This window comes from Takifugu flavidus, chromosome 7, assembly GCF_003711565.1.
Source record: "Takifugu flavidus isolate HTHZ2018 chromosome 7, ASM371156v2, whole genome shotgun sequence".
NCBI lineage: Eukaryota > Metazoa > Chordata > Actinopteri > Tetraodontiformes > Tetraodontidae > Takifugu > Takifugu flavidus.
Window position 1 is genome coordinate 112,395 of NC_079526.1, and position 70,050 is coordinate 182,444.

General features: G+C 44.3%; 6 protein-coding genes and 1 long non-coding RNA gene across 13 annotated transcripts in view; 4 read left to right on the forward strand and 3 right to left on the reverse strand.

Moving 5' to 3' along the window:
- Positions 1-2,757, reverse strand: part of LOC130528250 (1-phosphatidylinositol 4,5-bisphosphate phosphodiesterase delta-3-A-like) — a 17,686-nt gene extending 14,929 nt beyond the window's left edge. Inside the window, exons 1-2 of one of the 3 annotated variants that reach the window (XM_057037399.1) lie at positions 2,631-2,757; positions 1,319-1,636 (exon numbers count right to left, since the gene is read on the reverse strand). In XM_057037399.1, the coding sequence (XP_056893379.1) occupies positions 1,319-1,403 (85 nt within the window). In that variant the 5' untranslated portion in view covers positions 1,404-1,636; positions 2,631-2,757. The remainder of the gene's footprint in view (positions 1-1,318; positions 1,637-2,630) is intronic. The other 2 variants (XM_057037400.1, XM_057037401.1) reach the window with 2 other exon arrangements.
- Positions 2,758-9,398: 6,641 nt separating this feature from the next.
- Positions 9,399-18,559, forward strand: LOC130528247 (desmoglein-2.1-like). The gene is made up of 13 exons (XM_057037391.1): positions 9,399-9,516; positions 10,085-10,240; positions 11,328-11,466; positions 12,475-12,644; positions 12,921-13,055; positions 13,185-13,370; positions 13,465-13,937; positions 14,270-14,412; positions 14,902-15,123; positions 15,408-15,647; positions 15,874-16,007; positions 16,421-16,714; positions 16,794-18,559. Exons 1-13 carry the CDS (start codon positions 9,439-9,441, stop codon positions 17,736-17,738), a joined length of 3,315 nt encoding a protein of 1,104 aa, XP_056893371.1. The 5' UTR covers positions 9,399-9,438; the 3' UTR covers positions 17,739-18,559.
- Positions 18,560-31,489: 12,930 nt separating this feature from the next.
- ttr (transthyretin (prealbumin, amyloidosis type I)) lies at positions 31,490-40,001 on the forward strand. Its single transcript, XM_057037428.1, has 4 exons — positions 31,490-31,630; positions 32,686-32,822; positions 32,908-33,043; positions 39,137-40,001. The coding sequence occupies exons 1-4, from the start codon at positions 31,568-31,570 to the stop codon at positions 39,242-39,244; spliced, it is 444 nt and encodes a 147-aa protein (XP_056893408.1). The 5' UTR covers positions 31,490-31,567; the 3' UTR covers positions 39,245-40,001.
- LOC130528268 (uncharacterized) lies at positions 33,050-38,631 on the forward strand. Its single transcript, XR_008951255.1, has 2 exons — positions 33,050-36,157; positions 36,795-38,631. It is a non-coding gene; the product is annotated as an uncharacterized LOC130528268 (long non-coding RNA).
- A 703-nt stretch (positions 40,002-40,704) lies between the features above and the next one.
- Positions 40,705-51,252, reverse strand: b4galt6 (UDP-Gal:betaGlcNAc beta 1,4- galactosyltransferase, polypeptide 6). Its single transcript, XM_057037421.1, has 9 exons — positions 50,235-51,252; positions 47,758-47,874; positions 47,049-47,162; positions 45,908-46,032; positions 45,716-45,832; positions 45,450-45,637; positions 45,158-45,280; positions 44,793-44,894; positions 40,705-44,537 (listed from the first exon to the last, which is right to left on the reverse strand). The coding sequence occupies exons 1-9, from the start codon at positions 50,347-50,349 to the stop codon at positions 44,390-44,392; spliced, it is 1,149 nt and encodes a 382-aa protein (XP_056893401.1). The 5' UTR covers positions 50,350-51,252; the 3' UTR covers positions 40,705-44,389.
- Positions 51,253-51,503: 251 nt separating this feature from the next.
- On the reverse strand, positions 51,504-57,123 carry rfc4 (replication factor C (activator 1) 4). Of its 2 annotated transcripts, XM_057037422.1 has the most exons (11): positions 56,940-57,122; positions 56,535-56,700; positions 56,204-56,282; positions 55,791-55,870; positions 55,267-55,386; positions 52,761-52,904; positions 52,567-52,687; positions 52,268-52,393; positions 52,110-52,190; positions 51,924-52,037; positions 51,504-51,819 (listed from the first exon to the last, which is right to left on the reverse strand). In XM_057037422.1, the coding sequence occupies exons 2-11, from the start codon at positions 56,648-56,650 to the stop codon at positions 51,727-51,729; spliced, it is 1,074 nt and encodes a 357-aa protein (XP_056893402.1). In that variant the 5' UTR covers positions 56,651-56,700; positions 56,940-57,122; the 3' UTR covers positions 51,504-51,726. The 2 variants fall into 2 exon arrangements, with proteins under 2 accessions (XP_056893402.1, XP_056893404.1); XM_057037424.1 differs by lacking the exon at positions 52,268-52,393 and having other exon boundaries at positions 56,940-57,123.
- Positions 57,124-63,122: 5,999 nt separating this feature from the next.
- Positions 63,123-70,050, forward strand: part of mcf2l2 (MCF.2 cell line derived transforming sequence-like 2) — a 60,314-nt gene continuing 53,386 nt past the window's right edge. Inside the window, exons 1-2 of one of the 4 annotated variants that reach the window (XM_057037372.1) lie at positions 63,124-63,304; positions 63,465-63,638. In XM_057037372.1, the coding sequence (XP_056893352.1) occupies positions 63,560-63,638 (79 nt within the window). In that variant the 5' untranslated portion in view covers positions 63,124-63,304; positions 63,465-63,559. Of the gene's footprint in view, positions 63,639-66,162; positions 66,450-70,050 lie in introns of those variants that run through there. The other 3 variants (XM_057037371.1, XM_057037375.1, XM_057037377.1) reach the window with 3 other exon arrangements.

Consider the following 70,050-nt stretch of genomic DNA (forward strand, 5'->3'; position numbering starts at 1 on the left):
TCTCTAAGGGAGAGCCCAGCCACCCTACGGAGGAAGCTCGTACCCGTGATCTTGTTCTTTCGGTCATTACCCAAAGCTCATGACCATAGGTGAGGGTAGGAAAGAAGATCGACTGGTAAATCTCTTCACCACAACGGACCGGTGCAGAGTCCGCATTACTGCTGACGCGACACCGATCTGCCTGTCGATCTCCTGCTCCATTCTTCCCTCACTCGTGAACAAGACCCTGAGGTACTTGAACTCCTCCACTTGGGGCAGGATTTCCTCCTTGACCCGGAAAAGGCACTCCACCTTTTTCCGGTTGAGAACCATTCCCGTGGGCTCACCACCTGCAGGAGGGGCCAAGGGGGTCAGGTGCATTTTGTGTTGGGTAGTGGTCGAAGGCAGGGACCTTGGCGGTCTGATCCCCGGCTGCAGAAACTGGCTCTAGGGACATAGTTAATCGAAATTTATTTATTCTTTCTACTTGTTTAAACTATGATTATACAGACTCGGCCAATGGGCCAGGCGGGCTCCTCTGTCCCTGAACCTGGCCCTAATCTAAGCCCAGTTCTACCCTCAACCTTAACCACACCATAACCTTCAAACAGTCCTTTAAAGTTGTGAGGACCAGCCAAAGTGTCCTCACTTTGCTAGTAGAATGACAACTGTGGCGCTCAGTACAGAGCATGAATAATAACACGCACACACACACACACACACGCACGCACGCACGCACACACACACACACACACACACACACACACACACACACACCAGCCCAAGACTCTTATCCCATCCGTGGAACTTCCTGTCAGCAGGCCCAGAAAGTCTGTATCTGCTTTTGTAAATAAATTTCTTATTCTGGTAATATTTTCAGCTGCTCATCTGCCCACTGAGGGCCAGAGCCAGAATAGTGTTTATCATATTCTTAGAACTAACATCATGCTGCAGTTCTGTCCCTACTGGTGTAGATTATTTTAATTTCTTTTTTCATAATCCACAAAAGAGAAGAGAATACCATCATCTATGAAATAAATCCAGTTAGCTTTTACAAACAGATGCTAGCTGAAGGCAGACAATAATGTCTCCGCACAGGCCTGCAAACTCAGTTAACCCTCATATTGATCCAGGAGCTCCAGTTAGAGCATCAGTGGATCACACTGGTCATGCCTGGTCTGCTGCTCGGACTCCACCATTTCCATTCTTTAAATTAAGGCTTTAGTGGGAAGCTCTCGGCGGGTTATTCCGATCAGAGCTTTGGATATTAAACTTGACTGAAATGAATTAAAATCCTCTGATAAAGTAAAGCTCGACCACATGAGATTAGCGGACTGACCGAGGCTCCTCAGAGGGTCGATGCTCCTGGACGTCCCGGCTCCGCTCCTCAGCGCCTCTCCTTGGGCCGCTATACTGCCGAGCATGTCACTGCAAATTGCTCGTTCTTCTCTGACTGGACTGGCTGTTGTCGGACACAGAAGGATGAGACTAACTGAGGAGGATTAGTTAAAACCTGGGAGGGGAGGAGGGGCGTCGCAGTGTCTGAAGGACGGAGGCTGTCCTACAGCCTGGATACTGAACGGAGGATGTCCTGCAGCCCGGAGACTGGACGGAGGATGTCCTCCAGCCTGCAGACCGACTCAGTAGTAGAGAGAGTCTACAAGAAAAACACGGGAACTGTCCATATTTAAAAACATCTGAGGATTATAAACACCGGAACAGGCCATATTTAATCAGATCTGAGCATCTCAAGCGCTTAACGGTGACTTCCGGTTGTGACTTTCAAAATAAAACAGGGCCCCTTTACGGCTGCTCTTGGACATACGCGTCTTTTGATCCTGTAAACTTGCATTTTCCATTTCAAACTAAAACTGACTATGGACAGAGTTGTCGTCTAGAGGACAAGGTACTTGTGTTAGCAATTATTATTATTATTATCATTATTATATTATTAATTTTATATTTCGTAGTGCCCCTTGCACTAGATTTTAAAAAAGAGTCCACAGTATGATGTTTCATTAAAACTAGCAGTGTTCGGTTTTACTATTGTTGTTTTATATTTGCTGATAAAAATAATGATTGCCGTTCCAAAATCTAATGGTAATATTATCACAAATCTACACGTCACCAACATTGATGTCCTAATATAGATGCCATAGATGCCTGGTGATCCTGGTGAGGAGGGTGGGGTCCACCCTGCATGTGGTGGGTGGACACTGGCCTTTCAAACAGTAGAGTTAGGTACATATACTCAAGTTCTAAATGTTATACTGATGTTCGAACCATAAACCATCACCAGAAAAGACAGCTGCACATACTAGGTTGCAGATTAGTTCAAATTCAAATAACCATGGCTCGACTGGGGGACAGACATGGAACCCGCTGCTGCTGCTGCAGCAGCTACACCCTGAAGCTGAATCAAACGTGCCTTTCACATTTTTCTGGTCAAATCCGCATCTCTTTGTTTTGGAATGCGCGAATACTCGCAGCCTTACGGTAACAGTGCTGAAACGTCAAGTGGACTGTATTGAAATAGACTTTAAATAAACCTACGAGCCTATACACTACAAACCTATGTTTGAACTACTACTTTCTATGAATACCTGTGGACATCCCCTTCAGGGTCACAGGGAGGGTGTTGCATATCCCACCTGCATATGGGTGAAGGCAGGTCCCCCGTGGATGAATCTCCAGCTCATCCCAGGGCCCTATATGAGAATTTGTGGGTTAAGTATCTTGCTCAAGGCGACCTCAGCATTGCTCTGGAGGTGCTCTGGGACCTACTGCCAGAAAATGTTTTGTCCGCACTGGGCTTGACATTGGTGTCACAATCATGTGACTGACTGTGTTTGCTTCTCTTTTATCAGCGTCAAAGATGCAAACGGAACATTTGCATCAGTTTTGGCCGTTTCCCTCTTTACGCCCACCGAATGCAACACAGAGAGTGTTTATGAAAAAAATAATATTATATTATATAAGAAGCATCTAATTATGAAGGGAAAAAAACGCCAAAATATTTCACCTTGGCTTTTTAAGAAAGTTTCCAAACTACTTGAAAATGGACATTTAAATTTATTTATTATATATGATGAAATAAATACAGATCTTTGCTTGCTTGTGTCCTTGGTTATTTATATGGCATCTGTTACAATCAAAAATGTTTCTAGGCGCTTTACAGAATCCCAGCGCCCCAACAAGCAACAGTGGCAAGGAAAAACTCCCCTTTAACAGGAAGAAACCTTGAGCAGGACCAGGCTCATGTGGGGGGACCCTCCTGCTAATGGCCGGCTGGGTAGAGAGAGAGGAGAAGGGGGAGGACAGGTAGAGGAGAGAATAGGCAGAGATCATAGAGAGAGGTGCTCCACAGGGGACTGTGCTGTCCCCCATCCTCTTCACTCTGTACACCTCGGACTTCTGTTACAACTCAAGGGTGTCGTTAAATGTGTCACATTCAGAAGTCCGCTGATGACACAGCCATCGTTGGATGTATCAGAGACGACCAAGAGGAGGAGTACCGGTGCCTGGTGAGGGACTTTGTTGCCTGGTGCCACAACAACGGTCTGCAGCTCAACACCTCCAAAACCAAAGAACTGGTCATTGACTTTGGGAGGGACCGACCGAGACCTAGACCAGTTCAGATAGGAACGGAGGAGGTGGAGGGCGTGCAGACCTACAAATATCTTGGGCTGTGGCTGGACAACAGGCTGGACTGGATAAGCAACTCGAGGCAGCTGTACAAGAAGACCCAGAGCAGGATGTACTTCCTGAGGAGACTCAGATCCTTCAACATCTGCAGGAAACTCCTCTGGATGTTCTATCAGTCTGTGGTCGCCAGCGTCCTGTCCTACGCTGTGGTGTGCTGGGGGGGGGGGGGGGAGTGTGACAAAAGCAGACCTCTCCAGGCTGGAGAAGCTGATCAGGCGGGCCAGCTCGGTGGTTGGGATGAAGCTGAAACCTCTGGTGACAGTGGCAGAGAGGAGAACTATAGACAAGCTGCGGAGCATCATGGACAATGTCCGCCACCCTCTGCACACTGTCATCCACAGCCAGAGAAGCCTGATCAGCCAGAGGCTGCGCCTCCCCAAGTACAGGACAAACAGACTGGGGAACTCATTCATCCCCCGAGCCATCAGACTGTTCAACTCCTCACTGGGGGGGAGGAGGGCCAACAGAAGGACTGGAACAACACTGCAATAACATAATACTGGGACATCCATTCATTCAGTTCATTCATTCATTCAGTTCATTTATTTACATTTCTATAGTTTTATATTATATTCTATTTTTAATTTATTCTATTTTATTTCTTATTTTATTCTATTTTTATTTTTATTATTTTTAATATTATAAACAGTGCTGTACGTTTCTTTGGGGAGATGCTAATTTCCCTAATGGACACCCCCTAAAGGGATCAATAAAGTACCCTGATTCTGATTCTGATGATAAATTAATAGTACAAGCTGCTGGTATAAGAGTAGGGTGGGTTAGCAGGGTCGGAGGTCAGAGGTCGGCAGGCCAGCATACCGCTATAAAGGCGGCAAGACCTGTTGACGGATATGGGGGGGGGGCAGAGAAACTTTACAAGAAATGACATCATCAATGAGCATTGATGATCTACTCGGAGAGGAGAGGAGAGGAGAGGAGAGGAGAGGAGAGGAGAGGAGAGGAGAGGAGAGGAGAGGAGAGGAGAGGAGACCCAGGGCCTAACCCCAGACAAGCAACAGTGGCAAGGAAAAACTCCCCTTTAACAGGAAGAAACCTTGAGCAGGACCAGGCTCATGTAGGGGGACTCTCCTGCTGATGGCAGGGGTAGAGAGAGAGGAGAAGGGGGAGGACAGGTAGAGGATAGAATAGGTAGGAGAGGAGAGGAGAGGAGAGGAGAGGAGAGGAGAGGAGAGGAGAGGAGAGGAGAGGAAACCATGACCCAATGGGGTGACAGAGGCCTGTCAGGTGATCATGTTTCCGACAGCCTTGGCCTATAGCAGCATAGCTAAGACGTTAACCTAATGATTAGACGACCCCCTAAGTATGATAATTTGTCTGTCTATGATAATAACTGGAACTACAGAATTAGTAACAATAAGCTTTTTCAAAGATGACCTCAGAAGCTGAAGCTTCACTAACTTCTCTTTCTCCTCTGGTTTCATGGATAGATATAGCTTAGTGTCATCAGCATAACAATGAAAATTTATCCCATGCTGCCGAATAATGTTCCCTAAGGCAAGCATGTACCGGGTGAAAAGGATTGGTCCAAGTACAGAACCTTGAGGAACTCCATGGCTAACCCTACTGTATGAGGAGGGAACACAATGGACATGAGCAAACTGGTATCTATCAGATAAATATGATCTAAACCAGTCTAGTGCTGTCTCTTTAATCCCAATCACATGTTCCGGTCTCTGTAACAGGATGCTGTGATCAACTGTATCAAAAGCAGCACTGAGGTCCAGCAGAACCAGCATAGAACCAGTCCATGATCTGAAGCTATCAGAAGCTCCTTAGTAACTTTAATAAGTGCTGTTTCTGTGCTGTGGTGAGCTCTAAAGCCTGACTGAAACATCTCAAACAGGCTGTTTCTCTGCAGGTGCTCCAGTAACTGAGTCACCATAACCTTCTCAAGAATTTTAGAGATAAAAGGAAGGTTGGATATCGGCCTATAATTTGCTAAGACATCAGGATCCAGTGATGGTTTTTTAAGCAACGGCTTAATCACTGCCACCTTGTAGGACCGGGGTACATAACCTGTCACTAAAGAACAATTGATCTGGTCCAGGACAGAACTGCCTATCAATGGTAAAACATCCTTCAACAGGTGTGTTGGGATCTAAAAGACAAGTGTTGGACTTAGATTTCTAAATTAGCGAAGATGTCTCAGAAAAATATATAGGGCTGAAGGAGTTTAATGAATGGTTAGCTCGTTGGAGACCCTGTATGTTCCCACAGTCAGCACATCTGGTGATGGTCCAGTTGTTCGGATGGCCTGGTTAGCTTTTTCTTTGATAGCTAGTGAAGAAGCTTTATCAGTGAAGAAGCTCATGAAGTCTTCATCACTAAGGGAAGAAGGGATACGTGGATCTAAAACACTGTGACTCTTGGTTAATTTGGCCACAGCGCTAAAAAGAAATCTGGGGTTATTCTGGTTTTCTTCAATTAGAGAAGAAAAATAAGCTGTTCTAGCATTACTAAGGGCCTTTCTATAAACTGCCAGACAGTCTTTCCAGGCTAAATGGTAGCAATCTATTTTACAAGAATACCACTTCCATTCTACTCTTTGCACTTCCTGCTTGAGGGGCCTAATGTGTGAATTATACCACGGGGCACACATCCTCTGATTTACTCTTTTCTTTTTCAGGTGGGCAACAGAATCAAGCGTAATTCTCAGTGAGGCTGCTGCACCTTCAGCAAAAGAGTCGATCTCGGCAGGGCTAAGATTATTATGACTGATCCCTGTAGAAGCATACAGTGGTCCTGGGATTAGCACAGGAATTGCTTCCTTATACTTAGGTACAGCATTATCTGAAAGACATATAGTAAGACTGTGCTCTGAGCATAGAAGAATTGTTAATCATAAATGTAAAAGTAATCAAAAAATGATCTGACAGGAGTGGGTTCTGAGGGAACACTGACACATGTTCTACCTCAACACCGTAAGTAGGAACTAGATCAAGGGTGTGGTTGAAGCTATGAGTTGGTTGGTTTATGTGTTGAAGGATACTAACTGACTACTGGCCATCAAAATTCCTTAAACTTCAAGTGAACGTCAATGCTCTTCTGAATGGCATTTTCTTTTATTTCCGCTTCTCTGTTTTCGCAAGAGCTCACTGTGGCAGATCCTGCACGCACACGCACACACACACACACACACACACACACACACACACACACACACACACACACAACACACACACACACACACTCACACAAATACACACACTCAGGCGCCTCAGACTGTTGTTTGCTGTCTTCTCTCATTGTGATCAATGTTCACACCTGCCTTAAATTTCGCCTGCTTGCTGTGGATCCATAGTCAATGTACCTGCGTTCAAACCCCTCCTGACAACTGCAATATTCACTTCTATGTGACCTAAGGAGAGATGCACATGTTACACCAAAGATTGTAAAGAACTGGATGTACATGAGCAGGACATCAGTAGGACCTCTGTGTTAGTGTAACTGCTGCTGAATGACAGTTAATTATCTTCATTTGCATGCCTGCTTTTATCTTCAAAGAATATATTTATTGAATGATGAAATCATGGCTGTATAGCTCTTAGCATCATTTTCCATATATATAGTGTGTTTTTGTGAAGATGGCCTAGGTGATCTGGGAGGTCCAACATGACCTTTGAGGTGAACTGTAAAGTGCCAGAAATGCTGCAAGGCTCTGGTTTATGGATTTTCAGTCAACTTTTATTAAAAATGTATATGACTTTCTTCTTATGTTACATTTGTGTTCATTTTTAAGAGAGAGCAACTGTGGAGCCTCCAGACCACCAAGTGCTGCCCAGCATGTAGAGACACAACTGGGTCACTTCCTGCTGGTCACATTATTGGGTGGACTCAGATTTCAGATTTCAACGCACAGTGCGTGTTCAGGGTTCAAAAAGGGCGTCTTCTCAGTCTTGACCACACGAGGGCGACCTTCAACATGACTGATGCAATCAGCGGTCACATTCTGACTTAAAGACACTTTTGGAGACACCAAATACCAACAAATACAAGCAAATAAACTATAGAATTTAAACCAAAACTTGGATAAATGAAACTACATAAAAGTGTGATCTAAATATACAGACAAACATCCAAGGTAGTTTTCTGTGTCAACTGGACAGTTTTTCTTCTCTTTTGAAGACATTTTGCCTTCTATCCAGAAGGTTTCTTCATTTCTGAAGAAGGTAAACAGTTAATTGGAGAGACTTTGTAGAAAACATACACCTTCAGAAAAGAGCAGAATATTGTTATTTCATCATAGTATATTATAAAATCATACAATACTAACTGATGAATGATGATTTTTATTTGAGTGCTGTGATCAGTTGCAGCACAACCAGGAGAGGCTACAGCTCTTCTCTCGTGTCTGCAGTGATCGTGGCTTCAGCACTTCCGCTCATAAACCCGATGATCAAGGGCATTTTCACTACCGATGACACCCAAGAAAAACTTAAATTTGTCACTGCTCAGAAATAGTTTTATAGCAGTGTGATGTTGCCAGTTATGGGAAGGAAAAACCAATTCAAGAAAGTGTCCCGTTGGGCCACAATGCTTCGATCTGTAATATTTCCGTGAATAAAAATACTTAAAAGAGCTCCATGTTTGCTCTGATTTAACAGGTTAAATAGTCAAGTAAGAAAAATCAAAGGAAATGACAAATTCACCAAAGTTGACCAGAGTTGAACACTTTAGAAGTGCAGGTATAATTAAAAGTTGCATTGTGTTCTGCCTGTCTGTGAGTCGGGTCACATGTTCCTGGAGGCTCCTCAGGTGTATCTGAAAACATACAGTGAGCAGACACACGTTTGAGAAACATCAGTACATTTATTGGGGGTGGGCTGAGTTGACATAGGTGTGTCCTGCGTTATTTAAGGCTCCTCACGTTCCCCTGCTGGGACACCTGATCATCCTCACACCTGTGAACACTGCAGGATCTGGTGGCTCATGGCTCCCTCCTCTGCAGCAGTGAGTCTGCTTCTTCTGTCGGTGCTGGCTGTGGTGAGTATTCACCATCACTTTCACCTTTAAACACAGGCAGAGACTGCTGCTGTTGCTGCTCTGCTGCTGCTCTGTTGCTGCCTTTTCTGCTGTTGCTGCTGCTGCTGCTGCTCTGCTAATCTATTACAGACACCGTTTCATGTTGAAAAACATGACTTTACAAGGATTCATTGATGGCTCGTATATATTTCTTATCAAGATGATGTTGTGTCTTTGGCCCAGTACAACTGTTGATAATGGAGCATTTGTTAAAGTGTACCTACACTCCCAGGTGTCTCACGTCGTGTAACGTTGGCTCAAAATTATAAAACAAAGCAAACAACAAAAAAGCCACTCTCCAACAGTCCGCCTCCCCCACCCACACACCCCCGAGACTTGCACGCAACGCACACAAGAAAAAAGCTTCCATCCTAACCAAGAGCGACTCTAACAGCACTGGTAGCTCAGATATGTTGGCCAAAATGCCATCAGCCTCAATCTCAGCCAATAGCAAATTGATGAATGTAATAGCCGAGTTTCTGCCTATAAAGGGCGCTATTCTTACATGAATACAAAACATGCAACCTTGAAATACTGTACTTTGAAGTGTCAAGACGCATTAACCAGAATCAATCAACACGACTTCATACCCAAATACATCTGTTATCAGCAGAAAACAGAGGGTTGAAGATGTAGTTACTAAGTCTGGTATTTGGGTTTCAGGTGCACAGCAATGAGGCTAAAGACCAGAGGCCGAAGACTCTGAGGAGGATGAAGAGAGAGTGGATCCTTCCTCCTGCCAAGCTGATGGAGAACGTAGACTACACCCAGAAACCTTACATTGCTAAGGTCAGTTTCTTCTGCCTGAAATCATCATTCCAGTCAGTTACATGTTCTGGCACGTTAGAGGGAGCTTTACATTGTTGCAAACTGTCAGGTGCACATTTTAAAAAACAGTTCATTTGGATGCTTGAGACCAAGCTTCCAGCAAAAAAGACCTGTTGTCACCTGTTGGATGAAGACAGTTTCTCCTGCAGCATTAACAGTCCTAGGATACGGTAAAATCAGCCCACACAACATTCAATCACATTAGTCTCCACTGTTTGTCTGTGAGGAGCTAAAGAAGCAAGTGATCAAACATCAGCCAAAGGAAGGAAAGCATTTCTAGACAGTGGAACCAGGGCAACATCTGGTCCAGAGATGGTGGCATTGTACTTACTATTTTCTGTAAATCTAATAATCCCAACCGTTTTTTGAAAAGCCGGAAACAGGAATTTCACAAACAGTGTAGCCAGTTCAGAAACCAGTCACCATTTCAGCTTCCGGCAGGTTACAGTTCAGGAATCCTTCTAATCTGGTGTCCCTGTGGGAAATGATCCATATCTTCCCAGTGACCAACCTGTTGATGTGCTGTCAGATCCGTTCAGATAAGGACAGAAAGGAAAAGGTGGAGTATTATCTCACTGGACCTGGAGCCAACAAGCCCCCCGTAAACCTCTTTGTGGTGGACCACGTCACTGGATTTGTGCGCATCACTGATATCGTGGACCGTGAAAGATACCCATTTTTCAATGTGAGTGAATTCATGTGCATCTTTTCCAAATGACTAGAACTTTTTCAAATGAAACCCGGAGAACAAGTTCTGATCGATTTACACAAAGATTAATGAGAGGTCAGTCCTCACTGCCTCCGCTGACATGCGCAGTGTTTGAGCTTTTTTCTTGAGTTAAGCCTCCATCCATCCATCCATCCATCCATCCATCCATCCATCCATCCATCCATCCATCCATCCATCCATCCATCCATCCATCCATCCACCCATCACACAATTATTACAATATCTAACAATTATAATGATCTAAATCAATGTTTTCATAAATACACAAGTATGTAAATAACAGTTATGGTTTAATAGTATCTGGGTTGATGTAGGAACAAAGGGCTCCAACCAGGTACCATGTCTAAAACCATACCACCTGCAGTTCACTCTTCCCCTTCTGGTAAACAAACCCTAACTACTCATTCAACATGGCTGAAAGGCCTCTGTCAGCCCACTGGGTCATGGTCTCCTCTCCTCTCCTCTCCTCTCTCTCCTCTCCTCTCCTCTCCTCCTCTCCTCTCCTCCTCTCCTCTCCTCTCCTCATCAGCAGGAGGGTTCCCCTACATGAGCCTGGTCCTGCTCAAGGTTTCTTCCTGTTAAAGGGGAGTTTTTCCTTGCCACTGTTGATTGTCTTGGGTTAGGCCCTGGGATTCTGGAAAGCGCCTTGAAACAATTTTTGATTGTAAAAGACGCTATATAAATAAAGATTGAGATTGAGATTGAGTTTAAAGGGGCACTAAGAATTCTTTTTTAGGTGCTCGGCTTGCTGTTGTGCCTGTAGACCAAAACAAAGGTGCATCTGGAACCAAAGAGCTGGAGACCAACACATAAATATACGCAAATTACAGCTTGAAATCTTCACATTCTGATTTTTTTCATTCCTTCTGTCTAAAAATGATCAATTCTGCTTATTGCCCTTTTAAGAACAATTAACATTTGAGAACAAACATTTAACTAGAATTGTTTTTTATTGTTAATGAATACCTTGATTCCTCAGTGGTTCCTTGTAGAATATAATAACCCTGCAGCTCTTTCTCATGTGTTTGTGTATTCCATGTAGTTAACAGGAGTAGCTAAGCACACTGATGGGACTTTAGCAGAGGCTGAAATCCCACTGACTGTCACAATATTGGACATGAATGACAACGCTCCCCACTTTGAGCTACATTCTGGTAACGTCTCAGAAGCCAGCAAAGAAGGTACAGCAGCACTGTTAACACCAAGTCACCCGGTGGTGATCACAAAACAATCCTGCTAACCATTCATTGAACAAAACTGAATTTAACTTGTGATGATGATCAAACAAGTGCAAGAATCTGACAAAATCAGGTGGTATGATAAAACCATCTAGACAGACATTCAGGCTGTACCTAAGTCCTACCGGTTGAGGTCCAGGGATGCTGGAAAAAAGTGACACGGAGATCAAGGACCCATTGAAAACCATATATACTATCGTTTACATCCCAGTTGGGGGTGGTACCTCTGTCTGTAGAGGACTGGGCTGAGAAGTGAAGAATTCTCAGTTATTATCCTAGACGTAATGATCATATTTAGAGGGTCGTCTAATTATTAGGTTAATGTCTTAGTTATGCTGCTAGAGGCCGAGGTTGCCGTGGTCCACAAACATGATCACCTGATCACAAGGCTGCTGGAACCCTGCTGGGTCATGGCTGCCTCTCCTCTCCTCTCCTCTCCTCTCCTCTCCTCTCCTCTCCTCTCCTCTCCTCTCCTCCTCTCCTCTCCTCTCCTCTCCTCTCCTCTCCTCTCCTCTCCTCTCCTCTTTGTAACATTCTACACGTATCGCTGCCTTCATAGCTGTATGCTGACCTAAAGATCTCTGACCCTGCTGACCCACTGTATTTCCCTGATCTCTCACTAATCTCTCCTCTACCGGTCCTCCCCCTTCTCCCCCTTTTCCTCCCACTCTATTCAGCCAGCCATCAGCAGGATGGTCCCACTACATGATTCTGGACCTGCCCAAGGTTTCTTCCTCTTAAAAGGGGAGTTTTTCCTTGCCACTGTTGCTTGTTGGGGGTCAGGCCCTGGGATTCTGTAAAGCACCTAGAAACAATTTTGATTGTAACAGATGCTACTGTATATAAATTCAAATTTAAGCCCTGGAATAAAAAGACGGACAGACAGATCTTCATTAATCTCAACAAAAAATGTTTTTCTAAGATGTTTTGACTTCTCTTCCTCCACTTTAGGTACCTTCGTTATGCAGATCGAGGGCAGAGATAATGACCAGCCTGGAACTATTAACTCACAGCTCTCCTATAGAATTATGAGCCAGGAGCCGGAAGGCATTGGTGAAATGTTCCAAATTGATGAAAAGACGGGAAAACTCTATGTGAAGGAGTCAACACTGGACAGAGAGGTGAAGCACGTGTGTTTCTTCACATATGCTTCACTCTGACTGGTCTGTAGTCGTGCTGTGTGGTTGCCATGGATATTTGTCCATTTCAAAGTTGCGTCCATATTCACAGGACATTGTCTTTATAAGATAGTTTTAACAACACAAAGCCATGTCATCACCCATTTTTCTCGTAAACTATTTCATCACTAAATAGGACTATTGGACAGCAAGTTTGATACCTTGACTGATACCTCGTGAGATTCAACATAGGATCCTCTGCTGGTTTCTCCTCAACAGACTATTGACTTTTATAGACTAGTCATCCAAGGAGTGGATCTGGGAGGAGCCGCAGGAGGGCTGAAGGGGTCAGGAACCGTAGAGATCAGAGTTCTTGACATCAATGACAACATCCCCACTTTGGAGCAGTCTGAGGTTTGAGTTATACGAAACACACACCTACAGTATGAGCACACACCCGAACACACACCAGTCTCATCCATCCATATCATGACTTTACATTTGGAGTGAACTACTGTTCATAATGGGGCTTGTTTTCTACAGTACACTGGCTCAGTGGATGAAAATATTCATGATGTAGTTGTGTTGAGAATACAAGCTCTGGATCTGGACCTTGAACACACCGACAACTGGCGTGCTGTTTTTGTAATCCTTAAAGGGAACGAAGACAATCTCTTTAGTATTGAAACAGATGAAAACTCTAATGAGGGCATCCTGAAGCTGATAAAGGTATCACCAGTCATATCTTTTCAGATACAATGACAGCATAATGGTTTTGTGCACTGTTTGATTTCAGTGTCTTGTATTGCTGTATTTTCCACAGCCTGTAGATTTTGAGGAAGTCCAGAATCTTGAGCTCTCCCTGCTCATTAGGAATGTGGCTCCTTTTATAAAGGGTGATGCAGTGGTGATGGATGTGGGGGTTAAAGTTGGAGAGGGGGAACCTCTGGCACCTGAAGCTGGCCCTGATGGGGGTGCATCAGCAGAGGTAGGATTACATATAGAAGGTCATGCTGGTGTGCAAGGCCCAGGAGTGGATCTGAGTGCAGGACTTCACCCAGAGGCAAATATAGATCTTGACATAAATGCTGGTGGAGTTGAACCTGAATCAGAACCAAAGGGAAAACGTTATTCCATTATGATAGCAGTAAATAATGTGCCAGAAGATCCTGCCTTCGTACCCCAGTTCAAGGAAGTTCCTGTTACAGAAGATCCATATGATCAACCTGAGGACGGGATCATCGCAGTCTTAGCTGCTGTAGATCCTGACACTGGAAAACCTGCTGAAAATGTCCGGTTAGTCATCAGACCGACCGTAGTGATAGTTGTGTTGTCAACATTGGTGTGATGAAATGGCAGCTGTATTGTTCACTATTTAACGAAAATGTTCTTGTCAAAAGTAGATTACTTTCATTCATCTAAACTCCAATATTGTTGGAGTTCTAGTGATCCTAATTTAGTTGATTAGCAGGAAACATAATCTGGCAATGCTTGAAATGCTTCAAAAACTGGGAGCAACTAAACAACCTCTTTTCAAAGCAACAACCTTAACATAAACTTCTGGTTCAGTGTGCTTCATTTCATCTTCTACATTCCTGTTTTTACTCACTGTAATTATTGGACCTTAGGTATGCCAAAGCCTCTGACCCAGATAACTGGTTTACTATTGATGAAGACACCGCTGAAATTAAACTCAACAAGAAACCAGACAGAGAGTCACCATTCGTGGTGAACGGAACTTATATCGCCAAAATTGTGGCTGTATCTAAAGGTAAGACAGATGACAACACTTGCGTCTAAAAGCTTTTTGTCACTTTATTTTTTTCCCTCCTGCCAGCATTATATACAAGCAACCTTAGTTATGAAAAAGTCGTAAATGTCTGATTTATTACCTGTACCTGAGTTGGATGGCAGTCATAATTGCATAGTTGTACAGGTAATTTATGAACTCTCACCTGTCATCTTTGACTGAACAGCTCAAACCAGTTTGTATGGGTGGTAACTGTTAAGAGGTGGTCAACATTGTCACTACATAAGAGAGTCTCAAATTGTTCTTATGTTATCTCTCTAATGCAATCATATGCTGACTTTGCTTGAGCTTTGCGAGACCATTCATGCCTGATTGCATCACGTAGCTACTAACAGCATGGCGTTCCTAAAACATTTCAGAAGTTAAATGTAGCAAATCATTGATTCCTCACACATTAAACACATTGGGGAATGCTTAGAGCGTGACCCTATCGGCTGTTGTCATCCTCAGAGGATCAATCAGTAACAGCTACAGGAACCATTGGCATCAAGGTCACAGACTCCAATGACCACTGTCCGACCCTGACCAGCACCCACAGCAGTCTGTGTGCTGATAAGAAGACTGTGTACGTCACTGCTTTGGATGAAGATGCTAACCCCAATGCTGCTCCGTTCACGTTCACAATTGACCCAGAGGGCTCTCAAGGCAGCTGGGACATAGAAGTCATCAATGGTAAAACAACACATTAACTGTGCTGGAGCTTTCTCCTGAGTTTGTGTATCTATGCAAATATTCAAGGTTGATATCCAATGTTGACATTTAGACCTGGGCATGTGGTTTCTAAATGTATTTGTGGCATCTGTTTGAGATTATGCAAGTCACAAAGATAATGTACCTCAATACTTTGGCAAGAGAGATATGATGTTTTGATAGGGCAAGAACTGTACTTTACATAGGTGACATTAGTCCGTTACAATGGGACTGAGTTTGCTGACAGGTCTTTTGACCTTATTTAGGTACGACGGCTGCTCTCCATTCTCGTGAGAATCTGTGGCCTGGTATTTACAAGCTGCAGGTGATGGTTTCAGATGCTCAAGGTCTCTCCTGCCCAGTCGACGAGGTGTTCACCCTCCATGTTTGTACATGTGTGGACTCCGACATGTGTCACTTCAGGCCAGACAGAAGGGTGACTTCATCGTCTGAGCTGTCAGCTGCAGCTATCGGCCTGCTGCTCCTGGCTTTGGGTCTACTGTTGCGTGAGTTGTTCATTTGTGACTGTGTAATATTATTACACTGGTGAGCCTAAGCTGACTTTAGGTGTAAATGCTTGTTTCATCGACAGCTGGTGACTTGTCCAGTGTGACTGTCAACTACCCAAAATTAGCCCGATATAAAAGCTTTTTGTCTATATTTGACAAAAAAACTTCCAGAAGGAGGACATGTTCCTCAACTAGGATGTTGATTTGATCTCTTTTCCTACAGTCCTCCCTCTGCTGCTGCTGTTCTGCCAGTGTGGAGGAGCAAACACCATCTTTCCAGACCAATTCACTGATTTGCCATTTGAGGCCAAACAACACCTCATATCATACCACACCGAGGGCAACGGCAAAGATGAGGTGGGGTTTTATAACTGTCCAATTAGGTTAGAGTGGATTTCCAAATGTTTCATGACCAGAACCTGCTTGTGTCCAAAGATGAATATTACTGTACAAAAGAGCTATGCTTTGAATTAATACAGTGTGGAAAGACTTACATTTCTGATCCTGAGTTGTGAAAAATAAGTCTTATTTAAAAAAGCATTGCCAATGTTATACATTATTAATTTTACATATTACTATTTTTTTAAATTATTTTTTAATTAATTATTAATTTTGTTTTCCCAGATAGATAGATAGATAGATAGATAGATAGATAGATAGATAGATAGATAGATAGATAGATAGATAGATAGTGGTACTGCTGATGATCCCCATCCTGCTGCTACTACCATGCTCTCTTCAGATCTAACAATGTTCTCTTGTTTCTGAAGGAAGTACCACTTAAGAGTATTCCTGTCATGACAACTGAGATGGGATCAGCAGCAAATTTCAAGACGGTTCCTTCTAAGATAATTGAAACTTATGAGACCTCAACATTCCACAAAGAGTCTATGGAATCCAAATTTCAGGAAACCCAGGAGATCTTCAACAGTGTCCTTGGGTTTTCAGATCAGTCACTCCTGCAGGGCAACATTCTCAGCAGAACACAGGTGCTTGGCACAACCACAACTCTTTTTGAAGATATAGCTTTGTCTGATGCTTTCCTGAAGGATTACTACACGCAGGTACAGTAATAACCTTACATGCACAACGGTTTGAGGCTGCCTCAGAGATACTGACGCCAGTATTTGCCCTTTGTCCCAGAGAGCTCAGTGGGCTATGCCAGTAAAAGATGGACTGTTGGAATTTCACTTTGATGGCCAGGGCTCCTCGGCAGGCTCGGTCAGCAGCTGCAGCCTCCTGGACTCTCAGGATGACTTGCAGTTCCTTGACGACATTGGGATGAAGTTCAAAACTCTGGCAGAAATCTGTTCTCCACCAGAAAAACCATTACCATTCACAACTACTCTATCTGTAGAAACCCTGACACGCCGTGACCAAACTGTTCAGCCACAACTTGAGTCTGTTGTTGAGACGATGCAAATTGATGGGAGAAAAGAGACGTTAATTTCAATGTCTCTCATCTCCAAATCATCTGTCAATAATCTAAGCACCTCCCCAACCTCAATGAAACTTCCTCACACTAAAATCGCCACCATCAAACATTCCTGTAACGACAGTCAAATGGCTGCTTTGCTTCCTCAGTCACAGACAGTGTTACTACAGCAGCAGCCAGTTTACTACACTACTAGTACTGTCCTGCACCCTGTGCAGTATGTGGTCCAACCACCAATTCAGAATATGGTGCTACTTGCAGATGAAGCCCCCAGGGCTAATTTTCCAGGTGTTTTTGTGGTGCATGACTCCAAGAATCCCCCTGGACCAGTAAAAGGTTCAGCATGTGGGATTGTTATCAAAGGATCTGAGCACAGCAAAAACCTTGAGAGCCGCGCGAGTCCAACAAGCCCTACCCTGGTGCTTCCAGTGAGCCCAGGTATGGCTCAGAGCTCAGGCTCTGTCAAAGGCTGGAAGATTGTGGTGCCAAATCCAGATGGTAAACCTAATTTTGTTGGCTCATTAGTTGCCAATAAAAGTTCAGGTGTAGCACAGAAGGATCCAGTACCATCCTGGGGTACCTTGCACATATGTGCTATCCCAGTAAAGAAAGCTGCCCCTCCTCAGGAGAGTAAAGACCAGCAGCCTGAGTAGAGTTGCTTTTCTTTTGTCAGAGAAAACTATATCTAAAACCAGAAGGGAATATACAAGCATATGTCCAGTCGGCCACACAGGCTGGGCAATGAAAATCAGAGTACCAACAAATAGATTGACAGTGTTTCACACACACATGTAAATCTGATTCACTGAAGAGGTCACTATTAGAATATGTTAATGTGGGAGCTGATATAAAGAAGATATGGTCATCCAGGGTTTCGTTGCTGAGGTCGCTTATGCAACGAGAAAATACAAATAATTACACAAATCTCGCACCAGAACTCCCACTACATCACAGTAAAGACCAGAACAAAGACAGCAAGGAGATCTGCATCAAAGTGGAGTTGAGTATCAAAAGAACCTATAAAAGCAGCTGTGAAGACTCAACAAGTGAAACAAGTAACAGAGGAAGAATGTAAATAAATGTAAAACACAGTGCACAGCACCTCTTGCTACATAGTTAAAACAGGATATGTAACACTTAACATATTATTATCTGCAAGTAAGAAGAAGCTCATGATATAAAGTGGAACCCTCGACCACAGTGGCAGTTTGGAGGAGGTATTGTTGATGGAAAAACTAACAGTTAATGGAGATTTAATGATAATGGAGTGATTATAGAAGCTAGGCCAGACCTTTAAACACATGTGTGCTTTAGTTGTGATGTTGTGATCTTTGTTAGTTGAGCACCAGTTTTTTGTGGGTGTAGATTGTTTATCCGCGTATGAAAGGCACTGTAAAACTGGGATTTGGAGGGTTGATGTACAGTATAGTTCTATTAAAAGAGGAGCCTTGTGAAACCTCATTGCTCATGTTGACGTGAGATTGTGAGTGTCTCTCTTTCCTGCTTCAGGTGTTTACACAGACCAGATTGCAGAAAAATATGCCACCTCCTTTAAACTCTGTCTAGTTAATTATATAAAGGCAAATCAGAATCAGAATCAGAAGCAGGTTTATTGCCATTGTTCATGTAATACACAGTATTACACAAACTAGGAATGTGTCATGGTGTGACGCTGCGACAATCAACATAAAGAAGACCACACTAGAATAAGTTAAATAAAATAAAATAAGACAAAATAAGATAAGACATATATACATTATATACATAAATAGTAGGTGGTAAGAGGTATGTGGTAAGAAATAGTGCAGGTCCAAGCAGGAGTAATGTATTGCTCGTGAGTCCGACTGGCTGCTGTACATGGTGCTTAAGTGATAAGTCACTTGGTGTTCAGCAGCCTGATGGCAGAGGGGAAGAAGCTGTTCGTGTAGCGGGAGGTTTTGGTCCGAATGGACCGTAGTCTCCTGCCTGAGGGGAGGGGGGAAAACAGTCCGTGACCAGGGTGGGAAGGGTCGGCCGTGATCCGACCTGCACACCTCCGGGTCCTGGAGATATACAGGTCCTGGATGGATGGAAGCCTGCAGCCGATCACCTTCTCGGCAGCGCGCACGACGCGCTGCAGCCTCAGTCTGTCCCTGACGGTGGCACCAGCGAACCACACAGTGATGGAGGAGGTGAGGATGGACTCGATGATGGCCGTATAGAACTGCGCCAACATCCTGGGAGGCAGTTTGAGCTTCCTCAGCTTCCGTAAGAAGAACATCCTTTGCTGGGCCTTCTTGATGAGGGAGCTGATGTTCGGCTCCCACTTAAGGTCCCGGGTGATGGTGGTGCCCAGGAAGCGGAAGGAGTCCGCGATGGTGATGGGGGAGTCCATGAGGGCAAGGGGGGGCAAAGGGGCTGTGACTTTCCTGAAGTCCACAATCATCTCCACTGTCTTCTGAGCGTTCAGCTGCAGGTTGTTGTGTCCGCACCAGGACACCAGTCGAGCCACCTCCCTCCTGTAGGCAGTCTCGTCTCCATTGGAGATGAGCCCGATGAGGGTGGTGTCATCCGCAAACTTGATCAGCTTGACAGACTGGTGGCTTGAGGTGCAGCAGTTAGTGTACAGGGAGAAGAGCAGGGGGGAAAGTACACAGCCCTGGGGTGATCCGGTGCTGATGGTGACGGAGTCCGAGACAGTCTTCCCCAGCCGCACGTACTGCCTCCGATCCGTCAGGAAGTGAGTGATCCACCTGCAGAGGGAGTCAGGCACACTAAGCTGGGACAGCTTGTCCTGTAGCAGAGCGGGGCGGATGGTATTGAATGCAGAGCTGAAGTCCACAAACAGGATCCTCGCGTAGGTTCCCGGGGAGTCCAGATGCTGCAGGATGGAGTGAAGGGCCAGGTTGACCGCGTCGTCCACAGATCTGTTGGCTCTGTAGGCGAACTGTAGTGGATCCAGGAGGGGGGTGGTGATGGACTTGAGGTGTGGCAGGATCAGGCGCTCTAAGGACTTCATGACTACAGAGGTGAGCGCCACAGGTCTGTAGTCGTTAAGCCCAGTGAGCCGTGGCTTCTTGGGGACAGGGACGATGGTTGAGGTTTTGAGGCAGGCTGGCACCTGGCACGACTCCAGGGAGGAGTTGAAGATGTCTGTGAAGACAGGAGTCAGCTCCTCTGCGCAGTGCCTCAGGGTGGAAGGAGACACGCCGTCCGGGCCAGGGGCCTTGCGCGGGTTCAACCTGGCGAACTGCCTGCGCACATCCTGCTCACTGATGGTGAATGAAGGGGGGGAGGAGGGGGGAACTGGTGGTAAGTGATGGGGGGGGGGACTGATGGTGAGTGGAGGGGGAGAGGAGGAGGGGACTGCCTTTGATGGAGTGAGGTCCATGGGGGCAGTGGCGCTGGGGGGAGGGGAGGTGTTGGGCATGGCTGACGAGGTGTCAAAGCGGGCATAGTGGAGGGACAGGCTCTGACAAAGGGCTTTGTCGTCCTGACCCTTTGAAGCCTGAGGCCTGTAGTCGGTGATCTGCCTCAGGCCTCTCCACACAGAAGCAGAGTCGTTAGCAGTAAACTGCTGCTGAAGTTTCTCCGAATACACAGATTTAGCCCTCCTCAGTTCCTTGCTAAACCGGTATTTGGCCTCTCTGTAGCAGTCTCTGTCTCCACTTTTCAGCGCTGCTTCCTTTTCCTTCCTGATCTGTCTGAGTTTCGGTGTGAACCAGGGCTTGTCGTTGGAATAACTCACCCTAGTGCGCGTTGGTAGAATGCGCTCCTCACAAAAGTGGATATATGAGGTCACAGTGTCCGTGTACTCATCCAGATCATGTGTGGCCCCTTTAAACATGTCCCAGTCAGTTGTGTCCAAGCACGTGCGCAGCTCCTCCACAGCCTCACTGGTCCATCTCTTCGTGGTGCTCACGGCTGGCTTTGTTAGTTTAAATGAAGGTAAACACAATTTAGTTTAGAACTTCTACTCATCTTCCTTAAATTTAAGGTATCAAGAAAATAATTTCCATCCTCCTCCATTTCTGTCTAAATGCATTTATGGTCAACTTCAACCTCAAAGTGTTTATTGTCATATGTACAGAAGAAACAAGTTCATTGTACAACAAAATTCTTACATTGCTACCCATGAGGAATGCCAGAACAAGCATTTTAAAAAAAAGTAGTTTAACAATAGTACAAAAATAGTGCAAGAAGAAATAGTGTAGCAGTACATTGGTTATAGCAATTGCAATACAATAAAACAAAGTACAAACTGTGCAGGAATAAACAGATAGTATATACAAATATACAAATAATAATAATGTGCAAATGCAGTGCAGATATGTGCAAATGCGCAACAGAGGAATGTATGCAAATCTATTGTGTGTGGTAGTCCGTGGTTGTATGTCCTGTCAACTGTTCAGGAGTCTGATGGCACTTGGATAGAGGGAGTTCTTCAGCCTGGAAGTCCTGCATTTTACACTTTTGTACCTCCCATCTGAGGGCAGAATGGTGAACAGGGGGTGGGTGGGGTCCTTCAAGATGGAGGCAGCTCTACTACGGACTCTGCGGTGGTAGATGCCCTGCAGGGAGAGCAGCGGAGTCCTGGTGATCTTCTTGGCTAGTCTTCATCACTCTTTGCAGGTGTTTGAGGTCCATCGCAGTAATGCTGCTGTATCACACAGTGATGTAGCTGGTCAGGATGCTCTCAACAATGCCGCTGTAGAAGTTGCTGAGGATTTCCTGTGACATACCAAACTTCCTCAGCCTTCTCATGAAATACAGCTGTTGTTGAGCCCGGTGTTGTCCTTGTGGGAAGTGACACAGTTGTGGGTGAACAGGGTAGAGGATGGAGCTGAGGACACATCCCCGAGGGGTGCCAATGTTTGTGGTGATGCTGGCTGAAGTCCTATTTCTGATCCTGACAGACTGGGGTATGCCGGTCAGAAAGTCCAGGAGGCAGTCACAGAGGGTGGGATGCAGGTGGGGTGCAATGTCATGTTTTTTGTGGATAGTAGTGTGACAAGTGTGGACAGTTTGTGGGTGAATTTGTGACTGTGTCAAAGGCAGAGCTGTAGTCGAGTATTGTTGGATCGCAATACCTCTCGTGTGTCACTGCTAATCCACGTGTTCTTTGAATGAAGACTTCAAGAAGAAAAATGCCAATTTCAAAATGTATTTAGCAATAGAACCAATTCAAGATACAAATATTACAGAGCTCTGGGCCAGTTCATAACCCTACAATAACAGAGTCCATTGCCAGGGCATGAAATCTGACAACCTAACTATCCCTTGGCCCAGTCTTTTATAGAAACACAAATGCAAATTATCAATGCTCATACAGTCCAATCCAGTCCTTCTTCTTAGATGACCTCGTCCTCTTCTTCCAGTCCCATTTGATGTTGGTGCAGTCCTTGTTCTCCATTGTCTTCCCAGATGGCCAGATCAAAGTTCACATTCTTCATGCAAATAAGCTTATTAAGCTACACCACAATGCTGTCCCATTTTACGATAGGTGTTTAACACCTCCAGCCTGACTTCCTCCTGAGATCTAAACACAGTCCTGTCAAAGAAATGTCTCTGATCTTTAATACATTTGCTAATGAGTCTACCATGCCTAACTTCTAAAGTACTTTTAAGATAAGACAGGAACATATAGTAGAACACATGATAACAAGATAAACACAACTCTTCAGTATCCTGATGTAGGAGTCTTTATTTTCCAGGTGGAGAAGGGAATAATTGAGGGCAGCAGCGACGGCATCTGAGGTGGACCTGTTGGGCCGGTAGGCACACTGCAGGGGGTCCGTGGTGTCCGGTATACTGCTCTGAATGTGGGTCAGCACCACTCTCTCAAAACACTTCATAATGATTGGAGTGAGTGCTGCTGGCCTGTAGTTATTCATGCAGGTAGGTGGATTCTTCTTGGAGAGGAGGACGATGGGTGTGCTCTTGAAGCAGAGTGGAACAATGCTCAGGCTAAAGGAAAGGTTGAAGATGGAGTTGAGAGCATCAGCCAGCTTGTTGCCACAAGCTCTGAGAGCCTGCCCAGGGACATTGTCTTGTCCATTTGCCTTGTGGGGGTTGATCTTCCTCAGGGCCCTGTTTACTTGGTCTGATGATAAGGTTGGTGGGGGGGAGGGAAGAAGTGTCCCGTGTGCGTTGCCTCTCTGTGTTGTAGCTTGAGGTCTTAAAGTGGATGTAAAAGGTGTTGAGGTTGAGGCCTGGGCTCAATCGCGAGTGCCTGTTGGCCAAGCCAACGTCCATGGGATGGTGAAGAAGGAGCTGAGCCAGAAGGTGAAGCTAGATCGATTTACCGGTCGATCTACCTCCCAATCCTCACCTATGGCCATCAACGTTGGGTGGTGACTGAAAGAACGAGATCGCGGATACAAGCGGCCAAAATGAGTTTCCTAAGGTTAGCCGAGCTCAACCTTAGAGATAGGGTGAGAAGCTCGGACATCCAGGAGAAGCTCGGAGTAGAACAGCTGCTTCTCCACATCGAAAGGAGTCAGCTTGGGTGGCTCGGGCACCTGGCCATGATGCCTTCCGGGCGCCTCCCTTTAGAGGTGTTCTGGACATGTCCCACCGGGAGGAGGCCTCGTGGCCGGCCCAGGACTAGGTGGAGGGATTACATCTCTCGCCTGGCTTGGGAGCAGCTGGGGGTCCCCCCGGAGGAACTGATGAAAGTGGCCGGGGAGAGGGCTGTCTGGGCATCCCTCCTGAAGCTGCTGCCCCCGCGACCCGGATCCGGATAAGCGAGAGAAAACGAACGAACAAACTGACACGGCATGATGCTGAAAAGTTAATCCATGCATTTGTTACTTCCAGGCTGTACTATTGTAATTCTTTATTATCAGGGTATCCAAACAACTCTTTAAGAAGCCTCCAGGTGATCAAAAATGCCACAGCTAGAGTTCTGACAGGTACTGAGCTTCTTCACTGATAAAGTTCTAGCTATCAGAGAAAAAGCTAACCAGGCCATCTCAGGACCATCACCAGATGTGCTGACTGTGGGAACATACAGGGTCTCTAACAAGCCCTTAAATTCCTTCAGCCCTATATATTTTTCTGAGGTGTCATCGCTAATTCAGAAATCCAAGACCACAACGTGTCTTTTAGATCCCATCCCAGCACACCTGTTGATGGATGTTTTATCAATGATAGGCAGTTCTATCCTGGACCAGATCAATTGTTCTTTAGTGACTGGTTATGTACCCCGGTTCTACAAGGTGGCAGTGATTAAGCCCTTGCTTGAAAAAACATCACTGGATCCTGATGTGTTATGTCACAGCTGCGGGCAATCTCGCCCATGAGTCAGTTCGCCCCGCGCACCTGTTGCTAATCAGGACACTAATGAGCCCCCTTCTTAGTTCCCGGAGTTACGCCGGCTCCCTGCCAGATCATCGTTCGAGGTTCAGATGACTTTCCAGAGTTTTTCCTGTTTGCCTGCCTGCCCGGTTCCGACCTTGGCTGTCCCTGACAGGAACCGGGATACAGTTGATCACAGCATCCTGTTACAGAGATTGGAACATATGATTGGGATTAAAGGGACAGCCCTAGACTAGTTTTGATCATATTTATCATGTAGCCCACTACTATCACAACTATGTCAGAAGGGCTTTGAGTTGACAAATTAAATGTGGGTAATATAGCTTGTCTAATGTTCTATCCTGGACCAGATCAATGGTTCTTTAGTGTCAGGTTATGTACCCCGGTCCTACAAGGTGGCAGTGATTAAGCCGTTGCTTAAAAAACCATCACTGGATCCTGATGTCTTGGCAAATTATAGGCCAATATCCAACCTTCCTTTTATCTCTAAAGTTCTAGAGAAGGTGGTGGTGACTCAGTTACTGGAGCACCTGCAGAGGAACAGCCTGTTTCAGGCTTTAGAGCTCACCACAGCACAGAAACAGCACTTCTTAAAGTCACTAATGATCTTCTCATAGCTTCCGATCATGGACTGGTCTCTATGCTGGTTCTGCTGGACCTCAGTGCTGCTTTTGATACAGTTGATCACAGCATCCTGTTACAGAGATTGGAACATATGATTGGGATTAAAGGGACAGCCTAGACTAGTTTTGATCATATTTATCATGTAGCCCACTACTATCACAACTATGTCAGAAGGGCTTTGAGTTGACAAATTAAATGTGGGTAATATAGCTTGTCTAATGTACTGTCCTGAACCACAATGAACCATTTATTTATTTAAATAAATAAATTTATTTATTCAATTATAGTGCAACAAACAATATTTTCATTGGGGAAAAAAAATTATCACTCAATCAACTTGATCACAAGAAAATACAAGTTCAGCTTCAAAGAAAATACACTCCCAGAATAAATCAGATAACTTTTAGCCATGCATGTTCTCAAATTTTAACAACTAAATATTCTTCTTGTACATTCTCTCACCCCAGTGGATCCACACCCAACACACACATACACAGCCGGCAAAAACAAAATAACTAACCCCGTTGCAGGCCTGATTGCAGAAAATCCAGGTTACTCCAAATAATCCTCAAAATGTAGGAAACTGTTACCTCAGATGTAGTTCAGTTGCAAAGAGCGTCAATTTACCGGTCTAAGTCGCTGATGAAAGGTGGTACCCCGTTCGATGTTCAGAGGCAGATGGACGATGGAGTCTCTCAGGCAATCAAAGACTACCTCCAGACGTTTAGGAATCACACCATGGCAGTGGTACAGGCAAATCCTCACGGTCCCGTGTTGGAACGGCAAGGCACAACCAAAAGTGAGAGCTGTTTTAGATACTCGTGGCTAAAAGTTTAGCCCTTGTGCTAGGGAATGCTAGTTACAGCTAGCACAAAACTAATATGTGCTAACACGGACGCTTCAACCCGAAACGTCTGTGGCGGCAAAAAAAAAAATCAAAACATAGATGTAGCCTTAATGATCACTTATAGAATGCCGAGGAGACAATCTTTTTGGTGACAGAAATATATATTGATGCTACAGACGCACTGTCTCTTATGCTAATTGATCTCTCACCTGAACCATGCATCTTCCCAACCCCTCTCTCCTTTTTTTCTTCCTCTTTCCCACAAAATCTCCTCATCTACCTCAACCAATCACGCATCAGTTCCACACTTCCTCAATAACCGTGATCCTGTTTGAAATAAAATAAAATATATAACAATACCTGAGTGTCTTTTAAACATCCTAACTCTTATGAAATTGCACATCTTTGTGTTTTTAACAGTTTTAAATCAAGATAAACATTGTTAAGAACAGAAATGTTAACTGGGTTACAATCAGATAGATACCAGTTTGCTCATGTCCACGGCGTTCCCTCTTCATACAGTAGTATTAGCCATGGAGTTCCACAAGGTTCTGGACTTGGGCCAATTCTTTTCACCTTTCATGCGTCCCTTAGGAAACATTATTCAGCAGCATGGAATAAATCTTCATTGTTATGCCGATGACACTCAGCTATATCTATCCATGAAACCAGAGGAGACAGCGCAGTTAGTACTACAAGATAACTATGACCCGGATGATTGAGAATCTACAGACACAGCAGTTAGTGAAGCTTCAGACCTTCAGAAGTCTTGGATGTCTTCAAATTTCCTTCTCCTTAACTCAAGAAAAACTGAGGTCATGGTGTTTGGTCCTGAACCTCTTAGGGATAGATTAGATCACATGATCACTCTAGATGGTATCTCATTAACATCTAGTCTCTCTGTGAGGAATCTAGGAGTAACTTTTGAACAAAATCTCTCCTTTAACTCACACATTAAAGTAGTCTCTAGAAGTGCCTTTTTTCACCTGAGAAACATCGCAAAGATCAGGAAGATACGTGACATGATGCTGAAAAGTTAGTCCATGCATTTGTTATTTCCATGCTGGACTATTGTAATTCTTTATTATCAGGGCGTCCAAACAAATTTTTGAGAAGCCTCTAGATGATCCAAAATGCTGCAGTTAGAGTTCTGACAGTTATTGTCAAAAAAGATCACATAACTCCTGCACAGGCATCTCTTCATTGGCTGCCCATTAAATTTAGAATAATTTTTAAAATTCTTCTTCTGACCTATAAGGTCTTCAGAGGCCTAGCTCCATCCTACCTGGAGGATCTAGTGATACCTTATCATCCCAATAGGCTGCTCCATTCTCAGAATGCTAGTTTACTTGTGGTCCACACAGTCTTAGGTAGAACAAGGGGGCCATGCATTTAGCCACCAGGTCCCCCTGCTGTGGAACCAGCTCCCATTCCAGGTATGGGAGGCTGGCTCCCTCTCTAATTTTAAGATTAGACTTAAACCTTCCCCTTTGAAAAAGCTTATTGTCACTAATTCTGTAGTTGCAGTTACTATCCTAGACAGACATTATCATGCTTTGGGGGGTCATCTAATTATTAGGTTAACATCTTAGTTATGCTGGTATAGGCCGAGGCTGCTGGGGGTCCAGAAACATGATCACTTGTGACGTTGAAATCCTCAGAAGTGTACTCAGACAGGCTCACGACTGAAGTTCACCACAACCTGAGACCAGATGTCAAAGTTCCTTTTCTACCTTGGCCAAGGGGAGTCCCGCTCCATTACAGTCACGTCTGCTGTCGTGCTGTCTCAGAGACTCACTCTCTCCCCCAGCATTGTCTCCTTTTATTACAATACAGGCAAGGTTACATAGCAGGAAGCGTATCTTAGTTACATAGTCTGCATTAGTTACATTTTCTCACACAGGCGGGGCGAGTTTATGCTTGCTGAGTCACGTTGCTCATGTGTTGACTACACATTTTTACCACGGTACCATATCACACATGTCCACGGCCATGTGGGTGCCAAGACTTTTTTGAATACCTTGAAGCGGTTCTCAGCATACTCAGAGGCGCCGAGGCGTGACTAGCCTAGCCTAAGCAGATATTACACATTCTTCTTTTGTCCTTCTTACTAAACATGCTCACACATAGCCACATTTAATCCTTCTCGCATTACCTACGAAACTACCCTACTTTTATTAAAATAGCAATAACATAAAATGGAATTCGCGATATTTCACAACACTTGAAAGACCTCTGTCACCCTGCTGCGTCATGGCTTCCACTCCTCTTCGCTCCTCCCCCTTCCTCTCCTCACCAAGTAGATCAGTGATGTTATGTCTTGTGTAGCTTTTCTGTTTTTCTCCCCACCCCTCTGTATTCATCTATAGGTATCGCTGCCTTCATAGCTGTATGTTGACCTACGATGACCCACTCAACTCTACCGGCAGTTTATTATAATTAATATATTTCTATGATCTCTGTCTAGTCTCCGTTCTCTGTCTCTACCTAGCCAACCATCAGCAGGAGGGTCACCCGATATGAGCCTGGTCCTGCTAAAGGCTTCTTCCTGTTAAAGGGGAGTTTTTCCTTGCCACTGTTGCTTGTTGGGGGTCAGGCTTTGGCATTCTGTCAAGCGCCTAGAAACAATATTAATTGTAACAGACGCTATATAAATAAAGATTGATTTGATTAAATTTGTATACTGAGCCCATGGCTGTGGTGGGATCCACTCACAACACAGCAGTTCGAGACAATTTTAATAAACGGCTTTATTGAATACTTGAAGGTAAGAGCACACAAGTAATCACGGGTGGACACCAGCGGTGAGGGATGCCGTCAAGCTGAAGAAGGAGTCGTATCGGGCCTTACTGGCCTGTGGGACTCCTGAGGCAGCAGATGGGTACCGGTGTGCCAAGCGGAGTGCAGCTACGGCGGTTGCCGAGGCAAAGACTCGGGCATGGGAAGAGTTCGGTGAGGCCATGGAGAACAACTTTCGGACGGCCTCGAAAAGGTTCTGGACCGCCATCCGGCGTCTGAGGAGGGGGAAGCAGTGCACTGTCAACACTGTGTATAGTGGTGATGGTGTGCTGCTGACCTCAACTCGGGATGTTGTGGATCGGTGGAAGGAATACCTCGAGGACCTCCTAAATCCCACCAACACGCCTTCCAGTGAGGAAGTAGGGCCTGGGGACCTGGAGATGGGCTCTCGTATCTCCGGGGTTGAAGTTGCCGAGGTAGTCAAAAAACTCCTCGGTGGCAAGGCCCCGGGGATGGATGAGATCCGCCCAGAGTCCCTTAAGGCTCTGGATGTTGTAGGGCTGTCGTGGTTGACTCGACTCTGCAACATCGCGTGGACATCGGGGGCAGTGCCGCTGGATTGGCAGACCGGGGTGGTAGTCCCTCTTTTTAAGAAGGAGGACCGGAGGGTGTGTTCCAACTATAGGGGGATCACACTCCTCAGCCTCCCTGGTAAGGTCTATTCAGGGGTACTGGAGAGGAGGGTCCGCCGGATAGTCGAACCTCGGATTCAGGAGGAGCAATGTGGTTTTCGTCCTGGGCGTGGAACAGTGGACCAGCTCTACACCCTCAGCAGGGTCTTCGAGGGTGCATGGGAGTTTGCCCAACCAGTCCACATGTGTTTTGTGGACTTGGAGAAGGCATTCGACCGTGTCCCTCGGGGGGTCCTGTCGGGGGTCCTCCGAGAGTATGGGGTGTCGGGCCCGCTGATACGGGCCGCCCGTTCCCTGTACGATCGGTGCCAGAGTTTGGTCCGAATTGCTGGCAGTAAGTCGAACTCGTTTCCGGTGAGGGTTGGCCTCCGCCAGGGCTGCCCTTTGTCACCGATTCTGTTCATAATTTTTATGGACAGAATTTCTAGGTGCAGTCATGGTGTTGAGGGGATCCGGTTTGGTGACCTCAGGATCGGGTCTCTGCTTTTTGCGGATGATGTGGTCCTGTTGGCGTCATCGGCCCGTGACCTCCAACTATCACTGGATCGGTTCGCCGCCGCATGTGAAGCGGCTGGGATGAGAATCAGCACCTCCAAATCCGAGGCCATGGTTCTCGACCGGAAAAAGGTGGAGTGCCTTCTCCGGGTAAAGGAGGAGATCCTGCCCCAAGTGGAGGAGTTTAAGTACCTTGGGGTCTTGTTCACGAGTGGGGGAAGAATGGAGCGGGAGATCGACAGGCGGATCAGTGCGGCGCCCGCAGTAATGCGGGCTCTGCACCGGTCCGTTGTGGTGAAGAGAGTGAAAAGTTAGTCCATGCATTTGTTACTTCTAGGCTGGACTATTGTAATTCTTTATTAACAGGGTGTCCAAACAACTCTCTAAGAAGCCTCCAGCTGATCCAAAATGCTGCAGCCAGAGTTCTGACAGGTACTGACAAAAGAGATCACATTACTCCTGTACTGGCGTCTCTTCATTGGCTGCCCGTTAAATTTAGAATAATTTTTAAAACCCTTCTTTTGACCTACAAGGTCCTCAGAGGCCGAGTTCCATCCTACCTGGAGGAGCTAGTGACACCTTACCAGCCCAATAAACCGCTCCGCTCTCAGAATGCTGGTCTACTTGTGGTTCCCAGAGTTTCTTGGAGTATAATGGGGGGCCGAGCATTTAGCTACCAGGCCCCCCTCCTATGGAACCAGCTCCCTGTCCAGGTACGGGAGGCTGACTCCATCGCTACTTTTAAGATGAGACTTAAAACCTACCTCTTTGAAAAAGCTTATTGTTACTAATTGTGTAGTTCCAGTTACTATCATAGATAGACAAATTATCATACTTAGGGGGTCGTCTAATCATTAGGTTAACATCTTAGCTGTGCTGTTATAGGCCAAGGCTGCCGGGGTTCGGAAACATGATCACCTGAGAGGCCTCTGTCACCCCCCCACTGGGTCATGGTTTCCTCTCCTCTCCTCTCCTTTCCTCTCATCAAGCAGACTAGTTATGCTGATTTCTGTGTAGTTTTTCTGCTCCCCCCTTCTTTATTCATTTACAGGTATCGCCGCCTTCGGAGCTGCATGACGACCTCCGGCCCCGCTGTATAAATAGTATATTTTTGTGTGCGTCCATGTGCAATTTCAAACACTAGTACTTACATTTGGATTGTTCTGGTTTAGTCATACAATAGTCAACTAAAATGAATAAAGTTGATGGTTTGTCTTTGGAAACCTGACTTAGGAATGTAAATATAATTTTCAAACCTTCTGCTACCATTATAATGCTAAATCCAGTTATATAACAGATTATATATGGTCCATATATGGCTATCTATCTATCTATCTATCTATCTATCTATCTATCTATCTATCTATCTATCTATCTATCTATCTATCTATCTATCTATCTCATGGTTTAGTCTAAATGTATTGGTGTTTAATCTAGTATTACGCTGCAGTTTCTGTTTCCAGCAAAGGGACAATGTAGAAGAGTTCATTTTTTTGAGTTTTTAGATTTATAGCCCATAAATAGTGTATCAGACCTGAATGTATGATTCCTGTGTGTTCTAAACTGATTCATTAATTGTACTTTCTCCACAAAAACACTGAACAATGTGGATTTATCTGCTGAACTCTGAGGCTGTTTTGTACATAATGAATGTATGATATGTTCCTGGGTTATTCATTATCCAGATCCTGACGTGTGCTGTGACCGAAGAGTGCTGCTGTTATAAGAGGCATTGGACTGTCACACTCACAAATGAACTTGTGGCGTCCATCAGTCCGTGCTGATCATGCTTCAACTGCTGCTGCTAGCCTCTGTGGCGCTGCTCTGCCATGCTGCCCCCATCCTCACGGTCAGTGTCTGCTCTACCTGCTGTTCAGTCTAACCTCACCATGTTCTGCGTCTCCTCAACACAAGTGAACAAAATCACATGGTGACGACAAATTGGGGAATAATAATTGTTCTGTCTGTATTGCAGCGTAACATCAAAGGTGAAAGCATCCATAACACGTTTGTTAATGTTAACTCGAAGAACCTGAAAATCCCCTGAAAAGCGCTGGACACATGTTTTGTGGTAGAATTAATAATGCAAGTGAGATGATTTGCCTCTCATTAGAACTGGATCCTGGCTTGTGAGAGAGATTTTCTGGCCTTTGGAACAAAGTTCCTGCTGGTCAGAGGTCCACAACTGTGTACTCTCTTATACAAACTAAACAGACGTCTCCACTCTGAGGAAGCTATATGTGAGCTTTTAAAATGAAAGTTTACACCAATAACTTCATTATTAATGCTTTGGTGTTTATTCATTTACATGTGTGATATCAGGTCAAATTTAAAAGGTTGAATTCTATTGAGAATCAACTGATCATCTTAGATTGATGGATTACTGTGCAAATAGGAAATGGCCCTTACATCATTTGTGCTGGTGTAATTTGCTTGATAACAGATCAGATGTTGAAATCCAGTTGTATCAGACCTCATGTGCACTTATTAATCTGTACACACAGATCAGTTCAGTGACCTGCTGTTGACATCTCAGTCCCAGGAATAAACCCACACACCCAGAGCATTGTTGAGATGGACTCATGGAAGGTGTTTTATTCATAGGAGGATTCCACTGGATCCTGTTGCTCTGATCCTACTTTGTCAGCTTTGGACACATTGACCTCAAATGAATAACAAGAGAACAACATCCTCTCTCTATCACTGTCAACTACCGACGCAATTTGCTATAATAGATCAGATGGGACCAACTTTTTACAGGTCTTTATCTGGATGGTGGCACTGATTTCATATCAAAAATCAACATAAACAAAAGTCTTCCTGTTTAACAAGAGCCAAATTATCACTTAGTGTATTAGCTCTCAGACATGAAGTGTTCTGTCTTCTTGTTTTTTCCTGGGACAGGCTCATGGGGGTTCAGACACCAAGTGCCCCATGACAGTGAAAATCCTGGATGCTGTAAAGGGGACTCCGGCCGGGCCAATGGCACTCAACTTGTATCAAAGGACAGCTGATGGGGGATGGACACAGGTCGCAAATGGGTATCAGCTCGTTAATTAGCCTTCGCTCTCAACATCTGTTCAAAGTCTAGAAATGTTGTAGAGATTCTGCTGCTCTTTCCAACAGAATGACTGATGCAAGCGGGGAGATCCACAACCTGATCACAGAGCAAAAGTTCCTCCCAGGGGTGTACCGGGTCGACTTTGACACCAAGTCTTACTGGAAGAATGAGGGAAGTGTACCGTTTCATGAAGTGACTAATGTAAGTATTCATGTCTCAGTTTGAGCACAATTTTAAATACAATTTTCATAAACAAAAAACTTTTATAATTTAGTGGCTGCTAATGTGCAGGCATGAGTCTCACTGATGTTTGAATCATCCTCTAAAGTATGAATGTTGACCTGATGGATTGGATTCTACTCTCCTGTTTTCACTTCACTTATGTCTTTTTAACCCTAAGGTCACAGCATAATGTAAAAGGTCACACGCAGCAGAGACTAAACTATAATCCAGTGTTTAACTTGTCAACATCACATTGAAATCAGTATTTGTTACTAGTGTGGCGTAGTAACAAATACTACGCCACACTAATGGTCCAGAATTCCACACTAATGTTCCTAAACTTCATATTGATGTTTTAATAGTCCACATGAATGTTCTAAAACTCCAAATTATTGTTCTATTAGATTTCTAAAACATCATATTGATTCTAAGCAATTTTTTGATGTTTGAAAACCACATAAATGTTCAAAAACTACACGTTGATGTTGTTAGACTTCCTAGTGATGTTTTAACACTCCAAATTAATTTTCCAGAACTCTATAGTAATGAAATATAACAATATTGTTTTAAAAGTTCATATTTATGTTCTAAACGTCCATATTGATGTTCTAAAACTCCAGATTCATATTTTAAAATGTGACATTGATGTTTTATAGCTATAAAATGATGTTTTAAAACTCCACATTAATGTTCCAAATCTCCATATTCATATTCTAAAACATGATGTTGATGTTTTGAAACTCCATGTTAATGTTCTAAACATCCATATTGATGTTCTAAAACTCCACATTATTATTTTATAACTCCAAAATAATGTTCCAAATCTTAACATTGATGTCGTAAAACTCTAAAGTGATATTCTAGACCTTCATATTGATGTTCCAAACTTCACATTGATGTTTTAGAACCCTATATTGATGGTATAAAACTCAAAATTAATGTTTTAAAACATCAAATAAATGTTCCAGAACACATTATTGTTTCTAAACTCTACTTTAATGATCCAAAGTTCAATATTGATGTTCTAAAACCCCACATTAATGTTCAAAAACTCCATATTGACGATTTAAACCTTTATATTGATTTCCTAAAACTTCATGTTGCGGTTTTATAACTCCATATGGAAGTTTTAATACTCCACATTTATGTTGTAAAACTTTATATTTAAGTTCCAAAACTTTATTTTGATGTTCATTAAAAATGTATTTTGATGAACATTAATGTGATGTTCCAGAACTCAGAATTGATGTTTCAAAATTTCATATTAATGTTCTAAAACTTCATATATTGATGTCAAACTTCATATTGATGTTTAAAAACATCATACATATTGATGTTGTATAGCTCCACATTTAAAAGTCGACATTGATATTTTATGACTCCATATTCATGTTCCAAAACTCCACATTGATGCTTCAAAACTCCATAGTGATGTTCCAGAACTTCATATTGTTGTTCTAAAACTTCTTCAGGATGTTTTGAAATTCCAAGTTGATGTTTTGAAACTCCAAATTGATGTTTTCAAATTCCAAAATAATGTTCCAAAACTCCATATTGATATTTTAAAACATCATATTAATGGTTTAAAAATCCACAATAGTGTTCCAAATCTCCATATCGATTTTATAAAACTTCACATTGATGTTTTAAAACTCCACAGTGATGTTCTAGAACTTCATATTGATGTTGTAGAACTTCTTATTCATGTTTGAAAACTACATGTCGATTTTGTTAAACTTTTAAAGTTTTAACACTCCAAATTAATTTTCCAGAACTCTTGAGTATTGAAGTATAACAATATTTTTTTTAAAAGTTTATATTCATGTTCTAATCCATATTGATGTTATAAAACTGCAGATTGATATTTGAAAATGTGATATTGATGTTTTATAGCTCCAAAGTGATGTTTTAAAACTCCACATTAATGTTCCAAATCTCCTTCATATTGATTTTCTAAAACTTCATGTTTCATAACTACATATGGATGTTTTAATACTCGACATCGATGTTCCAAAACACCATTGTTATGTTTTAAAACGAGGGTTGAACAGGACCCGAACGCAGGCCAGGACACAGTGGTAAAATGGGCAACAGGTTTTATTTACAGGAGGAGGGGGCACACAAGAAACACGAGAGCAGCCCTCCAGGACTGCATAGCACCCAGGGAACAGACGCGGCCCTCCAGGGTGCAGGGAGCAGGAGCAGCCCTCCAGGGCACAGGGAGCAGGAGCGGCCCTCCAGGAAACGCAGAACACCAACACACAAAGAGGGAGACAAACAGACACGACACTACACGAACAGACACCCTGCAAGACGAACAGACACCCTGGCACTAACAGGCAGGCACAACCTGCTTAAATAGGCATCAAGATGTAAAGGGAGCAGAAAAACTACACAGGAATCAGCATAACTAGTTTGCTTAATGAGGAGGAGGAGAGGAGAGGAAACCATGACCCAGTGGGGTGACAGAGGCCTGTCAGGTGATCATGTTTCCGGCAGCCTTGGCCTATAACAGCATAGCTAATGCTCGGCCCCCCATTCTACTCCTAGAAACTCTGGGAACCACAAATAGATCAGCATTCTGAGAGCGGAGCGGTCTATTGGGCTGATCATTAATGTTCCAGAACTCAACATTGATGTTTTAAAACTCCATATTAATGTTCTAAAACTTCATATTGATGTTTAAAATCTTCATACATATAAATGTTGTATAACTCCACATTGATAATTCAGAATCAATCAATCAATCAATTTTTATTTATATCGCGTCTTTTACAAAATTGTTTCTAGGCGCTTTCCAGAATCCCAGGGCCTAACCCCAAACAAGCAACAGTGGCAAGAAAAAACTCCCCTTTAACAGGAAGAAACCTTGAGCAGGAACAGGCTCATGTAGGGGGACCCTCCTGCTGATGGCCGGCTGGGTAGAGAGGAGAGGAGAGGAGAGGAGAGGAGAGAGAGGAGAGGAGAGGAGACGAGACGAGACGAGACGAGACGAGACGAGACGAGACGAGACGAGACGAGACGAGACGAGACGAGACGAGACGAGACGAGACGAGACGAGACGAGACGAGACGAGACGAGACGAGAGCAAAGGTAGAGGAGAGAATAGGCACACATAGTCCACAGAGTACATACAGAAATACATTATATTTAGTAAAGTAGGTTGCCGGTAGGGTCAGGTTGAGTGGGTCAGCGGGGTCGGAGGTCAGTATGCAGCTCTGAAGGCGGCAATACTTGTCGATGAATACAGAAAGGGGGGCAGAAAAACTACACAAGAAATAACACTAGTCTACGTGATGTTGTATAACTCCACATTGATAATTCAGAACTCCATAGTGATGTTCTAAAACTTCATCTTTATGTTCTAGAACTCCTTATTGATGTTTGAAACCCACATTAATGTTCAAAAACTACATGTTGATGTTGTTAAACTTCCAAATGATGTTTTAACACTTCAAATTAATTATCCAGAACTCTATATTATTGAACAATATTGTTTTAAAAGTTCACATTCATGTTTTAAATGTCCATATTGATGTGCTTAAAATCCAGATTGATATTTAAAAATGTCATATTGATGTTAAAAGCTCTAAATTGATGTTTTAAAACTCCACATTAATATTCCAAATCCATCCATCCATCCATCCATCCATCCATCCATCCATCCATCCATCCATCCATCCATCCATCCATCCTCTACCGCTTATCCGGGGTCGGGTCGCGGGGGCAGCAGCCTAAGAAGAGAAGCCCAGACTTCCCTCTCCCCAGCTACTTCTTCCAGCTCATCCGGGGGGATTCCCAGGCGTTCCCAGACCAGTTGAGAGACATAGTCTCTCCAACGTGTCCTGGGTCTCCCCGGGGGCCTCCTACCGGAGGGACATGCCCCGAACACCTCACCAGGGATGCGTCCAGGGGGCATCCTAACCAGATGCCCAAGCCACCTCATCTGGCTCCTCTCAACGCGGAGGAGCAGCGGCTCTACTCCGAGCTCCTCCCGGATGGCAGAGCTTCTCACCATATCTCTAAGGGAGAGCCCAGCCCCCCTACGGAGGAAGCTCATTTCGGCCGCTTGTACCTGTTATCTTGTTGTTTCGGTCATTACCCAAAGCTCATGACCATTGGTGAGGGTAGGAATAAAGATCGACCGGTAAATCGAGAGCTCCGCCTTTTGGCTCAGCTCTCTCTTCACCACAACGGATCGGTGCAGAGTCCACATTACTGCGGATGCCGCACCGATCTCCTGCTCCATTCTTCCCTCACTCGTGTCCATAAAAGTTATGAACAGAATCAAACTGCATATTAATATTTTATAACCCCATATTAATGTTCCAAATCTAAATATTAATGTTTTAGAACTACATATTGATGGTCTAAAGCGCTCAATTGATGTTTTGAAATGTCACATTAATGTAACAAAACTCTACTTAAGTGATCCAAATCTCCATATTGATGTTCTAAAATTCCACATTGATGTATTAAATCTCCACATTAATTTTCCAAAGCTCTAAATAAATTTCCAAAACTCCAAAATAATGTTCTAAAACTTCATATCAATGTTGTTGATGTTTCAACACTCCACATTATTGTTACAGACTTCCATTTTGATGTTTTAAAACTCCACATCAACATTCCAAACTCCATACTGATTTTTTTGTGGCATTTTAAAACATCAAAATGGAAGTCTGTAACATTGAGGTGGAGTGTTGAAATAACAATAACATATTGACATTTTCACACTCCACATTAATGTTCCACAACTTCACATTGATGTCCTAAAGCTTCAAATGTTTTAAACCTCCATATTGATGTTCTAAAACAATATTGATGTTTTAAAAGTCCACAGAAGTTACAGAACTCCACTTTGATGTTCTGAAACTCCATATTTATTTTCTAAAACTCCATATTAATGTTCTTCTTTGGGCTTTTCCCTTAAGGGATCACCAAAGTGAATCAGTTGGCTCTATGTAACCATCTTCTCTCTCCACATTAATGTTCTAGACCAGGGGTCGGCAACCCGCGGCTCTGGAGCCGCATGCGGCTCTTTGGCGCCGCCCTAGTGGCTCCCTGGAGCTTTTTCAAAAATATGAAAATGGAAATTGTTTTAATATAATTTCTGTAGGAGAAAAACGTGACAAGCATTCTTAAAGTTTTCAACATCCCATGATAATAGAAGTTAAACTTAAAGCACCATCGTACAGCAGAGTGGTCACATGGGGCGTCATTCTCTCCAGGATGCGCGGCAGGAAAAATAAACATTTCATCATTGTAACTGTCTGAGAGACATGTTAATTGAAAAATTCAGTCAATATTTATTTTGCATTTTTAAAATGGTCATAATTTCATTTAATGTCTCAATTTGTTATTGTTGAAATGGCTTAAAAATGTATTGTTCTTTATGTATGTTTCCTTTGATAGGTCACTTGTAGGGTTCTTTTCAAAAGACATCTGTATGATGCGTGGCCATTATTTCATTGGACCGGTGTAGCTACAATCATGAATGCTCATTATGTATTTGTGGCCTACTTACCATTTGGAAAGTAGGCTAATACAGCTAATATAGACACTTACAGCCTGTGTTGCCTTCATTATAAGGCTTTTAATTTTTTGCGGCTCCAGACAGATTTGTTTCTTGTTTTTTTGGTCCAATATGGCTCTTTCAACATTTTGGGTTGCCGACCCCTGTTCTAGACCTTCATATTGATGTTCTAAAACATCATATTGATGTTTTAAAATTCACATTAATGTTCAAAGCATCCATAATGATGTCCTAAAACCTCATAATAATGTTCTAAAACTTCATATTGATTTTGTAAACCTCCACATTGTTAGAAAATCTCCATATTGATGTTCTAAAACTTCATATTGATGTTTTAAAATCATTCTTTTTCTAAAACATTTAAACTCCACAATGTTCTAAACTGAATCTTTTCAAAACTTTTAAAGATGCATACTGTTTTAGAACTCATTGACATTTTGAAGTCCAAATAACTCCATTTTGTTTTTTCCTTTATACTGTAAAGGAAGTTCTCCCTGTTGCCCAGATGTGTGCTGATCCATCCTCTTTGTGTTCAGGTTGTCTTTGAAGCTCACTCTGAAGGCCATCGTCACTACACGTTGGCCATGCTGCTGAGTCCATACTCGTTCACCACCACAGCTCTGGTCACAGACGTTCAACACTGACCTCACCTGTGGATATCCACTCTTCAGCAACATATAATCCACATTTTTATGTACAGAAATGATCAGGACCAACAGATGCATCGGTTCTCATCACCTCCTGTATTCGATGCAGACTCTGCTGAGCATCAGTTCAGCTCAAGAACAAAGAGGCACACATCAGGTTTGACCTCCAGAATATGGCAATGATGCTTTTATTTTACCTTCATTGATCAAAACAAAAATAACTTTAAAAAACAACAGTTGATTATCAGGCTGAATCTGTATGTCATATCAAATATTTCAGTAGTTGGACAACAGAACAGATATTATTCAAAGAAATCGTTAGAGGTTCCATGTCTTCTGGACCGCTCACACACCTTCAGCCGAATGACTGACCCTCAGTCACAGTGTAGCTACAAATGCAACAGCCAGCTTTCAGTTACAGCTCCTCACTCTGGGGATGCAGGAACTAACATCTTACTAACATGTTACAACACCGACAAAAATCAGATCTTTTGTCGCTAATATGATCCCCTTCATCAGTGACTGTGGCTGACCTGTTCCCTTCGCTCAGTAGTCCTGAGCAGAAGACAAGGTCTCCCACACTTTGGTTTCTTCTCTTGTTTAATAACTACTCTGATCCATCTACAGTAACAGACCCTGTAAATATTCAATTCTGTACAATGTGGACACAAATGACTCATTTGAACTGATTAAATGTGGCAGTTTTCTACACATGAGAAAACATCCTAAATACAATAAACCCTGTTAATGTCTATGTGACGGCCTGCTCATGGTGCACCTAGGGCTCTCTGCACAGGCTGGTTTTGAGGACTGACAAAGTTCAGAGCTGCATCAGTGTGTTGAGTGGTGACAGAGACATCTGACTGTGCCCATGCTGCATGTGTGGCTCTGAGGAGGCTGCAGACAGGTGTGATGCTCCTGAGGTGGTGATGGAAGCGTGAGCGGGGGGGTCGGGGGGACGCTACATGAAGGTTCAACTCTAGTGTGGAAATGTGACGATCACATGACTGAATTTATTCAGTTTCATTAATTTTGGAGTTTTACAGATCCAACCCAGCCTGAAGTCACCAACATCCCAAGCATCAAAACCGACTCGATCTGAAATGAGCTGACAAACCTGCTTCAAGGACTTGTTCTTGACAGAGTTCATAAAACGCACACAGTATTGGTGCTACCTGACTGCCCCCTGGTGGTCAGAGGCTGTTAAGGCAGCACAGCGGGGAACCTCATAACTGTCTGGCATATTCAGGAGTCCCAACACATCACACACTACTACTAAGAGCTAATGTATTGAGATTACACAATCCCGACAGGTTTCAACACCCAGTATAACACGGTTTTAGCATGAGCAAGAGTTCTTGTAGCCTTGAAGAATGACCTTGCCTTAAAGTTGATGTTACTGAGTTGTCTACATACACTCCAACTGCAACAAAAAAGGCTTCATTATCACACAAATATGCTTAAAATGCACGTATTTAATGTTCTGCAAATTTTTTATTGCTTTTTTTGTTTAGCTCAGTTTCACAATAACCCCACATGAGAACAAAAAGGCAAAAGCAAAGTACAGGTGTACAGATACATCTTATCCTGAACTAAATAAATAACAGGTTTAAATAGAAGATGGAAATTTTCAGTTATTGAGGGAATATTGTGTGTTCTCCAGTGACTGTGTTTGATGTATTATTGTGAATTTAGCCTGGGCAAAACGGCTGTCAATCAAATAATGTTGCAAAAGACGTTTAACTGTAAACAGTAACATTGGACACTTTTAACCTAAATTTATCACTGTCCAAACCAACTGTTGATTCTTCTTTTCTTTGGTTATCCATTCATGTAATTCTTGACAGGGGTAAAATAACTAAATACCATTACCAGTATGGCTGGCCAGGCTGTGTTATAATGGTCATTACTGCTGGCGTTATTACCAGTATAGTTATGGTGAACAAACATAAACAACGGTTTCACAGTTGGTCTTTCCAGCTCTTACGTGTGGCTATTCTGGCTCCCACTGCAGGCCTAGAGGGAATCAGTTTTCCATATCTGTTCTCGTGAGCCAGCCTTAAAGATGAGATCTTCTAAATGAGGGAAGAAGTGGCTCTTGGTGGGTCTCACTTAAGGCAGAACAATACTGTGTTCATGCACGTGAGCTTTGATTAGAATCTGGACCAAAAGAGACAACAGTTGGCTGAGCTGCGATTGAACAGAATCCACACTGGATAAGTACAAATCGAGCAACACTTTTGGATTCTTAAACATTTGATATTAATTATATGAAAATGACAAACAATTTGCAAAAAAGTGATTTGAACCAGATTCATTAAAAGCTACTACTAGCAAAAAAATAAATAAATCAAGAACTCAAGGCACAATTAAATACTATACTGCAAATGGTGATGAAATGGTGAACATGTCAAACAACACATCTGGATTTCAGATAAACACTGAACAGTGTCACCAACAGCCCCTCTAACATCAGAGCAGAGGACTTTTGTGATGTTAGCACTTGGTACCTGGAGCTGGGTTCTGTTGTTAACGGGACACAGCCTGAGTTAAAGCACTACATGCTGCCCAGCCTTCATATCCAACACCTTCAACCACCTTATGGAGCTGCAAACGAGTCTGTCGAGCTGCTAACAAAAGGTGTTGAATAGCACTACGTTTCAACCTATGGAGGCCAGGTTGCCTAGATATGGATGGTGACGTCAGTGGACATCGGGATCTTTCCCCACAAGACTGAAAACGAAGCATCATTTCAGCTGGAATGAATCATCCCTCATTTTCTTCTTCTGGAGGCAGAATAGAGCTCATCTGATACTTCAATTATTACACATTAAGGCATTGCTGCTCCATTAAACACTGCAGAAACAGGGCTACTATGAAGTGGGGAGGGGGGAGGAGACCACACAGCCTCCCTAACCAGTGGATGAGAGAGTCACAAATACAAGAGTTAAACATTTTACTGTTACAGGATCAGAACACCTCAACCACCACATCTCTGGCACCTACACTCTAACAAATATGAGTACTTCCCTTCAGCCAAACTCACTAAATATAAAACGCATCATCTGAAAGTAATCAGGCACCCCCGCCAACGCCACCAGGAGGCCAGCGACAAATGACCTCAACTTCCTTTGTCTGTCTGTCCATTTGCATCCACCCTCATCAGAAGCTTCTTGTAAAGGAAAGGGCATGTTTCACCTCATTTGTGGTTATCACCATCACATCTTCTGCTGGGTTCAGTGAAATTGTCTGCCCCATCTTAAAGCAAACATCTCTTTTTGGTGTCTCCCCAACAGTAATGGTGCTCTCAGAGCAGCTCACACATTCAGAGCAAATGCCTGTGAGTAGAATTTAAGGAGAAGCTGTAAAATAACAGAGCTTCAATGGGATGCAAGTTCAATGAGGCGCTGCTGACAACAGCTCAGCTATGGTCCATCAAAACTTTCGAAGGCCCAGTGAGAGGAGCCTGTGCAGGACATGCAATCAGCTACAACTGCAGAGCCTCAAAAGAGCCATCAAATTAAAGAGCAAATGACAAGCTTGGGCAGAAGAGGCAGAAGGCTCAGGTGTCGTTTAAAAAAATAAAAAATACTAGAGGTGAAACTCAACATGTCTGAACACACCCTAAACGAGTTGAAAAATAACTAATCCAAATGAGTTGTAGTCCAATACCTCAAGCAATACTGAAGGAAATGAACGAGTGACTAAACTTGCTCTTTCTGTCCGAACTTCACAGCAGGAGCCATTCAAGAACATCAGCGGCTACAGCGGCAATGCTGAGGTTCTCTCATTTAGGCCCTTCAGACGGTCCGACTTCATCTCACATGCAGACAGCCCCCCCCCCACACACACACACACACACATGCGCGCGCGCATACACACTTCAGCATTGTACAGTGCAGGAGCTTTATACTATGGTCCAGCAATGTCATCTAAACAGAAATTAGGAAAAACATCCGAGACCAAATCAGAAGGAAGTCAAGAGCGCCTGAACCTGCTTCAAACACCGGAGTGACTCCAGTTCACAGCCGATCATGTTTCCTCTGAGCAGAGGAAGCAGCTCCACGCTCACACAGTGCACCTCCAAGAAAACAAAATAAAAGCACAAAAAAGTAAAAATATACACATCTTGATGAAATAATTTAGGCTTGAAAAGAATAAAAAATAAGTTAAGGCATGCAAAAGACACAAATCTTGAGATTTGAATATTTTTTTGTGTTTTACAGTCAAACATATTCAAACATAGTAGAACTTCCAGTCAGGAAGAAACCCCTAACTTATGAAATCCTCAGAGCAAAGGTAGCTGCCTAAATAAAACTCAAACCCACTGGAATATCAAGGAAAGACACCAGTGTTTAAAGACCCAATATTTACATCTGGGTTTAAGAGGCCATATTTACACACTTGTTCATGCAGCTTCAGCAGCAAAGTAGCAGACAGAGAGCAAAACACTGGACAGCAACAGGAGTGCTTAAAAATCAGAAAATAAATTAGCTCAACTAAAAAATGTACATCTCAGACATGAATGTCACTCAAAAGCCTCCTTTTAAAGGAGCAAGGTGTCCTTTTAAAATGATATGTTTTAACCAAACGACAGTACAAACTCAGACAGTGGTGGCATCTTGTTGGCTTGTAAGGTGACGGTGATACATCTGAAGTGAAGCAGTGCAGAGTCGACCCACCGGAAGGTTGTGCCGGGCCGGGCCGGCCTGGGCCGGGCCAGGGGAGCTGTGGTTGTGCCACATTAAGGCTTTAGTTGAGTTGAGATGCCGCCCCTGGCCCGACCAGAACCTCAACACTCATGTCAACTTGTATTAAAGCCAGCAAAATAAAGAGATGACATGCAGCAACTCACTTAGACACACGCACACACACACACACACACACACAGAAAGTTTACTTTGAAAGGGTGCCTCTTAATGTTTCCTTATTCTTGGTTTTTTTAAGACTTGTTTGCGGCATTACGTGGTGCGCCTCATGGTGCCCCCCAGCCTGGACCCCCTCCTCTCCTCCTGCAGAGATTTGCTGCCTCTGATTGGCTGATTGATGGAGCGCTAAGTGGCCAGGCAGGAGGGGGAATCTGGGTGAAGCAGGGGCAGCGTGTCTACCAGGGATCAGAAGCAGGCGGGCAGGGGGAGCACTTTAGTAGTCTTCAATGGGGGCCAGTTCAGGGTGCAGGTCCACACTGATGTTTTTGTAGAGGCTGCTGAGGGAAATGGTGGGGCTGTAACGAAGATTGTTGAGGCCATCCAAGTGTTGCCGCTCTTTGGAGTACCTCAGCAGTTTATACCTGAACAGGTGACACAGTTCTCACATTAACAGGACTGCAGGAAAACGGACAGATGGACATCTTTTTAACCTCCATGCTTATGAAGCAGTTCAACATACCTTTATTTTAAAAGAAACTCCCTAGCTATTTCTTCACATTGAGAACCCTTGCGTGCTTTAAATCTGGCTGAATGGATTCTATAATGCTTTAAGGTAAGCTGCAGGAGCCAACCTGCTCAGCAGCCTTTCAACTGAAACGTGCTGAGAAGAATCCTACCTCCCAAGGAACTGCACCTCCCCTCTGTGGTGGTGAGGGATGGACTTGTACTTGCCAATCTCTCCTTCTGGTCGTGTGACATTCAGACCAGCATAGTGAACCCTAGGGAAGATAAGAAGAGCTAGAATCAGCGTTGCTTTAAAAGCAAAGGAAATATGAACTTCCAGCCCGTGTTTGGCGCCAGCTGCACTAAAGGGCTGGTCCATGAGCAGGACAGGCCTGTCCTACATGGACATGGACAGCAGAAACAGGGCGCATTACCGCCACATGTGTTTCATCTTTCACCAACACCTGAGAGAAACTCTGGGTTCTCAAACATTGAGTGACCCTGGGAAGCAGCATTAACAGGTACTTACAGAACTTACCTGTTCCACAAGTCATCATCCTCCCCGCCCCAGCCCCAGAATGCGTTGGGAAAGCCGTTAATCTTGCGAAACTGCTCCACCGTGAGTCCACTGACACCTCCAAAGAACTCATTGTATGGAAGACTGGAAGCACAGAAGGAAGAAAGGAGATGATGTAGAGAAGCACTAAACTCTGACAGCAGTGGCTGGGTCGTTCTCTAAAGCAGACAGGTGGTCGTGCTCACAGAACCAGCACATCCATACGGTAGGTTCCAAGCAGGGTTCTACCACCTGGTCCAGTTCCTCTACTTACATATACATATATTTGTCCAGTTTGGCAGCAAAATGGCGCGGCATCTGCCCGCAGCCGTAGTAGTTTCGGTCGTTTTCCGGGATGTGGTCCACGTCATGGAAGATCACGCAGTCCCAGTCCAAGTCCTTCATGGCCTCCAGGAAGCCAACGTTGAAGAGCATGGCTCTATTGAAGGGCTGGCTCCCGCTCTGAATGACACATTTAGCCATAATCCAAAATCGAGAATAACCGGGATGACAAGCAGCTTCGCTTTTAGCTAACTCTACCTGCTCAATGACGTAAAAGGCAAACTGCAATCTCTGCCGCTGCAGCATGGGAAGGAGGTGTTGGAAGAGGATGGGGAGATGTTCATGACGGTTCCTGAACGGGATCAGGATGGCCACCTGCAGCACATGGGAGTGGAAGAAAGGATCACTATAGCATCCTCAGCTGTTCATCAACCATTCCTGAGGGCTCACCTTCCAGTGAGGTACGCAGTCCTTGGGTTTCCAATGGCCTCCAAACTCAATGTCAAAGAATTTGGTAAACTTGAGTTCCGTCTCCTCCATGGGAATCTCTGTCATGTTCACATCTATAAGGCCCTCTGTGGAGGTGGACAAACACACGTGCTTGGTGTCGCAGTTCCTTACTCCTCTGGTTTTGATGTTGAACAAAAAGCTAAAATAAAGTTTCTACAGTTTTGACCGTTTGCCTGAACCTTCAGCATCAAAGGGATCCAGAAAATTCTCAGCCCAAGTGAAAGAACTCTGTTTAATGAAGTATCAGGAGTGACCAGATCATCAGAAGCTTATTCATCCCAATCACACTGCAAATGTTCCTGCTACACAAATCAGCCAGGAGCTGGACTTGTTCCATTCCATAAATATGCTTATCCGTGGAGGTGTGGCTTGCTAGCAGTTTTAAAACTGAAAACTCCATCTTTAAAATAATAACATTTGTTTCCAAACCACAAAAGTAAACCATTACTTAACAATGAGTGCTTTCCCCATTCTGATGACAATTATTATTGTTATTATTATAAAACATTTTATTTAAAGGCACCTTTCTGAACACCCAAGGTCACTGAACAAATAAACCAGTAAAATCCATCCAATACATGAAGAAATGTTATTGCAATGTCCAAATGGCAACAGCTCATGTTAGCTTGTTGGCTAACAATGCTAGCAGCATGACGAGCAGCGTGTTAGTTGTGCGCACATTAAAGCTGTTCACGCCACTTCTGGACTTGTTTGCACACATGTTGGTGCCGGCAAGAGCGGAGTTAGGACACATCAGCAGAGTTGTAATGACAAGGCTCATTCACAGACAGTCCCACTATAAAGTGTTTATAATCAGCGAAGGACAACAGGTAGCACCAAACCAGGAAAAATTTATTTGTGGCAGCAGCATCGCAACATCTTGTGTCGCCGAGTTGCTACGGTGATAAAATCAACTTTTTAGGCCATTTTTGGCCCAGGAGCTTTAGGTGGCTGAATTTCCAGTGCATCCCTACAGAAAATACAATTGAAACACACCCTCACACACAGAGGCTGCCTTCAACGCACACTGTGAAAGCAGAACATCACACACTCTGTTCCCTGAGCTCAGCAACATACGTACTCATAGAAGGTAAGCGCTGCGGGCAGGGCAGGTTCTGGGCGTAGGTGAAGTTCTCTGGCAGATACGTGGTCGGCTGCACCAGATACTCACTGGAGTTACTTCCATCAGGATAATCTGCAGCAGATACACACACGTGTGGCTGAGTTTACAAAAGCTTTGTGTTGGGTTATTACAGCCTCTGAGTCTGTGTCACATTTCTCCAGCGGCTCCAGTTGCCTCCAGCAGAACTCAAGAACAAGTTCTTTGTGCCTCACCTGTACACCTAAAGGTGTGTTGTAGTTCTAATTAGTGAAGCACCATCACCACATCTGTCTGAAAGCATGATGACACGATGCCAAAAAACACTTGAAAAAACCCCATAAATGCTAACGGGAAGCAGAGAGGGTGTTAGTGCTTGTCTGTCTGCCTGCATGTATGCCTGTCTATCTGCCTTTTTGTCTGTCTCACTGTCTACCTGTCTGTCTGCCTGCTGCTGAGGTGGGTCAGTGCAGAGATGTTGTGCTTTATCAGCCAGTATTGGACTGTGTATGTTTTACAGCAGCATGTGTGCCTGTGTTGTGTTTGGCACTACAGCATATTTAACTGGATTTCTCAAATGTTTCCATTCTGGAGGGTGAGAAGAACGTCCACAGATGGATGGGACCTGTCTGAGAGGAGCAGGTGCAGCCCAATTATGCATCAGACAAACAGAAAGTTGTGTTTCACCAACCTGTCCCATTAAGTGTGCTGTTCTTGTTGGTGTACAATCGGATCATCTGACCGATGGTCCTCACATTGTCCCTCAACATGATGCCCTGTGCCTGCACCATGAAGAAGTAGGTGTTGGCTGGTGGGGACAACAAAGAGAGATGGTTAGAGAACAGGGACAGTAGTAACAGTAGTAACAGTAGTAGTAACAGTGGAAAAAGTAGCAGTAGTAACAGTAGTGGTAACAGTAGTAATAGTAGCAGTAGTAACAGTAGTAGCAGCAGTAGTAACAATAGTAGTAACAACAGTAGTAGCAGCAGTAGCAGTAACAACAGTAGTAGCAGCAGTAGTAGAAACACTAGTACTAAGAACAGTAGTAGAAGCAGCAGTAACAACAGCAGTAGCAGCAGCAGTAGTAGTAACAGTAGTATTAACAGTAGTAGTAGTAAGAGTAGTAGCAGCAGTAGTAGTAACAGTATTATTAACAGTAGTAGTAGTAAGAGTAGTAGCAGCAGTAGTAGTAAACGTAGTAGTAAAAACAGTATTAACAGTAGTAGTAGTAACAGTGGTAGCAGCAGTAGTAGTAACAACAGTAGTCGTAACAGTAGTATTCTAGCAGCAGCAGCAATAACACTGGGTAACAGATCAAAAGGGACCTAGGATTTTCTCATGGAAAGATCTTGAACCCTATGTTGAGGGACACCTCCAAGCTCACGGAAGCATCACATCCACCCACTGTGGAATCATTGCAGACCTCATCCAGGCTCCTTCTGTTCCTCTCCCTAAAGGCGCCTTTTAACCTTCTGCTCTATGTTGACGTTGCTTAAACCAAAGTTTCATTGATTCTTGTGATCACACTCTGCATCTTCAGAGCTGGACCTTCTCATTAACTGCACCCTCTGACACCAGCAGCTCAATCGGATTCAACACCACCTTGAAGAACTTGATCTGTTTGAGTTCTGACACCGATTAAACCTTGGCTACTCTTACTGGTTATTTCCCAGCCTTCTCCACAACAACCAGTGTTTTCTCCAGCAACAAACTGTGAAAAGTAATCATCAGGGCAGCAACAGAAAACTGTCCTTTAAGATGAATGTGAAGATGAGTTAATGTTATCTGGATCTTTGGTCTATACAGTATGTGAGCATCCTCTCCTGCTGCATCGCTGAGAGCCTGGCACCCCGCTGTGCAGACAGACAGACGGATGGACGGACGGACGAGCGGAGCCTGCAAGGTGTCATCAGGTGTCTCTTGGGAGACACCTGAAGGCAGCTGGGAGGCAGAGAAGTCAAATCAAATTAAATCAAATCAATCTTTATTTATATAGCGTCTTATACAATCAAAATTGTTTCAAGGCGCTTTCCAGAATCCCAGGGCCTAACCCCAGACAAGCAACAGTGGCAAGGAAAAACTCCCCTTTAACAGGAAGAAACCTTGAGCAGGACCAGGCTCATGTAGGGGGACCCTCCTGCTGATGGCCAGCTGGGTAAAGAGAGAGGAGAGGGAGAGGGAGAGGGAGAGGGAGAGGGAGAAGGAGAAGGAGAAGGAGAAGGAGAAGGAGAAGGAGAAGGAGAAGGAGAGGAGAGGGAGAAGGAGAGGGGAAGGAGAAGGAGAAGGAGAAGGAGAAGGAGAGGGAGAGGGAGAGGGAGAGGGAGAAGGAGAAGGAGAAGGAGAAGAGAGGAGAGGCACAGAGCACAGAAACACACACAAAAATACACTATACAACGGGTCAGCGGGGCCAGAGGTCATCATGCAGCTCCGAAGGCGGTGATACCTGTAAATAGAGAGGTGCTGAGACTCCTCCAGAGTCTGGAGCAGCTTCACCATCAACAGAGCTTTAACATGGTCATATAGGATGAGCTCAATGTATGTGCAAGACAGCAATCTCGTCAGTGGAGAAGCATCAATCTATACTGAACTTGACCGGAAGTCTCACATCTTCACCAACGGTGATTCAATGTTCCGGCTAGATCAGTCTGACAGTCGGCCTGATCAGGCACATTCAATTAAGATGTATCCTGTTAGAAACCGTAAAGTAAGCACTAAGCATCGCAACTTAAAACAACAACCGCACATGCAAAGTCAAAGTCATATTTTAACGAGGTATTTGTGTTTTCCATCACGTCAAATTGCTCGATGTGTTGAACCAGAACTGTTGGAGTCCAGACAGTCAATACATAACATTTAGAAATGGCCACATAAAGAAAAAGCTGGCACAATTTGGGAGGAATTGTGCTGTGGGGTCAGTTAAACTTGACCATGGTCTTGGTTCGTGCTTTCATTCATGCATTCAGCCAAGTAAAGCGCAAATAGTGCAGAAAGTGAACATGCTTGTGTTTAATCAGCTGTGAGGAGCTTTATGTGATCCGTTAGTTAGCATCCTCTATCATTAGCATTAGAGCCAGTCCCTCCCATGAGCTGGGCTACAGAAGACCAGTGGAGCTAAATCGCATTAACTGCTCCCTCCTAAGTGGAAAAGGGTAGAAGTCTTTAACTGACCTATTCCGGGCGCCACGTAAATGAAGTAGAGGCATGTGGTGGACATGGAGAAGAAGAACATGAAGGCCAGAAATGATCGGTTAGACATTCGCGGCAGTCGCCTCCAGTTGACCATTTTGGCTTAGGCCCGCTTCGCTTCCGCTGAGAGGAATCCCATAAAACGCCCTTTGAATGTTTAAAAAGTCCTGCAATTGGTGCACAACAGTGTCAGTGTCGTGGTCATGGGGGGAACCCGCGCCCTCAGAAGCCCGGAGATGCGGCGCGGCGAGGCTGGAGCTAGCGGCGCTAGCCGGCCTGCTTTCCCCTGCCCAGAAACTTCCAGATGGAAAAAGCAGGCCCGCAGCGGGGATATCAGGCAGCTGGTGTCCACATGGAGGACCACTGGCTGGGCATAGTGAAACCGCTACTGCAGGACATCATCTCGGCAGTGAAACAGCTCAGGGACACACATGGTAACTGGCCATACTGGTAAAGGACCAGCGAAGCGTATCGCTGGCAGCACTCAGTCGCGCAAGGCGGCAGGAAGGCTCCGTCTTCTCCCACCCAGGCTGCTTCCTGCCAGAACCCTCGGCTCACTACTTCATCTAAGGGCGGCCAGAGTCCAGTCCTGTTCCCGGGAGTCCGTCCGCATTCCAGTCAGGCAGGCTGGGGAGGCTGTTTAGGACGTGGACACAGCAGGACGCATTAGGGTTTTTCCCCTTTCATTTTCTGCTGGCACTGCAGAGAAGGTTTCCGGTGGATGCAACGGCAACTCCCCACCCCCGCGTCGCCATGGTAACCCCAGCCAGCGGTGCGCTGTAGGGTCTACCTGTAATCCCCTCCTTTTCTCTACGCAGAGCGGTTCGGTGTCGCATTTAAAGATCCAAAGGCAGAGCCAGGACAAGGTGGAGGGCTGCCCCCCCAGGGAAGAAGCTTCAAACGTGCAGTGAGATGAAGGTGGCTTTACCTCCAGGAAGCAGGAACAACCCCAGGGCCACTGAACCTGATGCCTCTTGGCTGCCCTAACAAATTGGCCTGTGTGGGCGTTTGTGTGATGATAGCAGTAGCGCACTTCCAAGTGTTTGAGCCTGCTGTGGGAGACTGCTGGGACCTGCGGGCCTGGACCTCCCCTCTCTGAGGGGTGGGACAGGATGAGCAGGCATCTGGACTCAACTGTGGTGAAACAGCTTTAGTAGCCATCATGGAATCATCATTCACACCACTCTTTACAATGTCACAATTCTTGCCTTTGAAAAGCAGTTTTCATGAATCCCAAAGATCTCAGGGAAAAACAGTTCACAAAAAGTTTATTTTTCAGCACATCTGTCAGAAGAGAGTTGACTGAAAGGGGGAAGAAGAGAAGAAAGCAAAAGTCATTGTGATGAAGTGAAGCACAGGTGTGATCAGAGCCCATCATCTCGTCGCCACCAGGATCTGGTAGCCAGTGGTGATCCTTCAGACGCCTGCGGTGCGCCGTGCTGACACTAACGTGACCCCTCCTGGGACATCGGCTTCAGTCCTGTGAGCTCTGCTGCATGATGACTGAGCACAGACTCAACATCTGGAGGAACTCATCAGCTCCATCTAACATACACTTACTCACAACCTGAACAAGACACACAGACACAAACCGACTCCAGATGTATCTGCTGACCCTTGTTAACTTTATGTTGCAGTTATTTCCTAAACACACCCACCACCGTTACTTACCGCCATCTTCTCTGCGATGGCCGACTTCTGCTTGTCACCAAAGTCTTTCTCTATAATGGACTCATGGAGCTGGCTCAGGATCTGAGTAGCTGCATATCCTTCATCCACCAGGTTCTGTCAGGGTCCATCACATGACACAATCACAGGGGGCCAAAACACGTGGCAGAAGCACAAACCAACACACACCCTCACTGCAACCTCAAGCTTCTCAAATGTTCCTCTGAAGCAGATGTGGAGCAGGTTGTCAATCATCTTGTTGGGAACCACCTGTCAGACACCAGAGAGTGAGAGGTCCATAGTGAAGCCAAGCCGTTGTCTCTCGTCACACATGACCCCTGAATTACCCCGGCAATTTCAGTGATGGTGTGTTCTGTGATCTCCTTAGCAATGCTAAGTCGAGCAGCGCTCTGGAGAAAGGTGATGGCTTTCCGAAGGTCTCCCTCAGACACCCTCACCAGTGCAGATATACCCTACGAACACAAAGAACCACCAAAACTAGGCTATAAACCTGCGGAGGACAATCCACCGCAATCACAACAGAAGTGTTTCACAAGTCTTAAACTGTCTGGTCTTAGTTCAAGACAAGGTTGTGGTCCAACTAAGGCGCCATGTTCACCAGCCAGCTCATATCTGCTTTCCTCACTTCTTTGCTGTACTTGAGGTTTTCCTTCTCACAGATATCCAGCAGACGCGTCTCTTGGATGTGATTGTCGAGGGGTTTGAAGCGGAACTTGGAACATCTGGAGGTCAGAGGCTCAATAATTCTGAACAGATAGAATAACTGATGTTAAACACACTGCAAGAGAGTGAAGGTCTTGTTCTGATGATGAAGTTCACCTGCTAATATAGTTACAGATGAGGCAGAAGCGAGTGGTGCGGGACTCTTTCTCCATAGTCCGCCTGAGAGCAGCCTGAGCAGGTGGTGTCATAGAGTCAGCCTCGTCCAGGATGATGATCTTGAAGGGAGGACACAGTTTCCCACTGCAGAAATATGAACACTGGCTTTTAGAATAATTCAATATGAGATAGAGCCAGGAATACAAATGCCACTTCTGTGCATGACCAGAGGGGAGGTAGAGAGGCCAAAACTGGAGTAGATGCTAGATCAGATCCACAGCAGCAAATACTGGCAAAATAATGTGATTCGCCATTGCTGTTCCCTTGATGAACCTTAATAAAAGAAACATCTGAAAGGCCATTAAGGTAGAGTATGAAAGAGTGAGATGTCCTGAGACCATTGAGCAGATGTTAGCAGACAACAGGCTGGTTAGTAGTGGGAGCAAATAACTGCAAAACATCTGACCATAATGTGGTGAGACTGATTTCAGTGAACTGACGGGATCATTTTTGAAGGAAATACCTGTGATGATTAGGTGAGAAACCATTTGTTGATATGCTATAAAATCAATCCCCTGGAAGAATCCCCCAAAGAAGAGGAATGTTGATGTCGCTCTTACTCCTGAGCGGAACAACAAAGGAAACACTGAGACATGAGACATGAGATGTGTCTTTCTTTTGTGGCCAATCAGATGATTTGGCCAAACTCAGGATTGTGAGTCATGCAACAGGAGTTAGAGCAGACAGGGTCTACCTGTGTAGCCATTGCGGCAGGACAGTAAAGTCAGTGGTACAGACAGGCAGCGAGGGTTCGAACGTCACCGATGGCGTTACTGCATGAAGCAACACCAGCCTCGATACACGCATGGTTGACAAAATAAATTAATACGTGCAGCGTGGAATTACTTCCTGGTTGCCTGACACAGGCTGCAGAGCACCGGTACACCAGGAAACGTCGCTACTTTTCAAAGGTGCAACGAGGGAAAAACAAACTTTGCACCTCAGACTGTTTCTCATTATATGGCTGCAATGTGAGGTATTTCCACAACGCTGCAGGCAAAGACTTTTTGGGCACAAGTTTGGTTCAGACGGGTAACTCTGGCCCAACTCTCCTTACATCCTTTCCTCCAACATCCCTCCACTTTATCTTCAGGCTCATTTCAATTAGGTGACATTAGGAAGCTTTATCAGAGGTGGTGGCAGCTGTGGTGATGCGTACAGGGACATTAAAATTTGTCAGGAAAATAGAAGGTGAGAACGTCACACGCCATAGAACTTCGATAGCCCAGCACACTTGAGCATTATGTGCAACAGCAGCATCATGGTCTGCTTCTCCAGCTGCAGTGCTGAAAACAGAAGGGACTCGAGCAGCCTTGTAAAAGTGCATAACGCTACATACCGTAACGCTGAGAAACAGTACATGAGGCTACATGAGACTACCTGAGGTTACATGAGAGTACAAGAGACTACCTGAGGCTACATGAGAGTACATGAGGCTACCTGAGGCTACATGAGAGTTCATGAGGCTACCTGACGCAGGCCCACTTCACATATGAGCTTCTGTTAAATACTGCATAGCTGCACATGATTTGTTGGAACGGAATGGGAATTCTCTGCCCTTCGGAGATCAGTCTGTTGTCAGGCTGTCCAGGGATAAAACCAGAATGGGATGGAAACTAGAATATCTTAAAGTGGCACCTTCAACACGACAAACCTGGGTGGCTAAATGAGAAACAAGCACCCACCGCATCCACTCGGGTAACAAAGATATTCAACCAACCAACATATTTCTGTCTGATGTTTGATTTTATAGACAGTTGCTTGGTCGTTTATTGAAGAAAAGATGTCTATTTAAAAGGAAATCATTTCTATGGGTATCTATTACTTGTTTATTTTGTGGTACACAGCATACCGGTGTACCACCGTGGATCATAATCCGATACTGTGGTTTCAGTAATAACTACCCCCGTCTAGGTGATTGTGTGACAGCAGGCATTTGTCGGTCTTTGTTGTGTCACCTGTGTAAGATGTGCAGAAAGGAGTAGCTTGTTTGTAAGTTGCACAACCTCCATGAAAGGAAGTCAACTCTGATCTCTCTCCAGGAGCCTGCTTGGCGGAGCTCTGCACTCTCAGGGGCCGTTTCAGTTAAAGCTGCAGCAGCACTGAGCGCCACCTCACATGCTCATTAGTGTTGAATTTTACACCATTTCCAACCTGTGTACAAAGCGTACTCGTACCTATAAGCTGGTCATTTCCTGTCACCAGTCGGGGGTGCTATAAATGCCATTCAGAAGTGATGATTAGAGCTTTCTGTGTTTGAATAATAAAACCTTAAGAGACAACTTGCATGTGTTCTTTCACTACATTGCAAAGGTATTGAATCGGCACTTGTATCGGCAGGTACTCAAAATCAACTGACTTGGGCTCGGAGGCAACGGAATGTGAGCGGAATGTGAGCGGGACACCAGCGACCCTTATTTTTGATAACACAGGAATGTTGACTTACTCAGGCCGAGTCCCAGCCACCGTGAGCTGGGCAAACGTTTTCACCTTCTCTCTGATGACCTGAATTCCTCGTTCATCAGATGCATTGAGCTCCAGCACTCTCTGTCTGTACAGCACTGGACTGAGACACAGTGGAAGAACAAAAGTGCATCAACAAAACAATAAAATCAGGTGATCCAACATGATTGACTGACCAGTAAATATGTTCCAGGGACTTGGTCATCAAACACGCCCTCGTGCTGCTTGCAATAATTTTAACAGGTGCCTTCTACTCAGTCGTCTTTTTTAACGATACCACCACGATACAATACAATGTCTGTCTTGAATCCTAAAATATGCTCCAGTCAGAGGTGTGGGATTGTGTTATTCTTTAAACTGGATATGAATTAAAGATTCAGTTGACTAGAAAAGGTAGGGTATTAGGGAAAAAGGCTAATCAATGTAAATGTAACTTATCATCAATCCCCTAACATCCAAAAGAATTCTGCTATGTTGATCAATGTAAACGAACAGCAGGTGTCTCACCCATACAGCTCTCTGGCAGCAGCTAAGATGGTGGAGGTCTTTCCTGTTCCAGGAGGGCCATAGAAGAGCAAGTTGGGGAGCTAAAATTAAAATATATATTTAAGACAAAGCAAGCAGCATCTTGTCTTCACTTTAGAACAAAAAAGCCATGCTGTACGAACAGGAATAGCTTCAAACACTGGCAGGCAGATGTGGGTACACAACTGGTCCCATAAATCAATAAGGGTGGTAATGGTGGTACATTTAATGACATATGGACTGTCAAATTACACCTACTGTGCATTTCAATATGATCTTCTAGATCATCTTCATTTCAGATAAAGGGATGCTGACCAAATCAGAACTATCACTAAAGTTATATAAAATGTTTCATCTGATGGAGAGCTGCTATAATTCCAGGTGAGCATACTTACATCTGCACCCTCCAGAGATTTTTTCAGAACAGCCACCACCTCCTCCTGAAAGGCCACCTCATCCACACACTTTGGCCTGCTGCAAAACCAGAAATTCTTGCCGTTAACATGGATTAAAATGTATTCCCCTACCACGTAAATGTAACTTAGAAGTTAAACACTGGTCTATTTTTTAACAAAATATCAGCTATTTTAGTGGCTGACTCTCTATTTCTCACATAATTTCAGAATTAAAGGCAGCGGTTTGATATTTATTTCCTTTAAAATAAAATGATACCCAAACACTCTTTTTTAACAAAGAGCTATATATGCATATTTTGCTGTCACTCACTATTTCTCTACCCAAGGAACAGCCTTGACCGTCTTCTCTGTGCTGGACCCAGCTAAGGCCTTTTCCTTCTGTGCTTTGGGCGCCTGGACAGTCGCTCCTTTCAAGAATGCCTGCATGACTTCTCTTTTTCGTTTTGCAGATAGCAGAAATCTCCAGCCAGTCCACCCTACATGCACCAAGGAAGGTGTGAAAGATTGGAGGATGTACAGACAAGTTAGTAACAAGTTCCTCAGTATTTCCAAATCAAATTATGTGGCCATAAGTAATGATACTACCGTGAAGGATGACGTATTTTAATTTAGTTTGTAAAGTGTCAAAATGTACGGATAAATTGCTAAAGCTGGATACACTAACATGCCGTAATAGAATTAGAACTGTTTTTGCAGATATACGCTTCATACTTACTTTTTGTCACCCTCAACAACAAAACGAGACCTAAATATTCACCACCAGAAGATATAACAAGTTTTAATAAAACAATAATCCTCTCGCAAATGAGTCAGAAAATACACGCTACGTCCGTAAAAAGACACTTGTTTTCAAGCTGGCGGAGAGTTCTCCTTCCCGCCCTCGCAGAGAAACACAACTTCCGGTGATGACACATCCGCCCAAAAACACGCAAGGGATTCTGGGTCTGACGCATAGTTCCGTTATTTCCTCTCCTCCATTTATTGATAGTAGAAAAAGTTATTGATGGAAAGTTGATCGTTTGGCTTGTTTTTGTTGAACCAGTGATTTATTGCAGTTCATTAAAATCAGCCCTACCACTAAAGGACCCCCGCAGGTCATATTACACTAAATATTTACTTTATTCACTGTGGATCACTGAAGTGTCCCAATGCAGCCCACACAATCTCTGTCTCCTACATTTTGGGATGTTAGGTTTAGCCGTTGAGGACGGGGTAAAAAGAAGAGTGCATGTCGGTAATGAGGGAGCTTCAACCTTGCCCACTGTGCTGGAAGATCTGATTTTCTCTCTTTCCAGTGCGTCATTTCCTCTTCATCACTATGGGAGCCAGAATAAAAAAAATCACAATTATAGTAAGATTAAAAGCTGCAAGGAGCATCTTTGGTGGCTCTGGCCCTTTTGTTCCTGTTCCTGTGCTCCCAGGTGTTGCTGTACCACCAGAACTGGCTGCATATAGTTTAATCATATAAAATTGAATTTCACAGTTATTTAGTTTATTTAATTATTTAGTTAGTAATTATTTAGTTATAATCATATTTAGTTGATATACTACAAAACACTATTTTGCTCTTTTCTGTTAATCCTTGCAGGAAGCTCTTTAAGACTCTTTTAGTCTGCGATCGCGCTTCAAACCAGGTTAGTTTGCATATACTTTACACACATACAATGCCAGAGCTGCACTAAAAACAGGCTCGATGACACACTGTTGAGACAGCCACAGTCGCATCATGTCGCCTAAGCAAATTCTATTGAGAAATTTAACATATTGAGTCAATACAAAGACAGGTACCCAATTTAACCAGATTTGAATGCAGTTTATATGCACTCATACACATTCTATAAACTCACAGATTCTAATCTTATTCCTACAGGGAGGTTTGAACAGAATCAGATCGTTTGGCCACAGCGGCCACATCCATTTACATACAGGATGTGTTTTTCATTACCGAGGTCTGGAAAACAATCTATTCTGAAGGAGGAATCTGAATAACATGTGTGGGAAAAAGAGAAGTGGGGGGGGCTATAGTGTACTGGCCATAAAAATGACCCCGTCAGATGGAAGCACTTGTCACTCTCCTCGTGCATCACATTTTTGGAGCTATGAGTACATTAAAGGCATGAAGGAACACAATTTATTGCACACCTGTAATTGCAGCTGACTTCAAAGCCTTTATGATGTAGCTTCGACATCTTGATATAGATTCTAAATCATGCTCAACAAGTTGATGCTCTAAATTTGAGAGCATCAACTTCTGTTGTTGGATCAGGATCAGACAGAGTGGACGCCTGCATCCTGTCACCAGCAGGGGACGCTGTGAGTAAGGAGAAGTATTTTGGACCTGGTGTTCAGAACATTTCAAGCCCTCATGATAAAGTATGCGGTGACAAGAGCTGTTTAAACTGATTTTAGCAGTCTTTTTTTCCCCTCAGCACACTGATTTAGCTGTTTAAAAGTTCTTGATAAATCCTGATGGCTGTGGTGTTTAAAGGATGTGTATCAAATCTCAGCATGATCAGGCATGATCCCGAGGAGGGGTCACTCCAAACACTGAGGATGGGACAGGTCCTGATGAACAGCAGTGAGCAGAAGAGTTGAGATGAAGGGAACAGCAACACCACCTCATAACTCAAGTGTGTGAGCCTGCCACAGGTATGCTTCTGTTAGCCAATCAAGGGGTGTGAGATTTGGGAGCGCTCCGTCATCATTGGGTCGGTGTTCTTTGCCTTGGCACACAGCACTGAGGGACATGATGGGGCAGCAGCTGGGAGAGCTTCTCTTCAAGATGCTGACCCCCCCCCACACACACACACACCCAAGCCTTCCTGCATCTCCATCAGTGTCAACCCACACTTATTTTCCCTCTCAGCATTTGCATGAGGGTTTGTGGTGTGATGCAGTGGGGGAGGCCCAGCTCAACACTTCCACTTTTGACTCTGTCACACAAACATGTGACAGACTAAGCACATGTTATTCCGATTCACAAGAGGATTTTACCAGAATTGTCTGGGCCTCAAGTGAAGAAGCCTTTCAGAAGAACATCTTCCAACAGTCCACCTGACTCTCCACTGGACCTTAATGGACGACTACGATCTCCCCTCTGTGTTTGTATCTTCCAAAAGCTTTATTGTTTGTGTCAGTGTGGGATTTAACAGTTTGGTTCCTCACAACATCATAAACAGGCCTCTCCTAAGGGACCAACCAGCTATGGCCCTCAGGGTGAGACAGTGCCAGATCACTGATGGAATCAGTGAAGACTCCTTGTTGTCACCCCTGAGTCTTCATGGTAAATCTGCTTTCATTGTTCCATACCATGGTTGCCTCCAGGCAGCTTACTGTTGAGGTCATGTAATCGAGGTTGTACAAAGACAAAAAAAAAATCATTCATGTTCGATAACAATAAAAAATAAGCACACTCAATAAGTTGTACTGATAGTCAAAGTGTCTTGTCAAAAGAATAAATATAAAAGTTCTCCCACTGAAGTAAACTGGGAGGAATAGAAGGATCAGATAGTAAATACTTATGTGCTGAACAGTGATAGAGCACTACAGTTGTGTCACAATAATCACTATTTTGGCCCCTTTGACACAACAATTTCTCTAAATCATAGGTGTCAAACTCTGGCCCGTGGACCAAATTTGGCCCGCAATGTAATTATATTTGGCCCACGAAGCCATGCCAATTGACTATTAAAGCTTGCCCGCCGGTATTATCACTTAAAGTGCATGTGCTAATACTACAAATACCAGAATGCTCTGCTGGTGTTTTGGTGTGAAAATCCACACTCTACATCAGCTGGTGGTGGTAATGCACCAATTTGTGGTTTACCAACCACCAAGAAAGAGGAAGTAGTCATAGTGACCTTATATGCTAATGCTAAATCTGGCACTACCCCTCTGAAAAATGATTAAAGGAAAGGCAGAAAATAGGACCTTTCTGAACAAGTAGGAGGCAGAATATCTGTTTAGATATGAGTCACACGGACAGAAGGAGTCCCAGGGTCGCTACCTGCCTCCCCGCGGACAGATGAGTGGGCGTCCGGAGAAATCCCGGATTATGGATCTGTGCTGCAGATGGACTGGATCCTCCTGGCCTCCCACTTATCCGAAGGCAGAAATGTTCAATAATAATATTATTAACAATAACATCATTGTTAATAATAATAATAATAATAATAATAATAATAATAATAATAATAATAATAAAAAATTAATGCATTTGATTTTCCTTTGTACAGTCAGGAAAGTTAAGAAACCCCCAGCTCATCTGTAGTTCAGTCCCAGCTCCTCTGCTGATCACACTCCGCATTTTCACAAAGTCCCCCAAACAGGTTATATTTGCATAAATCCAGATCTCCTGGGACTGGGAGACATCTGCAAGCACACAGCCAATTACAGACGCCTCTAATGGCTTTTAAAGCGCGCCCAGGAGCTCAGAGACAGCAGAGCGTCAGCCATGGAAGATGCTCTAGATCACATGTGTCAAACTCAGTCCTTGAGGACCATGATCCTGCTGGGTTTTCTGTCCTACCAGGCTGAAAATGCATTCAGTGGGATAGAAAACCCGGCAGGATCAAATTTGGCCCTCAATGTAATTATATTTGGCCCGCGAAGCCATGCCAATTGACTATTAAAGCTGGCCCAGAAAATAGGACCTTTCTGAACAAGTAGGAGGCAGAATATGTAAATGACGGACCTGTCTGTCTTGTATGTGGAGCCAATGTGCATTACAAGGAGAACAACAATAGAAGACACTATAAAACGCAACACCAATACAAGCACAAGCACCTGGAAATGACTCAAAGGCGCCAGAAAGTAGAAGAAATGAAAAGGCATTACATTTACATTGCATTAACTTACAATGGCAAAAAATTGCTGTTGAAATTTAAAAGAGAAGAAATGAATGCCAGTGATATGTTTTTTTTTATTTGAATTTCGATTTTGCATGTGTGCAATAATAAATTATATATTGTATTGTGTTAAGCTTTGCTTGTTCCATATTCAGTTGTTGAGCAAAACTAGTTTGGGTCCATATCAAAAGGTCCCCTGTTATAGCTGGAGGAAGATTTTTTTTCAGTAAATATCAATGACTTTGTCCCAGTTTTGAATTTTGGCACCTCTGCTCTAGATTTGAGCTTTAATCCTGATTGCTGTATTGTATTGTATTGGTGATAGTAACCAGTCTATAAGGAGTTTATAACGAGTCGCTTTTCTCATGAGCTCCATTTTTTAGGCACCAGGTCAGAACCAGCAGGACGGATCCAGATCTGCTGCTTTCTGTCTTTATGTTTCTATCTGTGGTCATACAGACTAGTCAGCTCAAGGGCTTTAGGGCTCAAGGTCCCTGTCTCACCTAAGAAATTCGTCATTTTTACGTTTTTTGTTTTGTTTTTTACAAAGAGTTTTATTAAAAACGTAACAATTAAAAAACATACATATAAGTCATCAATCTGAAAGTACACAAATTGTGTATTGTGTATTGAATATAGGCCAGTAGGGCAAAAGAGGCGGAAACACCAAAGATACAGTAGTTTAAAATAATAAGTTGGGCACAAAAAAATCGAGGTCTTCCTTGTTTTGCCTTTACAAGGGAAGAAATGAAATAATTTGGAGATGAAACCTAATTTGCTTTTGGAAAACTTGAACAAGCATTTTTGTTTTGCAGAATTTGCATTTGTGAATATGGAAATAAGAAATTTTATCCCTAGACGCGTGAACGTTTTCCGATTAAAAACAAATGACGTCACTACGGCGGAAGCATCCAATGAGTGTCGCGTCGTCAACTAGACCCTATTCCCGCTAATTGTGGCGACTTTCCAAATCGTTGTGGCATGGATTTTCGCAGAGGCGTGTAACAACAAATCTGGCGACATTTTGAGGGACATTTATGGCGTTTTAAACACTCCGAAGGTGAAAGTTGTGCGGTTACTGTCCTCAGCCAGGAGCGGGTGTTGCAGTGAGCTCCCCCACGTCTCAAAGCACTCACAGGCGGCCAGGCTATCAGAGCTTCCCGCTGCAGTCCCAGCTGCTTGTCGGACAGCCAACATATTTCCTCACTGAGAAGCCACTTGTGTGTATCTGGAACTAAATTGAACTATTTAACTATTAGGCCACACAATGAGTGCAGGCAAGGCTCAAACTGTAGAAATAAAGATCAAGATTTCTTATTTAATACAGTTACAGCAGATGCCCCTGATCACTATTTAGAGCAGAGGTGTCAAACTCAAATACCCAGTGGGCCAAAATTCAAAACTGGGACAAAGTTACAGGCCAACATTGATATTTACTGAAAAAAAAATCTTCCTCCAGCTATAACAGGAAACCTTTTGATATGGACCCAAACTAGTTTTGCTCAACACTGAACATGGAACATTACATTGCGGGCCAAATTTGGCCCATGGGTTTGACACCTATGATCTAGAGCATCTTCCATGGCTGACGCTCTGCTGTCTCTGAGCTCCTGGGCGTGCTTTAAAAGCCATTAGAGGCATCTGTAATTGGCTGTGTGCTTGCAGATGTCTCCCAGTCCCAGGAGATCTGGATTTATGCAAATATAACCTGTTTGGGGGACTTTGTGAAAATGTGGAGTGTGATCAGCAGAGGAGCTGGGACTGAACTACAGATGAGCTGGGGGTTTCTTAACTTTCCTGACTGTACTAAGGAAAATCAAATGCATTAATTTTATTATTATTATTAACAACGATGTTATTGTTAATAATATTATTATTGAACATTTCTGCCTTCGGATAAGTGGGAGGCCAGGAGGATCCAGTCCATCTGCAGCACAGATCCATAATCCGGGATTTCTCCGGACGCCCACTCATTTGTCCGCACCCCCGCCCCGCCTCATGAGTGTCCGCAGGGAGGCAGGTAGCGACCCTGGGACTCCTCCTGTCCGTGTGACTCAGCTTTGTGTGGAGCATCATCTTAACCCACTCATCTCTTTGTGGATTAGAAAGCCTTTTTTCCATCCGATGACAATGTTTTTACCTGTAAACAATTTTTGTTTATTTATGTTTACAGTATTTTGTCCAATTACTTTACTGACGCAGCAGTGAAGTGATGGTGAAGTTAACTGTCTAGGTACCTATCTGGTGAATTGCAGAGCTAATTTGTTTCATTTGTTCAGTTTTCTTTCTTATTTCTTTTTATTATTACTATTATTATGTGGTAATTATAACCGTTATGAGTCTGACTAGATGAATATTGCTTTCTTAAGAAAAGGGGACATTTGTGTGTAAAGGGAGAGTGAAAAGACATCGGGGAGAGGAGGAGGAGGAGGGGTAGAGGTAGAGAGAGAGGAAGACTGGAGGAGAGCAGCTCCGACCTCGCCCTGAGATGCTGTGCTGGCTCAGAGACGATGAGATGTCGGTCCAGGAGCTGCTACAGAGGGTGCAGTGTGTCATCGCTCATGTCGGTGAGTCACTTTCACACCCCCACCTTTCGTCGAAATGCTTTAGAACAATGTTCTCAAGGTGGTCATGCTGACCCAAACGTGGCAGTAGGCACAGAGGATGTGTGTGTGTCCCTCATCAGGACCACACAGAAGCTGCGTTCAGGTCATCAGTGACGTCTCCACGTGAGCAGCATCACATAAACAGCCTCATGTGGCAACAAATGTCCATGAAATTTCTATTTTGAGGGTGCTCAGACCCCGATGTGCTTGGTTCTGGTTTCACAGCATAGCATAGCATAGCATAGCATAGCATAGCATAGCATAGCATAGCATAGCATAGCATAGCATAGCATAGCAACATGCTAATTTTCCTGCTTATTTCACTTAGGGACATGCAGCTTTTGCAATCGTGGAACATGGAACAGACATTTACACACGGAGCCCATATTTCTATGCTGTTCCCACAATGCCTTCTGCTTCCTTCTCTTCCTCCCTCATTTCTTTTTCTTGCAGATGTTTCCCACTCGTCTTTCATCCTCCTCATCTTTGGCCACTTTCTGTTTCTTTGTCATATTTTTCTTCCTTACTGCCACTGTGCATCCCATTACGTCTGCGCGTGGTGGAGAACTAGGTTAACGTGCCATGCTGGAGAGCGCAGCACTGCCTTCAGTGATAAGAAGGGGTGGTTGGCACATTACTATGGAAACGGCAGCTCTTCAGCAGATATGGGAGTTCGATTCAGTGTTAATAGTGAAGGCGGTGAGCTGAAGGCTTCATGCCATACACAGCTCTTCTCCAGGTGTTACTGAAAGATGTGCTGGAGCTGTCCAGGGGGGTCTCCTTCCTCCCACCTGGCAGCTGTTCAGTTTCCACAGTATCTAATATAGCTTCACATGTCAGATGAGACTTTTAAGCACTGATTAATTGGTGGTTCAGTGTTCAGATGAAATGATGACTTACTTCAGTGGCTGCTGATGAAAGTATGAAGACATCTTGTGCTTTTTCCTGAGCCTTTCTCTGCATGTCTGCATGTCCACATGCTCAACAGAAAAAATGTATGCATATCTGTGAGAGGATTTTCCTGGAAGAGCCCATCTCATTGCCAGTTGAGAAAATGATTCATTCTGTGATATACTACTGGGGCTGCTGACATCACAGCAACACAGATTGATGCCCCTCAGCCTGCTGCTTCCCTCATGCATGATTTATTAGGGACTCTCAGCACGTCAGGCCCAGAAAATGGCTGCTCCTCCACCACTGAGGTGGCGGGAGGAGCATCGCTCACACGAACAATCAGATTCATGTTCAGCCCCACCCCCACCCCTCACTGTGTCACACACCAGTGACCTTCATGTAATCCACTTCAGGGAGGTTTGACTGAAGGAGGGATGAGATTCTTTGAGAGTACAGGACAGTTTGTGGAGTCCATCTACTACAGTCAGAAGGAACGCTGGGTCTGTTCTTGATCACTGATTTCTGCAGTTCTTGTTGATTTGATCAGGTGAACAACATAATGTGATCTGCTTCACACTGTGGGCCTCTACAACAAACAGATTACACTCCCAGCAGGCCGAACCTCCTCAAAGTCCCCAAACTAGCACCAAAACATGTGGCTTCCCCAGGAGAACATGGCTGTGAGTTCCCAACATCATGACCACAGCGGTTTCTCAGAATATCACAGCTAAGCTAAGCTAAGATCCCAAATAGTCTGCATGCAAGAGGACAGACTCACATGAGCAGCCCACCTACTGCCGTTAATGTCCAGTTTTGAACGATCTGAAAGTAACTGGTATAGAAGGGTATACCCTTCTATATATAGAAGGGTGCAGAAGGGTATAGAAGGGCGAGCAGCTGTGTGGATGTGTGCTGGAGCCTTCGGTCTGGTTCCAGTATTTGGCATTAAAACAGGAGAAGGTCACTCCCAGTGAGGTAGCTGAGACCTGCATTGATGTAACTCATGATGTAATGACACCCCCACCCTGATGCTTATTACAGTCCACACTTGTTTAGAATGACGAGACCACTTTTCTTCAGGACAAACTGAAGTTTGTGTGTGTTCTCCGCCCGTCTTTGTGGCTGACCTACAGTTGTGTTGAAGCGAGCAGTCAGCTGTTGAAACAGCTCAGACATCAGCTGACTTGTCTTTCTGCGTGGGGGCCTTTATTTCTGAAAAGCATCATTTCCTTTGGTACACACATGAACAACAAAGCCGTTCAGGCTGTGGTTAAATGTTCTATTTTAAACACACAACCCTCTGACGCACATTTGCTTCAGGAGCAAGGAAGAGGGGAAAGAGGGAGGGGTCAGGAACTCTCGCCTGCAAAACAACTTAACTATGTTCAGTTCAGACTATGACGGTACCAATGGTGGGGTAAACCTCAACCGCTCTGAGAAAACAATGGATGAGTGAAAAGTCACAACCTGTAAAAACTGAGACTGCTGCGGTTAGCTAAGAGAAGGAAGAGCTTTGGGATGAAAGCACTGGGTGATGGACCAAAGGCACATCAAAGCAGATGTTTTAGAACAGAGGAAATGAAACATTGAGAAGTGTGGTCCAGCAGCTCAGTTACTGTGCATTGCTCTCGCTCTCGCTCTCTCTCTCTCTCTCTCTCACACACACACACACACACACACACACACACAGAATTGGTGGGTTGGCTCTGCAGCAGTGAGAAGCAGACTCGTCAGAGTGAGGATAGGCAGTGAGCGCAGTCAGTGTCTACCACAGGAGTGAGCGTGAGTGTGTAAGCGTGTGTGTTGTGTTGTTGGTGACTTGGAACCTTCACAGATTGCCTCAGAGTGTGAGCAGCAGCAGAATGGGATCAGTGATATGTAAGAGAGGACCTCTTTCCTTCTAGTTTTCCTTCAGTTTTGAAAGTGTTTTGAATATCACGTTCAACACAGCCAAGAGTGTTGTGTGCTGTTTGAATTCTTATCTGATTTGCAGCTCATTTAAAATATAAAAATCTGTGTTTTTCTCACAGAAAATATTTTGGAAAAATCCTGATGTCTCCTCATTTAAATTCGTGTTAACAATGCAGAAATTTTATCTGGATCATCTTATCATCTAAAATCTAACTCTTTTTGAAGACACACGATGGATGGATGGATGGATGGATGGATGGATGGATGGATGGATGGATGGATGGATGGGTAGATGGATGGATGGATGGATGGATGGATGTTCTTGTTCACTATAGCAGCTACTTGGATGTGATGTTCCATATATGCTTGACCTTCTAGCATCGTATACCCTGCTGTTATGTGCTGAATTCTCTCAGGGGGTTCTTTGCACAGCCTGCACAGTTGATCTGTGGTAGTGGTAAAGAGTGGTAGATGTTGCACCCTGGATGTGGCCTGGTGTGATAGGTGTTGCACCCTGGATGTTGTGATAGGTGTTGCACCCTGGATGTGGCCTGGGGTGGTAGATGTTGCACCCTGGATGTTGCCTTGGGCGGTAGATGTTGCACCCTGGATGTTGCCTGGGGTGGCAGATGTTGCGCCCTGGATGTTGCCTGGGGTGGTATATGTTGCACCCTGGATGTTGCCTGGTGTGATAGGTGTTGCACCCTGGATGTGGCCTGGTGTGGTAGATGTTGCACCCTGGATGTGGCCTGGGGTGGTAGATGTTGCACCCTGGATGTTGCCTTGGTGGTAGATGTTGCACCCTGGATGTTGCCTGGTGTGGTAGATGCTGCACCCTGGATGTTGCCTGGTGTGGTAGATGTTGCACCCTGGGTGTTGCCTGGGGTGGCAGATGTTGCACCCTGGATGTTGCCTGGGGTGGTATATGTTGCACCCTGGATGTTGCCTGGGGTGATAGGTGTTGCACCCTGGATGTTGCCTGGGGTGATAGGTGTTGCACCCTGGATGTTGCCTGGTGTGGTAGATGTTGCACCCTGGATGTTGCCTGGGGTGGTAGATGTTGCACCCTGGATGTTGTGATAGGTGTTGCACCCTGGATGTTGCCTGGTGTGGTCAATCAATCAATCAATTAATCAATCAATCTTTATATATTGTCTGTTACAATCAAAATTGTTTCTAGGTGCTTTACAGAATCCCAGGCCCTGACAAGCAGCAGTGGCAGGGAAAAACTCCCCTTTAACAGGAAGAAACCTTGAGCAGGACCAGGCTCGTGTAGTGGGACCCTCCTGCTGATGGCTGGTTTGGTAGAGAGAGGAGAAGGGGGAGGACAGGTAGAAGAGAGAAGTTGCAGAGATCATAGAGATACATTAGTAGTACAAGCTGCTGGTATGAGAGTAGAGTGGTTCAGCAGGGTCTGAGGTCGGCAGGCCAGCATACAGCTATAAAGGCGGTAAGACCTGTTGATGGATACAGAGGGGGTGGGGGAGAAAAACAGAGAAACTATATGGAAACGACATCATCAATGATCTACTCGGAGAGGAGAGGAGATGTGGCCTGGGGTGGTAGATGTTGAACCCTGGATGTTGACTGGGGTGGTAGGTCCCAGCTTCTATCACAATTTCTTGATATCACCCACCTCCACACTTTGGCCAGAGGGTTGTCTTCCCATTATGGTTCCAGCTGTTCGTCTCCATCTGCTGCCTGAGGTATTCACCTAGCACCTTCATTCATGGATTTGAATGAAGGAACTCACTAATATCTTTTTCATCCTGGATATTGACCCTAACCCTAACCCTAACCTATATATATATATATATATATATATATATATATATAATCTCTTCCTCGCCGTCCTGGGCGGTGTCTCCTTCCTTCAGACTTGGGTCCTCTACCAGAGGCCTGGGAGTCTGAGGGTTCTGTGCAGGACCTTAGCTGTTCCTAGGACTGCGCTCTTCTGGACAGAGATCTCTGATGTGGTTCCTGGTATCTGTTGGAGCCATCTACTAAGGTTGGGTGTTACTGCCCCTAGTGTCCCAATCACCACTGGGACCACTGTTGCCTTCATGCCCCACATTCTCTCCATCCCCTCCTTCAACCCTTGGTACTTCTCCAGCTTCTCGTGTTCCTTCTTCTCCTTCTCCTGCTGCTATCACTCGGGATTGCTACATCTATCACCACCACTGTCTTTCGGTGTTTATCCACCAACACTTTGTCAGGCTTGTTGGCCACCACCATCTTGTTAGTCTGGATCTGGAAGTCCCACAGGATCTTGGCCTGCTTGTTCTCCACCACTTTCGGGGGTGTCTCCCACCTGGACCCTGGGACCTCCAGTCCATACTCAGTGAAGAGAGATGTTCCTGTACACTATGCCAGCCACCTGGTTATGCCGCTCCATGTATGCCTTGCCTGCTAGCATCTTGCACCCTGCTGTGATGTGCTGGACTGTCTCAGGGGCATCTCCACACAGTCTGCACCTGGGGTCTTGTCTGGTATGGTAGACCCTGGCCTGGAACAACCATCAGCCACCTCCTCTACATGGATGACATCAAGCTGTATGCCAAGAACGAGCGTGACATTGACTCTCTGATTCACCTCACAAGGATGTTAATCTAATGATTAGACGACCCACTAAGTATGATAATTTGTCTGTCTATAATAGTAACTGGAACTACAGCATTAGTAACAATAAGCAAAAAGGTAGGTTTTAAGTCTGATCTTAAAAGTAGAGATGGAGTCAGCCTTCCATTCCTGGACAGGGAGCTGGTTCCATAGCAGGGGGGCCTGGTAGCTAAATGCTCGGCCCTTCATTCTACTCCTAGAGACTCTGGGAACCACAAGTAGATAAGCATTCTGAGAGCGGAGTGGTCTATTGGGCTGGTAAAGTGTCCCTAGCTCCTCCAGGTAGGATGGAGCTAGGCCTCTGAGGACCTTGTAGGTCAAAAGAAGGGTTTTAAAAATTATTCTAAATTTAACGGGCAGCCAATGAAGAGATGCCAGTACAGGAGTAATGTGATCTCTTTTGTCAATACCTGTCAGAACTCTGGCTGCAGCATTTTGGATCAGCTGGAGGCTTCTGAAAGAGTTGTTTGAACACCCTGATAATAAAGAATTACAATAGTCCAGCCTAGAAGTAACAAATGCATGGACTAACTTTTCAGCGTCATGCCTCGTTAGTAGCTTCCTGATCTTTGTGATGTTTCTCAGGTGAAAAAGGAACTTCTAGAGACTGTTTTAATGTGTGAGTTGAAGGAGAGGTTTTGGTCAAAAGTTACTCCTAGATTCCTCACAGAGAGACTAGATGTTAGTGAGATACCATCTAGAGTGATCATGTGATCTAATCTATCCCTGAGAGGTTCAGGACCAAACACCATGACCTCAGTTTTTCCTGAGTTAAGGAGGAGGAAATTTGAAGACATCCAGGACTTTATGTCTTTCAGACAGGTCTGAAGCTTCACTAACTTCTCTGTCTCCTCTGGTTTCATGGATAAATAAAGCTGAGTGTCATCAGCATAACAATGAAAATGTATCCCATGCTGCCGAATAATGTTCCCTAAGGGAAGCATGTACA

Bases quoted from the DNA above. Each gene is read 5' to 3' on its own strand.
- LOC130528247 (XM_057037391.1), top strand. From the start codon at position 9,439: ATGAAGAGAGAGTGGATCCTTCCTCCTGCCAAGCTGATGGAGAACGTA. The intron at 13,938-14,269 runs GTTAGTCATCAG...ATTGGACCTTAG, and splicing joins AAACCTGCTGAAAATGTCCG to GTATGCCAAAGCCTCTGACC. The intron at 15,124-15,407 runs GTAAAACAACAC...GACCTTATTTAG, and splicing joins GGACATAGAAGTCATCAATG to GTACGACGGCTGCTCTCCAT.
- ttr (XM_057037428.1), top strand. From the start codon at position 31,568: ATGCTTCAACTGCTGCTGCTAGCCTCTGTGGCGCTGCTCTGCCATGCT. The intron at 31,631-32,685 runs GTCAGTGTCTGC...TTCCTGGGACAG, and splicing joins ATGCTGCCCCCATCCTCACG to GCTCATGGGGGTTCAGACAC. The intron at 32,823-32,907 runs GTATCAGCTCGT...TCTTTCCAACAG, and splicing joins TGGACACAGGTCGCAAATGG to AATGACTGATGCAAGCGGGG.
- b4galt6 (XM_057037421.1), bottom strand. From the start codon at position 50,349: ATGGTCAACTGGAGGCGACTGCCGCGAATGTCTAACCGATCATTTCTG. The intron at 46,033-47,048 runs GTACGTATGTTG...CCACCTCCACAG, and splicing joins GCAGCGCTTACCTTCTATGA to AGGGCCTTATAGATGTGAAC. The intron at 44,538-44,792 runs GTAGGATTCTTC...TCACCTGTTCAG, and splicing joins GAGGTGCAGTTCCTTGGGAG to GTATAAACTGCTGAGGTACT.
- rfc4 (XM_057037422.1), bottom strand. From the start codon at position 56,650: ATGCAGGCATTCTTGAAAGGAGCGACTGTCCAGGCGCCCAAAGCACAG. The intron at 55,871-56,203 runs GTAAGTATGCTC...TTTTAATTTTAG, and splicing joins AATCTCTGGAGGGTGCAGAT to CTCCCCAACTTGCTCTTCTA. The intron at 55,387-55,790 runs GTGAGACACCTG...ACTGTGTCTCAG, and splicing joins GCTGCCAGAGAGCTGTATGG to TCCAGTGCTGTACAGACAGA.